This window comes from Hippopotamus amphibius, chromosome 4 (assembly GCF_030028045.1).
Source record: "Hippopotamus amphibius kiboko isolate mHipAmp2 chromosome 4, mHipAmp2.hap2, whole genome shotgun sequence".
In the NCBI taxonomy this organism is placed as follows: Eukaryota; Metazoa; Chordata; class Mammalia; order Artiodactyla; family Hippopotamidae; genus Hippopotamus; species Hippopotamus amphibius.
In genome coordinates, this window is record NC_080189.1 from 66,066,549 (window position 1) to 66,127,496 (window position 60,948).

General features: G+C 35.2%; 1 protein-coding gene across 1 annotated transcript; it reads left to right on the top strand.

Annotated features, from left to right (window-relative positions):
* Window positions 1-31,830: 31,830 nt before the first annotated feature.
* Window positions 31,831-53,349, top strand: TMEM106B (transmembrane protein 106B). The gene is made up of 8 exons (XM_057731511.1): window positions 31,831-32,062; window positions 35,500-35,721; window positions 38,650-38,713; window positions 44,720-44,879; window positions 50,298-50,438; window positions 50,696-50,745; window positions 51,495-51,548; window positions 52,280-53,349. The coding sequence occupies exons 2-8, from the start codon at window positions 35,502-35,504 to the stop codon at window positions 52,416-52,418; spliced, it is 828 nt and encodes a 275-aa protein (XP_057587494.1). The 5' UTR covers window positions 31,831-32,062; window positions 35,500-35,501; the 3' UTR covers window positions 52,419-53,349.
* Window positions 53,350-60,948: the final 7,599 nt, after the last annotated feature.

Consider the following 60,948-nt stretch of genomic DNA (forward strand, 5'->3'; position numbering starts at 1 on the left):
TTCTGAGTTCCATACCAGATAAGTGATCTGTCCCTTAAACACAGCACAAACACCAAGGACTTGAGCTCTTATATAGAGTTTTCTACAATGCTCTGAACTGATAATTCCAGAGGAAACATTCAAAAGTATAGAAAAGTATATTCTTTAACATGTATTTCACTTGTAGTACATGAGTTTTAAGAACTTCTGGCAACATTTTCCCAAATGATGATCATATTTGCCTTCTGATTCAGAGAAAGTATTTAATAATATAAATGCATGCATTGCATTTTCAAAAATTTAAGGTAACATTTTTAGATAAAAGTTTATATCAGTGTCCTTTTTTCCCCTTAAAAAGAATTCTTTGGAGTGCAGTTTATCCTCAGATCAAAAATATGGCATATCAGTTGCACATTTAATTATTCTTCAATTTCAGCCTTATATTTTAAATTTTGAATAACTGCTAATCTAGGGGGAAAATGAATTAACTAAATTTTTAAATAGATGGCACATTATTATTTAACATAATTAATATTTTTAGGTTGGGAAACCAAATTCTATTCCATAGTCAAATAATTACAAGGAAAAAAGCTAAGTTATGTAATATATTTATATGTAATAGTAAATATCAATAGTAAATAAACATGTAATATTTTATTATTTAAAAAATTATCATGTGAAAACTATCATTAAGCTGACAAATTTTATGCAATCTCCTCCAACCTAAATGTGCATAAAAATCACCGAGAATGTGTTAAATGCACATTCTGACTTAGTAGGCCTAGGTTGCAGTCTGAGATTTTGCATTTCTAACAAGTTCTAGTGATGTCAATGTTTACAAACCATGCCTGCCACACACTGAGTAGCAAGGGAAGATTTTAGGAAATTCCTCACACACTATGGTTGAACTATCCTTAATAGCATCCTCCTACAGGTCATACTAACCTCCTGAATATTAACCTATTTTAGTATTTAAGCTAGACACAAGTTGGAGTGACTTTCCAGTTCACACTAATCTTTCCATTAGCTTTAGTACCAATATAATTTTCCATCTACCTCCAGCCCAGATCAAGAATATTGATCCAATTAGACACCTGATCCTCGAAGACAGTAAGATTCTTTCTGGATGATGGTTAAAGCTTAGTCCCTTTAATAGCAGGCCCCTCTAAAAGTCTCAGGCTACTGATACTGAGGTCCTTGGAGCTACCTTTTCGTCTGCCTTTCTGAAGTTTAATTGATCAATTCATATTTTAATCCACAAATTAACTTAATACCCTTCTAAATGTAAAATAGATAGCTAATGGGAAGCAGCTGCATAACATAGGGAGATCAACTCTATGCTTGGTGATGACCTAGAGAGGTGGGATAGGGAGGAGGGGAGGGAGGCTCAAGAGGGAGGGAATATGGGGATATATGTGTAAATATGGCTGATTCACTTTGTTGTACAGAGGAAATTGCACAACATTGTGAAACAATTATACTCTAATAAAGATCTGAGGAAAAAAAAACTCCACAAAACTTAATACCCTTCTAATAAACCCTCCTCTTAATTTAAATTACTCAAAGTTGACTTCCATAACAAGCCATAACACAATTTATCAGAGTAAGGGTCAAAAAATGCAGTTATTAAAAATATCGCCTCTATTGAACACCACAAAAAAGATTAAGTGCCACTGTGCTATCCAACAGAACAGCCACCAGGCACATGTGACTATTTAAATTTAAATAAATTAAAATTAAAGAAAATTTAAAATTCATCTCCACTATCTCCACCTTTTAAGTGTTTTGTACCCATGTGTGGCTAGTGGCTGTCATGTTAGATGGTACAGATAAAGGACATTTCCATCACTGCAGAAAGTTCTATGGGAAAGCACTGTCTAGAGATTGGACATCAGATAAATTAATTGGGATCTGTGGGTAGAGCAAGGTCTGGGAAAAGACTATCCAAACATGGTAAAAAAAATTCTTCCACTGGCCATTGTACTAAGAACAAATTTATAAATTTATGCCTCTAGGTTCTAATTTCTCTTTTCAGAAAGAAACTATTTGTAAACTACCCATACCTCTAGGAATGCTATGACATTCTTGAAATGATTTCTATGACTCTTTGGTCAGTGTGCTGATCCAATCCTTATAGTCATTAGTAAATCATGTAAAGTTATTATTTAATAAAACAAATTTTAATTAAAATGATAAAAATTTAATTTAGAATGGTAATTATAAATGAATAAAAGAAAAAGGCATTAAAGGATTGAATAGCAAATTATAATTAATTCAACATGCATATTCATACCAAGTAAAATATGCTAAAATATGCATATTAAGTAAAATATGCTAAAATGAGGTCATTCTCAAAGACATTAAAACAAATCAGCCTCATAGAGTCACAGACTGATGAGGAGGGGTTTAAAGGCTATTCACCATCCATCAGTTGGACAATGACATCTTTCACTGACAGTACAAGAGGTCATCTTGGTATTTTATTTTATTTAAGCCTAAAGTCATATGTCATATTTCTACATTACCCACATAAAAAAGTAAAATATTGCAATGTTTATGTTAGAGACTAAATATTTACCACAACATCCCACAATAGGCATGTACTCACTAAAGTGCAGCATCACTAGGTATTCTAGTGTGAACAAGTGTAGGAGTCATTTGATGACATCACTAGGGACTACTGCATACATATATTAATATACTCATGCACACATACATACATATATCCACAAATCTGGATTCAGACTCATTTGTCTGAATCTTCAGCCTTGTGTTTTCCAGTCACTCTGTTTTCTCCTGATATGGGATGACACAAGCATGAAAATAGCCACTCTTCTGTTTTTTCTTGTTTTCAAACTACTATATACTATATCTGAGGCAATAATTATTTGAAAATCCCCTTATTAATAAAAGTAATGACCAAATTATAGTTTGCACCTATGTGTAAACATGTCGTAAGAAGACCCACAAAATTCTGAAGTAAACAAAGTGACAACACTTATAGGCTGATGTGTTCTCTATCAATTGATAAACTTCTTCTGCATGACATTTTAAATGCAATATGGTACTTTTAATCTGAATGTTATAATGAAAATATATTGACCATTTATTTCTAAGTAAAGAGACCACTTAATATCCATACCAAAATATGGATAATACTTAGAACAGGAAACATTCGGACTGAAATTTAATTATTTAGGCCTTTAAATAATTGTAGGAAAGATTTTAGAATATAAATGATGAATTAACTAGTTGGTAAGAGCAGTATGCTAATGAGACTTTGGTTCCTTTATATATCAGCTAATTTCAGTCTTTTTCATACCTTTTTTTATAACTCTTAAATCTTTTTTATACATTCTAATTGGACTATAATTGCTTTACAATGTTGTGCTAGTTTCTGCTGTGCAACAAAGTGAATCAGCTATATGTATACATATATCCCCATATCCCCTCCCTCTTGAGCTTCCCTCCCTCCCTCCCTATTCCACCACTCTAAGTCGTCACAAAGCACTGAGCTGATCTCCCTGTGCTATGCAGCAGCTTCCCACTAGCTATTTTACATTTGCATAGCTCTTAAATCTTGACTCTGTGTGTGTGTGTGTGCATGTGTGTGAGAGAGAGACAGAGACAGAGACAGAGAGACAGAGACAGAGAGACAGAGAGAAGGGGGACTACTGAATTAATGTAAATGATCCATATATCAGGAAGAACAGCTCTGAGACTGATATTGGATCAACAGTATTATTTATTTGAAAATCACATTTAACCATATTGCTTGTTCATTAAATTACAACATCCTCTAAATCTGGAGTCTATTACAGTCTCCATTATATCATATGCTATTCTATAATTGATAAAATAATTTTGGTGTGTCTTCCCAGCAGATCTACCAGTGCTGATTCCAGGAATTAAACCAACCTATTCAATTGTGTGGTTCAATTACATGTAATTGGCCTGTGCTCTCCTAACTCAAAAAACAACACTCATTAAACTGTAATATATCTTATTACTTTATATTACAAAAGCATCATACACCTAAGCAATAGAGCAGCTGTAGTAAAACAAAATACTCTCTTTGCTCCTGGAGACCATTAGAAAACCAAATCTGACAGGTGAACTAAATCCACAGGGGAAGCTCGGATAGAACAGTAAAACAATATGGATAGGGCTCCGCAGGTGAATTATGATCCTGTTAAAGGAGATTTCTCTCTAGAACTGTCATCAATGACTCCTACACTTGTCAACACTAGAATACCTATATTGTGTGATATGTGGAAAGTATATCTCTTTCAAGTATGCAATGTCATGTTCAAAGACTCCGATGCTTTGCCATTTCTCAAAGTTCAAACACAATGCCATGATGTTAGCATTGTGTTTATACTACTTTGCATATTTCTAAAACAATTATTTATCACTGACTCTGTATACTTTTTGTTTACCACTGACATAAATTTTATTTCATATTGATGTTAATATGAGTAAGGAAATATGATTTTGCTATGCTATCATTATTACTGATTATGGTGTTTGCAAATTTCCATGGTAAGTGCAAGGAGAACACTTTCAAGGCATTTCTACTGCACCAAAATGTTGTGAGTTTTGTTAATGTAAATGTTTAATTTTTTGATGTAAATGAACTTGTGAATGTAAATTTGAATGTTTTGAGAGAGCATTCCAGCTCAATCTATATAAATATGTTGATCTATAGTCAGTGAGCTATAGAACAAGATGAGGCTTTAAAGAGAAGTTGCTTACAGGGTGGCAGTACACCAAAGAGGAGAGCAGTAGAATATTAAGAAATTTAAATTACTATTACATGAATTTTTAATCTTAAAATCAGTGTTTGTGAAATAAATAGTCCCTTTCCCACTGGGAGGCAGAGGAAACAGGAGGAAAAATGTTTCCCAGATATTGGGTGTTCCAAAAAAGGAGGGGAATATAGTACTCCTTTTTTCTGCCTCTATACTACAGGTGCTATCTATCAATAAAGTGCTATAGTCAGACCATGTGGTCCACTTTAATGAGTCCTCCTGAGTGGCTATAATTAGCATGTTATTACATAATGTCTTATATCATTCTATAGTTTATAACTGGTTCCTTAGTTCCTTCATTTTTTTAGATTATCCTTCAAGTCTTATGAAGAAGTTCAAATGCTTACAAGAAGAGCTCAGGGCAGTAAAATGTTTTGGGAGGGGCAGAGACTTGATACTGGTGGGGAGGGATAGATAATAAATGAGCCAACACAAATGGGGATAATTAGTAATAATGAAAGACTAATAACGATAGTGGAGCTAGTTTGTTAAGTCTTCCATATCTGTGGCTATAGCACCATTCAACTGGATAAAGTATAAATGGTTCAAATGATAGTAAAATATTTTTCCTTCCTTGATACTCATTTATTCATTCAACAGCTATTTATTGTTTACCTGCGATATTTCTGGTAATGTGGTCTGAGATAAAATTACTTTTTAAATTTCCTTTTTTTTTTTTAAATTTTATTTATTTATTTATTATTTTGGGGGGTACACCAAGTTCAATCATCTGTTTTTATACACATATACAATGTGGTCTGAGATAAAATTACTTTTTAAATTTCCTGATAAAAATGAATTTTAGGTCCCTTGCTTACTTATACAAGATAAGTACCTTCTGACTTAAACCTGTGAAAAAATTTTGAAAGGTGAATGAAACACTGTAACAAAAGAAGAACATCCATATTCCTTAAAATATGTGAAGAAAATGTTAATTCAAACATTAATTTGGAAAGCAGGCAGAGAATTATTCTTACAAGCCTACCTTTTTCACTTTGGAAGAACACACTGTCTGCCCATTTGCCACACCTGACAGATATCTAGGCTAATATATATGCTGTTAGTGATTTCATAGGTCTATAACCACCACGGTGATCAAAAATTCTTTCCTGAGGTAATTTGTGAAAATGAAATTAATTTTTATTATTATGTGAAAAAAATATCGGTTGGGGGGAATTACTGTGAATGTATTGTAATTTCTCATCCAGGTTCTATGTGAGGTTCCAATGTGGAAAACAGGTCAGAGGAACTTTACGATGATTTGCGTCAAGAGGAAAAGAAGTCATCTTCACTGTAAAAAGTATATAATCAAGTATGTCGACAAATATTATAAACCATATCATCTGTTGGCATCTGGGTCTTAATATCCAAGAAGAAATCCTTCAGTATTTTGGTTTTTTTTTTTTGGTAGATAAGAAATACTTTATTAGGTCTTTCTGAGAAAAAAATATAGTTACAGCTATATTAAGGATCTTGTTGCTATTTAAAAGGGCTAATTTCTAATACTTACATCTCATGTTTATTATAAATTGTTAATGGAGTTAAGTTTTTAGTCTTACATTTCTACATTATGTTCATAAAATATTTTCTTGATTAATGTTGAAGTTCAACAATCTATGTAACTATGCTTAAAATTATTTGTAGAAAATCTACATGATATCACTATAAAATAGTTTACAATTAATACTTAAGAAGCTATTCTTTGGCATTACACAAGATGTATGTATATTTCTGCTCTTTTCAACTACAAAATCAGGAGAATTCTGTATCCCCTTCTTTTGAGGAAACCACTTAGGCAGCTACCCAGAGAACACAGATATCCATAAAAGAAAAACAGAGAGGAGCAACACATTTTCTCTAAAAAAGAAAAATACACTGTATCTGGAAATATAAAACTGGCAGTATGTATTTTATAAAAAAAAAAACAAAGATGTCAACTTTTAATAAATATAACTAATAAAGATAATACTTAAATTTTGAAGACTTGGAGTAAGAATTAGAAAAATGTACAAAACAAACAGGTGACATAAGCATAGAGACAGAATACCTACCCTAACTGGAGATCAAAAGAGATGAACCCAAACTTAATTAAAAAGCTGATATTCTTCCATACATCATGGTAAATTTTATGGCAATTTCTTAGTGAAAAAGGAATATGGAACCCCACTGTCTGTTGCACATAATAATGTTCCCAGTTGATTGCATAGTAAAGTTTTTATAGTTCTCATTCTATAGTGAGTTCAGTGATTCTAGACAAAAACATAGTAATTTACAGTCCTAATAAAAGAATTCTCCCAGGCATATTTGTAACAATGACTTTGATGTAATTACCCTAGCCAGGTTCTAGTGCAACAAAATAAGTAAAATGTTCTCACAGATGATTGTCTTTAATAGGGCTTATTTTTGTTTGGGTGTTCTTATTACATATGCATGCCTGAGCTCATGTGAAACTAATGCCCTATAGGAATGTCAAGGTTAGAAGTGAGGCTCTGTAATTTTCCATTAGTCATCAGGTACTAGATTCAAGCAGCAGATTGTGTCTTCCAACTGGTTTGTTTAGCTGGTGTCAAAGCCTGTTCAAATGTTCCCTGTATGTTGTTTACTTTTGTATTTGTGACTCAAAGCATTGCTGCCAATTATTCTATGAGCTCTTCAAAATGATTCAATGAAAATAGGTTGGCAAATGTCATAGGAATGATTATATTCAGGAAAAAGTTCAAATAAATCTACAAGGGAGTTGGGGCAGGGGGAAGTACTTCCATGTAGATCATTAATTCTTAATAATGTGGATAATAAAAGTAAGGCACTGATGATATGCTAAATGCTTAACATTAGCTGGGAAATAATGATTAAGCATTAAAAACATATAAAACTGCGATTGGAAGATGATTCCAAGCAGAAAGCAGAGCAGGAGTGAAACCAGAGTGGCAGGAAGAACAAGACAGCAAGGCACAAGAGCAAGGACTGCGGAGTCCTGATAGAGTGTTTGCACTTGGATTCCCTTGCAGAGGGCATCAGTGTCCTGTTAAATAGTCATCCTAGCAAACACTCAAGCCCACATGCCCAGGGTCAGACAATGAGGCACTAGAAGCTGCAACAAATGTGACCAGATGAACAAAAGGGTGTACACTTGAGTGGAATTAATAAGCCAGCTATGCAGGACACAATTCTCATTTCTTTTCTCCAGGAGCTGACATTCTCTAACTCCTTCTGCAGATTAAAGTGCAAATAGCATGTTGCTATTATCATCTGATAACAGCTCTTCGAAGCCACTGTCAGCTTTGCCTCTTTTGTTTATAGGATTCAATCTGTACCTATTGTCTGTGTCAAAATTTTGGGTATTACATATGCCTATTTTCTCTCTCTTCCTAGTCTCTGTCCAGCGAAATCTTAAAAACAAATCAGAACACAATTATTTAATAATAAATATTTTAAAATTTAACATATATAATACACAATGATTTTTATGACAATATATGTATTGAATTTTAATATTTCATTCAAATTATTTATGATCAGATCAGACTAAATATACAAGAGAAAAGGCATCTATTCAAATACAGTGAAAGCATCTACTGATTTATTACTCACCTTCATTATTTTAATTTACTTTTCTTGAAAGTAATTTCTTTCAAATGTATAGTATGCAATGTTAATATTTATTTCAAAACCAGCATATCATTCTTCTATTTCATGGAGTGGCATTGTAGAGATAGTGCAATGAATGATAAAGATACATAAACACAAGAAGGGCCTTTAAAGTTCGGGCAGATACTGAAGGTCAGCAGAGGCAATAAGCTCAAAATCTAGGAAAACATTTTGGGCAACAGAGATAAGGAAATAAACCAGCAAAGAGGCTGGGCAACACAGGTCAGACAAAGATAAACTTTCTAGACAATAGGAATTTAGAGCCCAAATCTAAATATTAATGGGACTGATGAGATATCACTATCAAATAGGGCCCCAAACTAACAAATTGAATATGACCTTATTGTTTCATGGGAAAAAGTATGGAGTATTAAGGCTCCTCAATGAAAAGCCAAGACAAATAGAAACCTCCAGGCTGGAAGGTGAAGTAAAGAGAAGGAAAAGTTCAGCTAATACTTTAACTTTTTTGAAGTATGAATTTAAAATTTTTTATTGAAGTATAATTTACATATAATAAAATGAAGATCTAAAGTGTTCAGTTCAAAGAGTTTGGGCAATTTCATGCAGCACTTTTTCACCAAAAACAAGATAAAGAACATTTACATAATCCCAGAAAGTTCCTTTATGCCTCTTCTCCTGTCCATTTCTACCTTTACATGAGGCAATCACTTTCTGATTTCTATAACCATAACCTAGTATTGCCTTTTCTTGAAATGCATGTAAATGGAATCACATTGTATGCACTTTTTAAAATCTAGATTCTTTTGCACAACAAAATGTTCTTGAGATTCTTACACGTTTGTATCAGTAATTTGTTCTTTTTTAAATTGCTCAGTATTACTCTATCATATGAATGTACAAATGTACATCTTTTGGTTTACTCTGTTGATGGATATTTGTTGGTTTTTTTCCTTCAAGTTTCGGCCTAGTAAGAATAAGGCTGCCATGAATATTCCTGTATGAGTCTTTTTATGGACATGTATGATGTCCCTCTAGGTGGCTGGGTCATAGGTAGATGTATATTTAACTTTATAAGAAGCTGCCAGATAGTTCTCCGAAGAATTTATTTTTGCATTCACATTAGCAATTTATGAGCATTTTAGTTGCTCCACCTGCTCACCAACAGACAGTTCTATGTACAACAGTTTCCACAATATTAACAGCTTACATTAGTAAGGCAAATTTGTTACAATTAGTGAACTAATGTTGATACATTTGGTATTCTCAGGCTTTTTGTTTTTGTTTTACATTTAAGCCCTTCAAGTGGATGGGAAACAGTGTATCATTGTAGTTTTGATTTGCAATCGCAAATGACATTATTTTCATTACCTTTTCATTTTTTAACTATCTATTCCTACGTATTCTTTTGCAAGGTGTCTGCCACATCTTTCGTCCATTTTTAAGATGGCTTGTTCGTCTTTTTACTATTGATTTGTTAAAGTTTCTATATATTCTGAACATGAGTCTTTCGTCAGATAATTGTATTATATTTTCCCAATCTGTAACTTGCCTATCTGATGGTGTATTTGATAAGCAGAAATTCCTAATTTTGATAAAGGTCAATATTTGCCTGTTGTCATTAATTTCTGTGTTCTCCTAATAAATCTTTTACTACCCTGTTAATAAGAAGACAGTACAGAGAATTTCCATGTACCCTACACCCATTTTTCCCAATTATTAACAGCTAACAAATATTGTATATTTGTTACAATTAATGAACCAATATTGATACATTGCCCATAATTTATTCTGATTCCCTTAGTCTTTACCTAATATATTTTTTCTGTTTCAAAATCCCATCCAGGATGCAACATTACATTTAATTGTCCTCTTGTCTGTGAGTTCCTGACTTCCATTGTTTTCAAAGATTTTCACAGTTTTGAGGAGTACCAGGTGGGTATTTTATAAAATGCTCTTCACTTGGGATTTGTCTACTGCTCTTCTCATGACTAGATTAGGTGTGATGGTTTATTTTATGAGTCAGCTTGGCTGGGCCACAGTACCAATATTTGGTCAAACATTATGGTGGATGTTTCTGTTAGGGCATTTGCAGTTAAAATTTATATGTAAATCCATGGACTTTGAGTAAAGCAGATTGTCCTCCATAATATAAGTGGGCCTCATTCAATCAACTGAAGAACTGAATAGCATAAAAGACTGACCAACAAGGACCTACTGTATAGCATAGGGAACTCTGCTTAATATTATGTAACAACTTAAATGGGAAAATAATTTGAAAAAAAATAGATACATGCATATGTATAACAGAATCACTTTGCTGTACACCTGAAACTAACACATTGTTAATCAACTATACTCCAATATAAAACAAAAAGTTAAAAAAAAAAAAAAAGACATCTCTCCAGAGAAAGAGAGAATTTGGCCAGCAGATGGACTTCAGAGTTGAATTGCAACACTGGCTTTTCCTGCATTTCCAACTCTTTTTTTTCTCTATATCGATGCTGATGTAGATATAGGTATCACTATTGATGCAGATACAGAGCAATACACCTTGTTGGTTTTGCTTGTATGGAGAACCCTGGCCAATGCACTGGAGTTATAGGTTTTGGGGAAGAAGACTCCAAAATTAAAGTGCCATTCTTATCCTATTATGTCAAGGTTACATGCTATCCTCATGACTTAATCACCACTGATGTTAACCTTGATCACCTGGCTGAGGTAGTGTGGGCCAGATTTCTCCAGAGTTAGTATTTTTCTGCCTTTCTATACTGTGCTCTTTGGGAGGAAGTCACCACATGCAGCCCACAGTTAAGGAGTAGGAAGTCAAGTTCCACCTCCTTGAGGGAAGAATTGCTATGTAAGTTATTTTAAATTCTTCTACATAGGTTGTCTATTTCCCACATTTATTTATTTATTCAATCATTTATGTCTGTAGGAACTCAGAGATGTGTACGTTATAATTTAGGTTATCATCTTACACCACTTTATATCATTTCTCAAAGTCTACAAGCTTTGGCCATTGGGAACTTTTTCATTGGCTCTTGTGTCCCCTTGATGTATCCCCATCATTTTGGGTTGCTGTGACTTTGCTTTTGTTGGTTTGCTTAAGCAATTCCTTACTTTCCAGTACTACAAGATTCTCCAGGCTCTTCTTACATATTTCTTGGTCTAGAATAATCCCTTTCTCTAAGGATCTCTGGTTTCTTTTATTAAGAAATGGTTAAGAAATCAAGGTCTGGGCACTAGGTATGCTCATTGCTATTCCCCAGTAGCATGTCGTTGCTTTCATGCCCTCACAACTGACAGAGAAAGGAAATCTATGTGTATATACTAACCTGTATATATAGAAAAATCTATAAACATTTTTGTAAGTTACTATCTGTACCTCTATTAAGCTAAATATGAGTTCAGTTGGACTCAGTTCCAACTGTAACCATCATGGCACTGATTAGTATAGCCTCTTGCCATGCATATCTGTAACCTCCTACTCCAACAATGAAAAACCTGGATCTACCTGTCTGCCATCCATTCACTTAATTGTTCAATTCCCATATATGTGTATGGTGGTATCAGAATTGATCATCTGTCACTCCACATGAAACACCTTTATGAACTGTAGTACGGTGCTTCTCTAAGTTTTCTTTTGCCTTTATTTCTTTTTAAATTTATTTTTGGCTGTGCTGACACAGAGTTGCGGCACAGAGGATCTTCGTTGAGGCACGTGGGATCTTTCGTTGGGGCTCACAGGCTTCTTTCTAGTTGTGGCGTGCAGGCTCAAGGGTATGTGGGCTCTGTAGTTGTGGGGGGGGGTTCCAGAGTGTGTGGGCTTTGTAGTTTGTGGCATGCAAGCTCTCTATTGAGGCGCTCAAGTTCAGTAGTTGTGGCGTGCAGGCTTAGTTGCCCTGTGGCATGTGGGATCTTAGTTCCCTGAACAGGGATCAAAACCAAGTCCCCTGCACTGAAAGGCAGATTCTTTACCACTGGACCACCAGGGAAGTCCCTCTTTTGCCTTTAGACTTAAAGACTTCATTCATTTCCAAAGTTACTTAGGTCAGTATCATTTTCCTCCAATACCTTCAGCAAGGTCGTTTCATGTATTTGTAAAAAATTTAGATTATTTTGTCTTATTTTGTCTATGTCAATCCTAGAATCCCACAACCTGCTAAATTATTTTTAATTTACATACATTTAGGCTCAGTCTTTATATTGTAAAGTTCACCGGCAAAGCCATTTGAGGTTTGAGTTTTCTTTGTGAGAAAGTTTTGATAACAATTTCAATTTCCTTAATAGATATGAGACTATATATGAAATAGAGCAGGATGCTGTGGGGTCCACCCCAAAACAAATCCTTTCCACGTCTCCCGTTTCTGGTTTAGGAAATAGGCTTCTGCCTATTTGACCTTTCCTGAGTTCCAAAGGGCAGATTCAAACAGTTGCTTTTCAGGGAAGGGAAGGGGATGAAGAAACAAAGAAGGAGCAGTCAAGAAGCAATAGCACAGTCTTGGGGCAGGGTCCTGGTTCCTCCTCAAGGAATATACATAACAGTATCTTTGAGTTCTTCTATAGGAACTAAGGCTGCCACCCTGGTGGAGGATGGTACCTTCAGGCTGAGTACAAGATTCATGGAGTACTGCCTTGTTACCTCACCACCAACCAATCAGAAGAAAGTCTGCATACAGTGAAAGATAACAAAGACTCTCACCATCTCCCCAAATGATTCTCCTGTTAAAAACTTTCATGGTTGGGCAGAATCTTCACAGTTGATTTCTGGACATGAGTCCACCTTCTCCCCAGGTTGCCAACCTCCTGAATAATGCAAGCTTTCCTTTTCCAACCAACACACGTCTCTTGAGTACTGGCTTTCAAGCGGTGAGCAGCACAACCTGAGTTTAGTAACACATGGATTTCTCTATTCCTTTATGTGTCAATTTGGTTAGCTGAATTTTTCAAGAAATTAATTCCTTTGTTTAAGCTATTGAATTTATTAACACAAAGCAGAGCTTCTCAATTTTAACATTATGGGTATTTTGGGCTGGATAGGTCTTTGTAATGGAAGAATGTTCTGTGTCCTGTAGGATACTTAGTAGTATCCTTAGATTATATCCATAAGATGCCAATAATACTTCTCCCCCCAGGTTGTGATAACCAAACTATTTCCAGATATTGCCAAATTTCTCCTCTGGGGGAAAATATGTCCCCCACTGAGAACCACTGGCACAGTTATTCATAATATCCCTTTATTAAGTTTCTAATGTTTGTAAGATCTGTAATAATGCCCCTTGTTTCTAAATGATATTGGTTATTTACAGTTTCTGAATTTTTTTGTTATGAGTTTATCAAATTTATTAACCACTTCCAAGAACTGACTTTTGTCTTTTTTTTTTTTTTTTTTTTGCCACACTGTGTGGCTTATAGGATTTTTGTTCCCTGACCAGTGATCAAATCCAGGACCTCAGCAATGAGAGCACAGAGTTCCAACCACTGGACCGCTGGGGAATCCCCTTGTATTTCTTCTTTTTCATTAATTTCTGATTTTCTAATATTATTTCCCTTCTTAAATTGGGTTTAATTTTGTCTTCTCTTTTGATTGTTAATGTGGAAGGTTGACTAATTCACTGTATATCTTTCTTCTTTTCTAATATAGGCAATCAATGTTATAAATTTCAATTTTACTGGTGCTTTGGATGCATGCTACAAATTTTGATATACTGCATTCTCATTATCATAGAGTTCAAAGTTATTCTCATTTTTCCTTGTGATTTCTCCTATAATTCATGGGTTATTCAGAAGTTAGTCACTTAATTTCTAAATATTTTGGCATTTTCAAGATATTTTTCAATTACTGATTTCTAATTTGTGATCATAGAACATATACTCTATGTTTCTGATCTTATAAAATTTATTGAGACTTTTTAAGGTGCTGGCATATGATTGGTCAATGATTGGTCTTGCTGAATGTTCTTTGTGAAATTGAAAGGAATTTGTACTTTTAGTTAATGAGTATCATACTCTATTACCTCCATTAGGTCAAGTTAGTAGATAGTGTTATTCAAATCTTCTATAATCTTCCTGATTTTCTGTGTATATTCTATTCATTACTTATTGTACATTTATCTATTTCTCCATCTAATTCTATCAAATATTGCTTTGTGGCTTTAAGGCTCTGTTAGTAGTGGCATGCATATTTAAAATCATTATATCTTCTTAAACAGTGAAGACTTTTACCACTATGAATGTCTCTATCTCTGGAATACTCTTTAAGTCTTATTTTTCTGATATTATTATGGTGATACCATCATTCTTATATTTATTGTTTTCATGGTATAGTTTCCATTTTATCTCAATTTGTAAAGTCTACCTTCAGATAATAAATTACTACTCAAAGAAAAATATAAGAACACTGCAACACTATAATCCTATTTACATTCCCTCCTGTACTTTACACATTTTTTGGCATATGTTTTAGTTCTAAGTATGTTATAACCCAAAATACATTGTTACTATATTCATTTCAGTCAATAATCTCTTAAAGTTATGTATAGCTATAGATAAATGATATATGGGATACATATAAAATAAGTATAATAGAAAAAATTTTTATATCTTTACTCATATATCAGGACTTTCATCTGATATCATTTCATGTTAGCCTGAAAAGCTTCTGGAATTTCTGCTAGAGATGTTCTGGTGCTCAGTGGAGGTGAGCGGAGGAGCCAGGATATACAGGAGTTTTGCAACAAAGGGCAGGTAATCAGGACCATCAAAAGATTATTGTTTATTTTTGTGTATGGTGTTAGGAAGTGTAGACCTACATGTAAGGCCAGACACTATAAAACTCCTAGAGGAAAACATAGGCAGAACACTCTATGACATACATCAAAGCAACATCCTTTTTGACCCACCTCCTAGAATCAGGGAAATAAAATCAAGAATAAACGAATGGGACCTCATGAAACTTAAAAGCTTTTGCACAGCGAAAGAAACCATAAACAAGACTAAAAGGCAACCCTCAGAATGGGAAAAAATAATTGCCTATGAAACAACGGACAAAGGATTAACCTCCAAAATATACAAGCAGCTCATGAAGCTTAACACCAAAAAAGCAAATAACCCAATCCACAAATGGGCAGAAGACCTAAATAGACATTTCTCCAAAGAAGACATACAGATGGCCAACAAACACATGAAAAGATGCTCAACATCACTCATCATCAGAGAAATGCAAGTCAAAGCCACAATGAGGTATCACCTCACACCAATCAGAATGGCCATCATCACAAAGTCTGGAAACCACAAATGTTGGAGAGGGTGTGGAGAAAAGGGAACTCTCCTGCACTGTTGGTGGGAATTTAAGTTGGTACAGCCACTATGGAAAACAATTTGGAGGGTCCTTAAAAAACTACAAATAGAACTACCATATGATCCAGTAATCCCACTCCTGGGCATATATCCAAAGAAAACCATAATCCCAAAAGAAACATGTACCATAATGTTTATTGCAGCACTATTTACAATAGCCAGGACATGGAAGCAACCTAAATGCCCATCAACAAATGAATGGATACAGAAGATGTGGCATATATATACAATGGAATATTACTCAGGTATAAAAAGGGATGAGATGGAGCTATATGTAATGAGGTGGAGAGAACTACAATCTGTCATACAGAGTGAAGTAAGTCAGAAAGAGAAGGACAAATATTGTATGCTAACTCACATATACGGAATCTAAAAATGGTACTGATGAACTCAGTGACAAGAATAAGGATGCAGATACAGAGAATGGACTGGAGAACTCCAGGTATGGGAGGGGGCGGGGAGTGAAGGGGAAGCTGAGACGAAGCGAGAGAGTAGCAGACATATATATACTACCAACTGTAAAATAGTCAGTGGGAAGTTGTTGTATAACAAAGGTAGTCCAACTCGAGGATGGAAGATGCCTTAGAGGATTGGGGCAGGGAGGGTGGCGAGGACTCGAGGGGGGGGAGTCAAGGAAGGGAGGGAATACGGGGATATGTGTATAAAAACAGATGATTGAACCTGATGTACCCCCCCAAAAAAAATAAAATAAAATTCTCAGGAAAAAAAAAGGAAAAAAAAAAAAGATTATTGTTAAATAAGGAAAACCAGATACCTCAAGTTAAGGAATTTAGTGCTTTTCTATGTATGGGAAGATGCAAGGTTCTGGGCTTGATGAAATCATTCCTTTGATATGCACCTCAGCTATCTGAGGCCAGTAGCCTATATTTTCACATCCTGAGTTCCCTCAGGGGTCACCACTGAGAGTGGCTGCAGCCTGATGACTGATAGATGGCAGGTATTCTTTTCATCCCTGAGTTTCCTCAGGGCTCACCAGCTCATGTTGGAGGGCTGCAATCATTGATGACTGTCACATCCTTTGTTTATTGATATGGAAGGAAATATTCCATTTATAAATATTCCATTTATCAGGGCCATTTCTGTTTGCCTTTGTTAACTGTTTTCTCTTTTGACCATGTTTTACATTGTCTTATGCCTTCATATATCTCATAATTTTAATCATGTGCTAGATATTGTATAAAAGAGAACAGTAACTAATATTTACCCCCGAAAATACCTTGCCACTTTTCTATTAGGCTTCTCATTTGTAAGGCTGAATCAATTGAATCTTTAGATTTGCTGAGTCTGGGCTTGGTTGAAGTTAGTTAGATTCAGTTCACCGTGTCCTTCTGAAACCGTGCACCTCAGATTGGGACTTGAACCCACATGGCGGGACTCGAACCCAGCCAAAACCCTAATTGGGACTTGAACCCACGCATCTGGGACTCAGAACCCAGCCAACACTCAGATTGGGACTTGAACCCACGTGGCTGGGACTCAAACCCTGTCAAAACCCAAGATCTTCCAACTGAGATCACACACCTGGTTTCAGGACTTAATGAAGCTCAGGTTCTTGATGTCTCATCACAGAAAGAATTCAGTGAGAGACAAAGTGATAGGTAAGAAGTTTATTTAGAGATTTATTTAGAGAGAAACACACTCTGCAGACAGTGTGGGCCAACTCAGAAGATGAGACAGGCACCAGGGTATGGGAGCTGTCAGTTTGTGTATGGGAGCTGTCAGTTTGTGTATGGGTGGGTAATATCATAGGCTAATGAGAGGGTGGAGTGTTCCAGAACTGGGCCATCGCCCACTTTTTTATCTTCATGGTCAGCCTTGGAACTGTCATGGCGCCTGGAAGTTGACTTGTTCACCATCTTGGACCCATTTGGGTCTCATCAGTTTATGTTATGTCCTCAGGCTATGTCATGCTTTCAAAGCCCCCTTCCCTCCTATTTCACTTCAAATGTGCTTGGGTTTTTAGCACTGGCAAAACTCTGGAGATGACTTTGTACCTGACACAGCCCATCCACTAGTGTTACTCTCTTAACTCAGGAGCTTACCTTCCAGCATGTCCACAGGTTGTTCTCTTTACTCCCCAGTCTCACCTGTCTTTCTGTGCTTTGGTGAACTCTCCATTCTGTTGCCCTGCCCCCAGCCTTCAGAGCATTGCTGCAGTGCACTTGAAGAAGGCCTGGCATCCTTAATGTGATTTTTTTCTAGTAATCCTGCCTTATTCCCTGCCTTTCACAGACTACTTTTGAGAACTTAGTTCAGGCCTTGGGAAAGAGTTTGAGGGTGGGTGAAGACGCCCTCTACGATTGGAATGCCATGAGATTATAATCTATCATTCTAGGCCACACACAGCCATTAAACATTTGGCTGGCCTCCCTTTACCCCTGGTTATAGTGCATTCTTGTAGTAAAAAGCTACTTGATGCACCATAAACTGTTCTGTGAGAAATGAAAGCAGCTGTTATTTTCTTCTTTCTTAGGAAGTTCTTACTACCTTTTAGGCTTAAGTTTATTAAAGTTTACTTGTGTCTTCAGCTCTCCAAGTTTTTTTAAGCTTTTTTTTTAAAGGGGAGGAAAAAGCATAAGTTTATTTTACATAACTGAATTTTTGTGAAGTGGAATAAGTCTCTTACTACTTTGTAAATCTTGATCGGATTCTGTATTTTCATTTTACAACCCTTTCAAAACACCTCCTCAAGAGTTCTCTTTTCAGCAGTAGTGATGACCACTATTAAAAGAGTGAAATACCCCCTTCTTTCTCTCCTAACCAGTTAACTGTACTTGTTGTTCTCCCTTGCATTCATGTAGTAAAAGGTACTTGATGCCCTTGTGACTGTTACAATCTGGCCTTGTTACTCATTCCCCGAGTCTGACTCTGGTCACCTTTTCCTTCTTCTCTACCTGTGCACAGTTGGGCCTCCCCATACTTTGAGAACAATTCTGACCTTGCTTTATCACTAAGCTCCATTCTTAGATTGGTACCCACCACAGATGTATCACCGCTCAGACATTTTGCCTGGATCCTTAATTTGCATTATGTTGGCTCTTTGTTCACGGTTTCTCACACTGTTTTAAGGATAGCCTCTTCCTAAAACCTTTTGTTTCATTAATACTAACCATCTTGTCTTAGCCTGGAATTGGAAAGTACTACTTCCAAGCTGGGCTGACCTTTTGGATTTGACCAATTGCTCAGCTAAACGTATAAAACTTGCTTATCATTCTCTGACTTCACTGATTTCTATAGTTATGAACTCTGAAACAAAAAAAAGTCAGTTCCCCTTCTGTTCAATCACTAGAACTCCAACTTTAATAGTCTGTCAATTCGTAGATTTGTTGTCTCACCTCAGGTTACTCTTCTGACTATTTAATAATTAACCTTACAAGATAAACACAGGAGATACTAATTATGATACTAATACCAGGGGAATATATTATTCTCCTAGAAGGATCTGAATATTATTCTCCTAGAAAGATTTGAATCCCAAATAATCTTCAATTTGCAAAACATATGGGGATATATTTTGAGTATAGTGGGCTCCACCTATTCCTTGACTACCAGTGTCTATTACTAATCTAATGACTGTGTTGATTTATGTTGTTTAAGCTTAAAAATACCTTTTTCCAAATTCTTCACTTAACTTCTTCCACAGTCTCTTGGGAAATATTCAGTGAAAACCAAATCTTTCTGATTCTGTTTTCCAATTATTTATAGCTATTCAACTTCTCTGTCCCCCAGGCATCATTACTTTTGTCCTGGGTCCTTCTTACACTTCTTATCTGGTCTCTTAGCCTCCAATACCCCTCCCATCCAGTCCCCATGCATTTTCAGCAACAATTCCAGAATGATCACTTAAAAATGCATATATGACCATCATTATTAGTAGTAAGTCATAACCCCTTAATGCACAGGATCGTTCATGATTAATTTTTCTCAGTTTTCAGCCTAATTTTATTTTCTACTTTCTCCTCACATGCACACTATGCTCCACTCATACAGATATTCATAGTTAAATATACCATACTCTTTCATAGCCTGTGCACATGTTCTTTTCTTGTCTGTAACTCCATTTCCAGCTTTACTCAGCTAGCTCCTCCTCAAGTATCTCCTCCTTCAGAAAGTTTATTAATCCCTAAGTCTGGGCAAATCCTGTGCAAATCCTTATCATAGGACTTATATTATATTTCAATTGTTGATTTACTTAACTCCCTTAACCCACTTGGTTCATGAATTTGATTCTATCAAAATTAAGAACTTCTGCTATTTGAAAAATGCAGTTAAGAGAATGAGAGACAGGGCTTCCTAGGTGGCACAGTGGTTAAGAATCCACCTGCCAGTGCAGAGGACACGGGTTTGATTCCTGCTCCAGGAAGATCCCACACGCTGCGGAGCAACTAAGGCCGTGAGCCACAACTATGGAGCCCATGTGCTGCAACTACTGAAGCCCACTCACCTAGAGCCCGTGCTCTGAAACAAGAGAAGCCATGGCAATGAGGAGCCCACGCACCACAACGAAGAGTAGCCCCAACTCACCACAACTAAAAGAAAGCCCGTGCACAGCAAAAAAGACCCAACACAGCCAATAAATTAAATAAATAAATAAATTTATTAAAAAAAAAGAGAGAGTGAGAGACAGGACAGCCACAGACCGGAGGAAAAAATTCTGCACATCACATATCTGATAAATGCTTGTATCCAGAATATATTTTTTAAAACCTTCATAACCCAGTAAAAAAAAAAAAAAAAAAAAACTGGGCAAGATTTTGAACAGACACTTCACCAAATATGCTATGAGAGTGGCAAATAAGGACTTGATGTTCAACATCAATAACCGTTAGGGAAATGCAAATTAAAACCACAATAAGAAACCACTACTCATTTATTAGAATGGTTAAAATTAAAAAGAATGATCAAACCAAGTGCTGACAACGGTTTAGCTCAATGGAAACTCTCTCTCCTTTTTTTTCTTTTTCAGTGTGGTTCCATTTATATGAAATGGTCAGAATAGGTAAAACCATAGAAACAAAGTAGATTGGGCTGCAGGGCCATGATCCACACCCACTGACCAGACACTCCAGGAGCAATTCCAGGCATCCCGCCATCTAGCCAGAGCACAAGGACTGGTCTGAGTGAAGAGTTTGGGGCCAGGAGTCCAAGATCTGAGGACAGTTCCTTTCTGCACTTGCAATGTGACTCCAGGCAACTCAGCAAGTGGAAATATAAAATGATACAGCCACTTTGGAAAACAGTTTGGCAGCTTCTTAAAACTTTAAACATACACTTACCATAGTCATTCTACTCCTACGTATATACTCCAAAGAAATACAAGCAACACGTCTTGGAAAAACATGAACATAAATGTTCACAGCAGCTTTGCTTGTAATAGCTAGAAAATTGAAACATAAGCCCAAATATCCATGAACCAGTGAATAGACAAACTGTGGCATATCCTTATAAGGGAAAACTCCTCAGCAATAAAAAGGGATGGATTATGAGTACTTACAAGAAGATGGATAAATATCAAAATAGGTAGACTGAATGAAAAACGCCAGATGAAGAAGAGTACATAATGTTTGATTTCATTAATGTAAAATTCCAGAAGATGCAAGCTAATCTATGATAAAAAGTATATCAGCAGAAGAGTAACAAGAATGAGGTTACAAAGGGACACAAAGAAATTTTTGTGGGTGTGAATATGTTCATTATTTTGATCATGGTTTAGGTTTTACAAGTATATTCATATGTCCAAACTTCTAAAATCGTATACTTTAAAAATGTACAGTTAATGGTATGCCAATTATACCCCAATAAAAGTTTAACAATATTTGTTTTTAAAAAATCTCCTACACATCCCTCACTTCTCCAAGGAATCTTCATCAATCTTTTAGTCCCAGATAGATAGCACTGTTTTGGTTTTTTTTTTTTTTAATAAATTTATTTTTATTTTTGACTGCATTGGGTCTTCGTTGCTGCACGTGGGCTACTCTTCGTTGTGGTGCACAGGCTTCTCATTGTGGTGGCTTCTCTTGTTGCACAGCATGGGCTCTAGGCACATAGACTTCAGTAATTGTGACTCATGGGCTCAATAGTTGTGGCTCTCGGGTTCTAGAGCAAGGCTCAGTAGTTGTTGTACACAGGCTTAGTTGCTCTGAGGCATGTGGAATCTTCCCGGACCAGGGATCAAATCCATGTCCCCTGCATTGGCAGGCGGATTCTTAACACTGCACCACTGGGGAAGTCCAATAGCATTGTTTGAGGTATACTATCATTCATACACCTTATGTTTTGATGTTTTTGTTGATTTACCTATTTACCTCACTAGATTCTAGCAATATAAAGGGTGATACTAACTTTGAGACTGATTTCTTACAGATAAGACACACCATCTCTGAAAACACACGTTGGTTCTGTTCAAGGTAGAGCAGTGACTTGAATGGACATTGTCCTATAGTGATACCTGTTGAATGAAGAAAAATGCACAACCTAAAAGTTGCAAGTTACGTTTTCTTTGAGGACCTTACTGAGGCAATAACCTGGGAGATAGCCATAGCTCTGAGGAATAGCTCTGAGCTATTCTGAAAGCTCTGAGGGACTGCTCCAAAGAGGTAAAGGGCAGGCCAGGATATACAGAAGTTTTTGCTGAAAAACAAAAAACAAAACCATGTAGTCACACATCAAAAGATGACACTAATCATAAAAAAAAGACATCTCAAGTTAATGATTTTAGTGCTTTTCTATGTATGGAAAGATGCAAGAAACTGGGCTCACTGAAATTATTTATTAGATATGCACCTGAACTATCTAGGGCCAATATTCTGTTTTTCTCCCTCCTGAATTCCCCTCAGTCTGCACCCTCAGGGGCAGCTGCAGTGGCTGATGGCTTGATGGTGGGGCAACATTCTGTGTTTACTGCAATGGCAGGCAACATGTTTTGTTGCCCAATACCTATGTCTATATACTTTGTTAGGTCCATCAATATTAATTACTAATAACTGAAATTTGAAGACTAATCTGAGAAGAACTGAACATCACCACAGTAATAGAAAAGTTGAAATCAGAAGGTTAAATACATATACTTTGACACATCTTATAGATATGCTAGCTCCTATTTGTCTTAAATCGAAAACTAAACTTGTCCTCCTATGCGCATCTGTCACTCATAGAAATTCTCAAGAAACTTTGTTAGGAGTTTCATTTTGGGAAACATAAGAGATAATAATGCTAATAGGTCACGCTGTATCCAAATGTCATAATTTAGGAGTCATATTGGGGAGGAGCTTTAGAAAGCAGTATTTAGGAATGAGAAATGGAATGTTTCCTGTCATATCAATAGACAAAGGATGTCACAGTCTTCAGCGATTGCAGCCACAGCCTACGGTGAGCTGGTGAGCTCTCAGGGAACTCAGGAAGGAAAGAATACTTGCATCTAGAAGCCATTAGACTGCAGCCACTCCGTGGTGAGCCCTGAGGAAACTCAGGATATGAAAACACAGGCTACTGACCTCAGATAGCTGAGGTGCACATCAAAGGAATGATTTCATTGAGCCCAGATTCTTGCATGTTCCCATACATAGGGAAGTACTAAACTCCTTAACTTGACATATCTGATTTTCTTTAATTAACAATAATCCTTTGAAGTTCAGACTACCTGCCCTTTGTTGCAAAACTCCTATATATACTGGCTGCCCACTCCTCCCCCCATCTCCTTGAAGCAGTTCTCTTAGGGTTACTTACGATGCTGCCTCCAGTGCTTGAAGTCCTAAAAATTCTTGCCAAATAAAACATAACTTTCAACTTTTATGCTGTGAATATACTTTTTAGTCAAAAGAAAGAGAAAACAAGTGTAATGAAAATTAAAGGGAAGTTTGTGGTTAGCACAAAAGTCTCAATAGACATAAGATGAAAAGTAAATGGTACTCTTTTCTCCCTCAGACTAAAATTTTCTACTCTGAAGTGACTTCTACAAATTTTTAACTTCATATGAAAAACAGAATTTAAAATATCTCAATTTTTTAATCTTTATAATTTTTATATTTATGTTGAAATAATGTCTTAGATGTACTGGATTATTAAAATTAATTTCACCCATTTCTTTTTACTTTTTCTAATATGGCTACTAGAAAATTTTAAATTACATATATGGCTTGCATTTGTTGCTCAATTATACTTTTGCTGAACAGCACTGTATATAGCGAATAAACACTTTCATCTATTGCTTGAACTGATAACTGGCATTTCAGAGGAAGACTTTTCATACCTACAGGTTAGTCCTTTTACATTGTGGTCATTCTATTTGAATAAAGGAACAAAAGAGGAAATGACTTCAAAATTTTAATAGCAAATATAACTGCATTTTAAGAGTAGGGAGGATACTGCTATGTTTGGGAACAAACATAAGGGGGAATTTTGGTTATTAAAAAAAAGAAGTCTCAAGGCTAGTCTTATAACAGAGATGTTGAAATAAAGGTAGAGCCAAACTGGCCTGTATAAAAGCAATTTTCCATTTTCACTGCAGCACCTTGAGAAAAGGGAAGTCTGGGCTCCTGGACTTACAGGAAAGCATTTGGGGAAAATCTCATTGGAGAATCTGAGTGGGCTCCTGGGGAACTGATGGCTGACTGGGCTCAGGAGGAAGGGGGATCACTACACTATGACTCTTGGCAGAAAATAAACTTTGAACTTTAATAAAAATCAATGTTGTTGCTGTACATATGAAACTAACACAACATTGTAAATCAACTATACTCTAATAAGTTTTTAAAATGCAAAACAAAAAAATCAATGTTGTATATTCAGTTTTAAGTTGTTTGCTTTTTTTGTCTTTAAACCACTTTATCTGTTACACATACAGCTTTCTGTTTATGGTGACTTGTGGTATGACAGAAAGGAACCATGTTAAATGTGTGGCAAAGGAATGCAGAGGGCAACAAAGAATACAGTGGTGATAAGATAGCACAAAGTGATCAAGAAAATAATGACAGTCAAGTATCAGCAAAAAGTTGTAAGCCTTCCTTTTCAGAAATCTTTAGAAAAATTGGGGAGACTCTGGAAGAGTGGAGAACTAGGGAGACACACTGGGTAATTTATACATATGGAATCTCTACTCAGATATTTTCAGTTTCTCATTACTTTCAATTCCTATTTCAGATTTAATACTTAATGAGAAAGGACAAATTCTTTTTGTGGGGGAGGTTCAAATAATTCTGTAATTTATTAACCATGCAACCCTAGGCGAGAACTTCTCCACATGAAATGGAAATAATAATAGCATCTACCTCATAGAGTTGTTACATAAAGTAGCCCTCAGCTTGGCATATATAGGAAGAAGCGAAGGAATCTTTGCTATTATTATTAATAATAATGAGGGTCCATCTATAGCATGACCCATTCTCTGTTAGTGATCTTGAATTGATTCTTAACATCTGTTATTGTCATTGATTTAAATGTAAGACTATATTGATAAATTAGAAGTGGTTGTGGGTATGAGGGAAAAATGCCTCTGCTTATAAATTGGTGCTTTAGAACCTGAGAGGGTCCGCTTTTGAGAGGATCATGTTGATTCCAGGGGTGGGGGTGAGGGGACAGATTATCTCCTCTGATGATACCAGGATTTGTTGTTGTTTTTGTTTTTGGTCAGAGCTGTCATCATTCTTTAGTGCAGACAGGTTTGAAAGTTTTGTGACAACTCTGCCATTTTTTCCAACTTTACCATTTGGATCTAAACTAAGCTTTGGTTCTTATGAGTACTTCATGGTAGCATTCCTTCTGTCATTTCTCTCATATGAACCCTTCCTTGCCTACCTGTCATTGTTCTAGTGCAAGTCCTATACCTCATGTGCTCTCATCCATTCTTGTGCTTCTTGTCAGTGGAAGCAGTAGATATTATTATCATCATCATAATATTATTATTTTTAGTCACTCACTGTGTGAGAACAAATTCATTTAATTACAAGCTCTAATCAGATTTTTAATACATCATTTTGAGCTTGGGGGATAAGGTGTCAAAATAGTAAGATCTCAATATTTAGGAGCTCCCTTAAGACTTTAAATTTTTAAATCATTTTTTATTAATTCACTCTTACTTTAAACTTATTATATTTTGAATATCACTCATATGATTAGGGCATTGATATTTTTTAAATTACAATCCATAAAACAATGAATCTACTTAGACATCTTCCCACCACTCTGCACCTTTGTGATCGCTAAGGCAAATCTGAGGAACACTTATAGCCAGAATCCAGGGTGTCCAAGCTGTGTCCCACTTCATAAATAAAAATTAAAACTCACCCCTTTACATGTTAAACTGCAATTTAAACACTGATAATACTTTTTGAACAGAGAAAACAGAAAAACTGTAAAAAAAAAAAAAAATCAATCTTTTCAGGGTTTTCTGAAAAGAAATGTAGGGTCACCTAGTATTGATATGTCAAAATTGAATCTTGCCTCTGTGTCTAATTCATAATTACTACTTCCCAAAAACACTTTTGAAAATGACAACAAATTATGGCTAGCAAATACAACACCATTGTTGAAATAACTGAGGTCTAAACACAGCCAATTTTATCTAATTGGGTTTTATAATCCATTTTCTTGCCACATTAATCCTTAGTGATTTTAATCTGGTCCTTATGGACAGACTTCAAGGAAATTTGTGAACTCTTTGAAAATGTATACAAAATGTTTTTGCGTGTCTTTTTCTCCCTTCCAGGGAGAGAAAGGTTCATATCATATTTCAGAGTATTAAAGAGGTCTGAGACCTAAAAATAATTGAACAATCATTGTTTGGCAATGTATTTTAAATGAACTCTAATTTGATGAATCCTGTTATCTCTTAAAGAAAACCTATCGTGGGGAATCTCTAGCAGTCCAGTGGTTAGAACTCAGCGCTTTTACTGCCAGGGGCCCGGGTCTGATCCTTGGTTGGGGAACTAAGATACTGCAAGCCCTGCAAGCAGTGTGGCATGGCAAAAAACTTAACAAAACACAACACATCTATGGTCTCATATGTGAAGTATTACACTAAGATTTGAAAACACAAAGAGTAGGAAGATTCTTGATCTACTAGGAAAGAATATCTAGAAAAAAATTAGAAATATCTTTGAGCATATTTAAGACTCTAAGAAACCCCCAGAAAAATTATTCTTGCTACTTTTAGCATTCTCTTCCATGAAAGCCCATAGCAGTTTTATTTCCTCCTAGTCTCTAATATAAAGTTTAAGAATTATGTTTTATATTAGGACATATCTTTCAGTGTTTATGTATTGTGACCTTTTTTTCAGACAAAAATCCATCTTTCTAGTGAAATACAGACAGTTCCGCTATTATGGTTAATAGTTTAGGCTTTGAAATCAGAATATCTGACTTCCAGTTCTGCTATTTGCTAGCTCTGCGGCCATGAATAAGTCACAGTACTTTGAATCCTCTATTTCCTCTATTTAAAAAAAGATGTGGGATAAAAATAGAACTAATACAAAGTGTGGGAATTCCCTGGTGGTCCAGTGGTTAGGACTCTGCACTTTCACTGCCAAGGGCTTGGGTTCACTCCCTGGTCAGAGAATTAAGATCCCACAAGCCGAGTGGCACAGCCCAAAAAAAAAAAAAAAAAGAAAGAAGAAAAGAATGCCTGGTACAATAAATTCATTCATTCAGCATAGTTTTCTCAAACTCCTAAAATTCTTCTCATAAGAAATTGTGATTAAGACAAAGATCCTGCAAAAGATTCAGAGAATTAAAGTCACTAACTAGTTTTAATTATTTTTACTTTTTCCCAGCTTTATTGAGATACAATTGACATACAACATTGTGCAAGTTTAGGGTGTACAACATGTTGACTGATACTCTTGTATACTGCAAAATGATACCACCAAAGCATTCATTAGCTAACACCTGCATCATGTCAAAATAATTACCATCTTTTTGGTGATGAGAACATTTAAGATCTACTCTTTGAAGTATATGACACTGTATTATTAATTATAGTCACCATGCTGTACATTAGATCCCCAGAACTTATTTATTTTATAACTGTCAGTTTACACAACATCTCTGTTTTCTCCCACTCCACAACCCCTGGTAATCACAATCCTAGTCTCTGTTTCTATGGGGTCAGCTTTGTAAAATTCCATGTATAAAGTGATATCATACAGTATTTGTTTTTCTGTCTGACTTACTTCACTTAGCATAATGCCCTCAAATTCCATCTATGTTGCCACAAACAGCAGGATGTCCTTCTTTCTCTTTGGCAAATAATATTCCTGTGTGTCTTTGCATGTGCGTGTGCATGCGTGTGTGGGTGCATGTGTGTGTGGTGTGTATGATTCATCTTGCTTATTGATTCATCCATTGACACTTAGGTTGCTTCAATATTTGGGCTATTGTGAGCAATGTTACAATGAACATAGGAGTGCAGATATCTCATGACTGTTTGCATTTCCTTCAGATAGATACTGAAGAAGTGGGATTGCTGGATCATACATAGTTCTAGTTTTAAGGAACCTCCATAACATTATCCAGAGTGGCTGAACTAATTTACACTCCCACCAACAGCACAAAAGGATACCCTTTTCTCTACATTCTTACCAACACTTCCCTGCTGAAGAGGAGGGGAGATGAAGAGAGCACTCCCAGGCCTTCTGACCTGGGTGTGGAGTGCCAAGCACCAGATTCCCCTCTGGTGTTTGCACAGGTGGGAGCATCCCTAGCTGACCCTGGTGAAAAGACTGGCCTTGAATGATCTTAATTCCAATGGCAAACCTGCTTCTCTCTTCTAGTTTCCCCTGCTCTCTCTCTAAGCTCATTCCTTGGCTTATCTCTCTCACTTTTTTTCCCTATTCTCTCCTAACCCAAACACTATAGACCCTCTAGATTGACCTGCGGATCATCTCAACAACGAAGAATGTGGATTCTGAAGTTGACAGACTTGGGCTCAAATTCTAGCTGTATTGCTCATTATCTGTGTGATGTGGGACACAAGATGCTTCATCTCACTAAGCCTCAGTTTTCTCATCTGTAAAAAGGGGGGAAATTGTACATTTCTCATAGGGTTGTGGAGCTTCAATGGGCTCATGTTATGGTTATTTACTGCTGAATGAAAAACCACCCTGGATTTTAGTAGATTAAAACAGTGAGTTACATTTATTTTGCTCATAAATCTGCAACTTAGGTAAAGCTTGACGGGGACATCCTCTACGCTCCACTTGGTGACAACTGGAGTAGTCACCCACATGGAAAGCTGGGTGCTGTCGTCATCTGAAGGCCTGCCCGCTTACGTGTCTGGAGATCACTGAGCCCTCAGTGAGAACACCTACATGAGGCATCTCCTTGTGGCTACTTGGCTTCCTTACAAGGTGGTGGCTAGGCTCCAAGCATGAGCATCCCAAGAGAGAGAAAGCCAGGTGGAAACACTGCCTTTTATGACCTCACCTGGACGTCAAAGAGGGTGATTTCTCCTGTTTTCTGCTCATCAGGAAGGTCACAAAAATCCACTCAGTTTCAAGAGGAGTAAAAATAGATTGCACTGTTTGATAGGTCTCAACCTTGAAGCAAACTTCTTTTTTTTTAAGCAAACTTCTTTTGAAGTAAATTTTGCAACATGGTTGACAGCTATTAGGATTTGGGTGATTTACCAATACTGGAAACTAAACAGAAAACTGGAATATGAGGCAAAGCTAAGTTTTCAAAAGTTAATTAAACACAGAAAAATCCTTTAGCTTTAGCATCAATGGTGAATATAACCAGATATCATTACTTAAGAACTATCACCTATTCAAAGTTATCCTGGATAACCAGATATCATTACTTAAGAACTATCACCTATTCAAAGTTATCCTGGATAATTTATCTTCAATAAAGCATATGGCCTTCATATCTGATAGCACAAAGGCTGAAACGGAACTCAGGAAATCACTGTTAACCAAACAACTGCAAGCTTTTCAGATAATTCTCCTTCCAAAATGTGCTTTAATGGTGAAAATCAGAGTATAGGAGCCAATGCACCAAGCACTGAATATGTATTTTTAAAAATACTTCATTGTTACATGGGCAATAAGTTTGTCATAATATTAATATTTACTAGATAACTTAAGGTGTCAGCTCCTTGCTACAACCCATTGAGACTGGTATTATTACCATCTCTGTTTTACAGATAATAAAAGTTAGGAATAAAGAAGGTTAAGTATCTTGTCCACTGTTACACAAACTCTGTATATCCCAGTCAGGGTGGCTCATCCTCAGGTAATCTGGCTCTAAAGGCTATCTTCTGAACCATGCCACTAAGTTGCTTCTTACATGGATCTTTTCATAGAAAGACTCATTCCTATGTGAATTCCAGTTATTTGGATAAGGACATGCTGTATAGCCAGAAGTTTTAAAGTTAAATGATAAAGTTAGTTGAGAGAATAATAACTAAGTATTCCCCTGAGAAATAAAAAATACCTTTTTTTTAACTGAAAAGTAGTACATGTTAAACTATAGAAACATTTGCTAATTCAAAAATATATACAGTAGAGGAAATAGATAGCCTCAAACTACAAATTACTGTTTCCATTTTGTATAGTTCTTTCCATTTATATGTTCTAAATGTGAATATACTTTATAGCCTTCATAATACTTCATATACTACCTATTGTACACTGCTTTTATTTAGTGGTATATTATCATCATCGTTTCTCACGTAACAAAACATCTTTACAACATAACTTTTACAGGCTTTATAAGATCTCATTGCATGGCTATTCCATATTTAAGTAACCCTGTAATTCTATGTAAGATGGGGTCATAAAGGTAGACCGTCAAAATAGATTTGGAAGTTGCTCTTCTTTTTTTCCCCATGATTCTGATTTGTTTTAGCCATACTATTTATTTTGAAATTTCAGACAATGTTAGTGAAAGATGCACGCCCCTCTCCCCATCTTTGGAAGGCCTAGGCTAAATAAGACAGGTTAAATGATGAAAGACATGGGCTGAAAGGGGAAGTCAGGGAACGATTTAATCAACGTTGGATTGTTGGACATTTAGGTTATATAGATGAATTCACTTTGTACTGAAATCTTTAATTAGAGTTCTCATTAGGTTTAGGATAAATTCCAAAAGGTGAGATAGTGGGGCTAAAGGATGTAAAAATTTAAAGTTTTAATACTCTTGCTACACATTGCAAAACTGCTTGAGTTTATATCTTCACCAACATAGTGTGAGAAGGCTCATTATCTTACACACGTATGTAATAATTTTAGATATTAAATTGTATGTTTTTGACTTGCATTCCTCACTTTTACATACCTTCATATTCTATTGGCCAAACACACCTCTCGTGTCAGAACACACAAATAAATTACTATTACTTTCTTCCTTGGTTACTATGTACCTTGTGAGCCTGATTATAAACAATAGCTTTCATTCATTAAACGTTAAGTTCTCTGCAGGCAATGAGTTTGGTCCATGTTTGACAATTATTCCACATATCTCATTTAACCCTGAAAACAACTCTGTATTGTTATTCTCATTTTCTACACGAGATAACCTACCCTTTGAAATGACTGGGAGAGGAGCCTCAAGTCACAGCGATGAGTTGAAACACTGGGATCTCACACTCTTGTAACTAAGCACTGGGGGGAGGAAGGTGACACCATGTGCAAAAACAAAAACCAAAACAAAGCCACGGCCGGTTCCCGCCCACTTAGTTTCCTTCTGGTCGTAAAGAGGTTCTCAATTAAAGTAGATGTGACCGTTCGGCTACCAGACATGTGTCTACTAACCAGTTTATCTCACTCGCAGCGTCGCGAGCAGCGGGGACTACAGCGTGGGCGAAGAGGCTGCTCAGCTCAAGCCCCAGGCAGACAGTAGACGTCTTTCCCCTCTGCGAAGGGAAACAGCCTGACAGGGAAACAAGGACAGGGCCCTACTATTTTCAAATCTTCCAGAGCTAGAGCAGCCAAATTTTACCTCTAAGTCTTGGGACACCAAGGTAACGAAACAGAGCCACCGCACAAGCGTAGCAACTGCAGCGAGCTCCAGGAAGGCGGCGGAAGGACGCCTGCGCAGTGCCCGCTTCCGGGCCACACCCCCCCGCCCCTCCAGGAGCGCTCTGCGCAGGCTCGGGCGCAGGTTGCGGCGGCGCCGGGCCTCCGCTGAGGCTGTTGTGGTGCCGCCCCTCCCCCACCCGACCCCGCGGCGACCCAGCGCCGCAGGCCTGTGGCTGCAGCCCCGGCGCAGGCGACTGCGGACTCCGTGACCCCGTCCTCGGGCCCGTCTGCGCCGGAGCAGCTCCGGACTGCGCAGCACGCCGCGTGCCGGTGAGCGACCCGGGGCGCGGAGCCCCCCGGTCCCCTTCTGGAGCGGGGCCGAGCGGTCGGCCAGGGAAGAACCGATCCGGACGAGGAGGTGGAGGAGGGGAGGTGGCGCGGCCGCTGGGCTCGCCAGGCGACCGCGGAGGCGCTCTGGGCCGGGTAATGGAGGTGTGTCATCTCCTCTTACCCGGGCCCGGCCTCCTGCCGAGGGGCTCCGGGCTTCGGCCCAAGCCGGGCGCACGGAGACGATTCCAGGTCCCCACACCGTGAGCGGCTAGGTGGCCCTCGGTGTTGCTCTTGTTGAGGTTTGCCTGACTGCCTGTGTTTTATCTTCAGCCTTTCCGGAGTGGGCAGGCTGTGCCCTGGGTTTTGTCGGTGTAGCTTCTGAACGGCGCCGACTTCCTTCGTTCAGAAGATCACGACCCATTTAAATTGGGTAGAGCCCTGCAGGTTGTTTTCCCTTTCCGTGAGGGGTCTGAAATTCGGGTTGGTTTTAAGTAAATTAAGGGATTTTGATAAAAATATTGAGCACAGGGGCCTAGCGTCTCTTTATAATGAACTGAGGCGTCTCCAAGAATAAAAGTGGTGAAACTTAGTGCTCTGAAGAAAATCCAGGAAGGGAGGGCAGGGATGCCCAGTACCTGACAAAGTCTGGCACTTGCCCATTAGCCTTCCTGAAGCAAACACCAGTCCAAGGCCGACTCTGTCAAGGCAGCTGTTACATAAGTATAGAAAACAGACCCAGACTTGAGAGCCACTTGTTTTTGCCTTCTGTGTCTTTTGCTCTTAAGGCATTCCAGTGGGAGGCACCCTGTACCTCTGTTAACTGAGATCCTAAAAGGGTGCCTCTGAGGCCATCCCTGCTGAGGCCCACTGATCCCAGCTCATCTAATATTCCACATAGGCCCCCAGGTCAAAGTGTGTGGGGACAGTAATGCAAATTCACCCCTGAACCACCTGTGACTGGCAAGTATTGGCTTGGCTTGCATTTAATGTCTTTGAGCAATCAAGAGAAAATAACGCATCTTTAGAAGTCAAATCACTTATGTTTTTGAACTTAATGGGCAGTGTGTACATAAATTTTCTTAAAAATAGTAAAAATCAGCGTCTTTTTTCATCATTCTTAAGTTTTAAGTTTGCGTGCTAGTTGTATAATTTTTTATTTGTTTCCACTATGTTTGGGTGACCCTAACACATGGATGGCATGCCAGTTTTAAAAAGCAAACATTTCTTCATAGCAGAAGATAAATTGAATTATTTTGAGTATCAGTTTTCCTTATTCAAATCAATTAGAATTCTTTAAAGAAGTGTATTTTATATGAATGTCTTTAATAATCTATTTTTAGGGACTGATGAAAAATATATGGTCAAATTTGGAAAGAGAAGGAATTATTATTTTTAAATTCAGCTTTCTCTCCTTGTTAATTTGTCCTCAGAATATCAACAAACTAGGAGATGTGACTTTTTAAAGTTTTTTTTAATCCTTAAAATTGTGTGACTTTAACTGCAATGTTACTGCATTACCTACCTGCAGAGGTTATTTTGATATAGGTACTAGCACTATTATTTATTTTTATTTGTCTTTAAGTTTATAATTTCCCTCTGTATTTTTGATACTTCCAACCTAAAATTTTGAAAGTAATGTTCTATATTTTGTTGCTTTGTATAGGTAAATTGTAGTCAATATTTTAGAATATTTTATAATTTTAACTCCACCAACTTTTTTTTAAATTATTATCATAAATTGTATTTATTTATTTTGGAATATTAAATAAATCTTGCAATTTGGGGATAAGCTCCACTTGGTCATGATATGTTATTCATATACAATTAGATTCAATCTGAGAACATTTTGTTTAGATTACTTGCGTCTATGTTCATGAAGGTATTGGTTTGTAGTTTTCTTGTAATGGTTTTGTCTTGTGTTAGTTTCAGGATAATGTTTACTTCATAAAATGAATTACAAGTGTTTCTTCCTCTCCTAATTTCTAGAAGAGATAGAATAGAATTGGTATTATTTTCCCATAAAGTTGGTAGTTACCAGTGAATACATCTGCGTCCAGAGTTTTCGGTTCTTTTTTTTTTTTAAGGACTTTTATTGAGATATAATTAAGATACAATAAACTGCATATATTTGAAGTGTACAATTTGATATTTTTATATTTTAGAATATTAATTTCAGAACTTTAACTCCACCAACTGTTGAATGAAAGAAAAATCTGTAGGTTTTGTTTTTTGAGTTTTTTGTTTTTTTAAACTATTTATTTATTTATTTTTGGCTGCGTTGGGTCTTTGTTGCTGCGTTCGGGCTTTCTCTAGTGCGGGAGAGTGGGGGCTACTCTTTATTGCGGTGTGTGGGCTTCTCATTGTGGTGGCTTCCCTTGTTGCCGAGCATGGGTGCCAGGCGCGCAGGCTTCAATAGTTGTGGCACGTGGGCTCAGTAGTTATGGCGCACGGGCTTAGTTGCTCCATGGCATGTGGGATCTTCCCGGCCCAGGGATCGAACCCGTGTCCCCTGCATTGGCAGGCAGATTCTTAACCTCTGAGCCACCAGGGAAGTCCCTGTTTTTTGAGTTTTTAAAAAAAATTAATTTATTTATTCATTTTTGGCTGCGCTGGATTGGATGTGGTGCATGGGCTTCTGATTGTGGTGGCTTCCCTTGTTGCGGAGCACAGGCTCTAGGCACATGGGCTCAGTAGTTGTGGCACAGGGGCTTTGTTGCTCTGCAGCATGTGGGATCGTCACAGGCCAGGAATCAAACTGTGTCCCCTGCATTGGCAGGCAGATTCTTAACCATTGGGCCACCAGGGAAGTCCCTTGAATTGTTTTTTGTTGCAGGTATTTAATTGTTTAAAGCAAGAAATGTGAGGATGAGAAAGATTGGGGATTTTACCTATCACATAGGGGCATGAATTTTAAAAGACTGGAAAATACTACTTTGATAATACCTGGTGATACCTAGCTGTAATCTGCCCAAAGCAACTTTTGCCTTCATTGCTAATTTATTTAAAGGTAGAATGTGTTTTTTATTTTATTCTAAGAAAAGTGAAGCTCATGTGTTTCTTTTGAGAGAACTCTAAGAAAAGTGTAGACTTTGTCAAATTTTAATGTTGTTTGAAAGCCCATTCTCATCACAAGTCTGATATGATATCATTTCATAATATTTCGTTAGAAAAACACTTTTGGACTCTAGTAAATGGCTCCCTTGTTTCAGACATTATTTTCATTGAATATAATTCAAATCCAAATAGTGATTTGAACGCTCCCTTGAAGGTTGCTCTAAATTAATTTGATCAATATAAATTTCCTATAATGTTCTTTTTTTTTCTTTAAGAACTTTTATTGAGATACAGTTGACATACAATAAACTGCAAAAATATCCTGTAATGTTCTTGCGTATGCTTTTTACTGAAGTTTACTGTAAGGTTTTTCTTTTTCTTAGACATGGGAAAGTCTTTTTCTCATTTGCCTTTGCATTCACATAAAGAAGATGCTTATGATGGAGTCACATCAACTGAAAATATGAGGAATGGATTGGTTAATAGTGAAGTCCATAATGAAGATGGAAGAAATGGAGATGTCTCTCAGTTTCCGTATGTGGAATTTACAGGAAGAGATAGTGTCACTTGTCCCACTTGTCAAGGAACAGGAAGAATTCCTAGGGGTATGTGTTATTGCACTGTTTTTCTTTTAAAGAATGATTCCAGGTGTTTGCACAAATAGGATGAAATCTGTGGGTCTATCCACAACCCTTTATGTTTTAAAAGACTTAGAATTAAAGTTAAAACTTCATATCAGTTATCTTCAGTCAAAAGGACACAAAGAAACAAACATAAAGATTTTAATTAGGGTTCTAAAGCACTAATGAAAACTACTCTTCTGCCTCCACTATTTTTTCTTTCCCACCTGCAATTATAGCAGATATGCAGCATCTCTTAACTGTAAACTTTTAGTCCTGTTTGGCATCAATAGAAGTCATATCACAGTTGCTTTGCTGTATTCAGTGTTAAGAGCAATTTAAGTAATGTGGTGACCTAATATTTTTAATTTCTAATTTAAAGAATAATAATATGCTGGTCATGCGCTAATTAGTTATTTTTTTAAAGGAACTAACATGAGGGATGGTATATGAAGATGAGCCATATAGGAAAAAAATGAGTTTGTGGCATGTCATAGGGAAACTCAGTAGGGAGTAATTGCCACATGCTGTCTGTAGGCTACTTTAGTAGCAATGGCAATAAATAGCAATAATAACAGTATTTTGTAGTGTTCTCATTTTCTGCATGGTTGAAGTTGATGTTTGACCCTGGAGAGACCCTAAGGGGAGGACAAAATGACAATATAAGGTTTTATCTTTGCAGAGGTAGTAGCTATTTGAGAATAACAGAATTATTGTAGTTAAAGGTATTAATGCACCAGGCTGGGGGCAGAGGGAAGGCTGGAGTCTTATTTTTGCAATCTGGATACTATATTTTTGAGGTATAGCCTATAGGCATTTTTAGCGGCCTGGATGTGCATTGTGAATAGTAAGATCAAGGATGATTTCAAAGGTATTTTTGTCTCAGCAACTGGAAGACTGGAGTAGCTATTTATTAAAGTAGAGAAAAGGTTTGAGTGTATGTATCAAGGGAGAGATCAGGAGCTCACTTTTAGGTATGTAATTTTAAATTTGCATATTTGACATCTAAGTGGATATGTTCAATAGGAAGTTAGTTATATAAGGGCCTGGAATTCAAATGCAAGGCCTAGGCTGGCGTCATCAATGTGTAGATGATACTTAAAGCTGAGTTGGATGAGAGCACCAAGGTTGTCAGTATGCATAGAAAACAGAAGAGACTTTAGCACTGAACCTTGGGGCATTGCAACATTTTGGGTCAGTGACATGAGAAAGACTTAAGAAAGGACACTAAAAAGAGCAGCTTGAGTAGAAATAGGAAATCCCTTTGTCTGTGGTGTCCTAGAAGTTAAATGAAGAAAATGTATTCCTTGGTGGAAGAGAGATTGATCATCTATGTTAGATACTACTGATAGATCAAGTAATGTGAAGACTGAGAACTGGCCATGGGATTTGATGATTTAGAGGTGATGAGAGACCTTTAAAAGACTAGTTTTGGTAGCCTGCAAAAGAATGTATAGCATACATTATAGAGTAGGATCAAGAGTGCATAGGAGGAGCACAGTTATAGTCAGAAAATAGCTTTTTTTGAGGAATGTGGTTAATTTCTTTAATTTTCTTTAAAGAAAAGAAGAGAAGAGAGGCAGTAGCTAGAGGGGCTGTGTGTCAGGACAAGAATTTTTTTTAAAGGTGGAGTGAATAATATGTTTGTATGCTGATGAGATTGATCCATAGAGAAAGCACTGATAATGCAAGCAACAGAGGAGAATTATGAGATCTGGTGCACAAGCACAGAGGATGCTCTTCCAGAGGAGCGTGAGCACCTAACTCCTAGCAGTAGGAGGGAAGGTAGAGTATGTGGACACAGAGGCAGGTGGGTGGGTGGATGTGGTGGAGAGTCAAATTGAGGGTTTGCAGGTTTGGTTTTTTTTGGCTGTGCCACACGGCTTGCGGGATCACTGACCAGAGGTCAAATCTGGGCTGCTGGCAGCAAAAGTGCGAGACTAGTGAGCATAGTTGTTTGTTTTTCTTTATCTACTTTTAGCTGTGTGGCTATAGGCATAATCACTAAAGGGTTGGTTTTAACCAGTTGCAGTTTAGACAGATGAATACCACAGTGTACACACACACACACACACACACACACACACACACACACACACACAGAGATACACATTGTATATATTATTTATATGTGGGTATGGTAGGGGGCGTGTAGATGAGCGGAGACTTGTGGAGGAGGCTGAGAAAAATAACAGAAGTATTATGGAAAGCTTTAAAAGAGAATTTGACTATGGTACTTTGATAGTTAATATGAAGAGCCAAGTTATGATAAGATTGGAAAATTGGCATTTAAAGGTCTATTTATCCATTAAAGCATGTGGATAATGCTCAACCCAAGAAAGAAATAATTGAATTTTGAAGTGACTTCATATGGAGAAGGGTGTGACCTGAAACAGTCCTGGAAGACTTTATATAAACAGGGGTTCTTGGAGCATGAGACTTAATATGTGTCAGTTTTGGTTTTCAAGGGAGATAGTATAGGAACCTCTGTAGTTATATGAGTTTAAGGACACAGCGGTAACAATGTTTCTTCTGCTGTCATTCAGATAACCAAATTGAAGTCTTAATGGAAGACTATGGGGAATAGAAAACTGATTGGGTGAAGGAAGACCTGATAAATTCAGATCTTCTGAAAGCTGGGACTTTTTAGATTTTTTTCTCAGCAGAAGATAGAGTTACTCTTTTCTGATTTATAATATTTTTATTAGCTAGAAATCTAGGTGTGAAAAAACACAGTATCTGCTTTGGAACTCAGCTGCTACTGGATAATTTTTGAAGATGTTGAGAGCAGTTTACTAAAGAAATGAGATGAGAACCAGATGGTATTCTGGTCTTTCCAAACCAGACTTTGATGAGGATCTACTATATTTTTAATAAATCATGTTAATAAATTTCTAAATTTAATTCTTTTAGGACAAGAAAACCAACTGGTGGCATTGATTCCATACAGTGATCAGAGATTAAGGCCAAGAAGAACGTGAGTGATTATAAGAAAATGGCCATCTTTTGGGTTTTTTTGTGGTTTTTGCTTTTCACATTATGTTTAAGTAAACATTTTAGTTAAAACTATTGAAAGGAAAAATGCTGTCAGGTTGTTAAGTTATGCCATCATAAACTTTATGTCATTAAAAAATAAAAATAGGATTCCTGATTGTGGTACGTTCTTGAAAAATATTTGAGAGAAGTGGTGTAGAACACAAGCCAAGGAGATTGAACATAAATGTAATTGGAGTCCCTGAAAAAATCAAAAGAGGCAAATTGACTAAATAGCAAATATTTAATTCAAGATCACTCCACTGAAGTAAAATAAGACATGAATCTACATACTGAAAAGACGGGGACTTCCCTCGTGATCCAGTGGCTAAGACTCTGAGTTCCTAATGCAGGGGGCCCAGGTTTGATCCCTGGTCAGGGAACTAGATCCTGCATGCTGCAACTAAAGAGCCCGCATACCTCAACTAAAGACCCCACATGCCACAACTAAGACAAGGCACAACCAACTAAATAAATAAATAATATATATATTTTTAAAGTTAAAAAAGACACCATAATTTTGGAAATAATCAACCCTTCTTAGTGAAATTACTGGACTTCAAAGGTAAGAACAAAAAACTGAAAAGCCCCTTTGAGCACCCAAGCGAAGGATCAATTAATTTATAAGGAATAGAAAATCAGATTGGCATGTTACTTCTTGACCACAGTGCTTTAAACACATAAGTAGTAGAACAGCATGTCTGTCTTCAAGGAAAGAAAATGAACCCAGGATTTTATAAACATTCAGTCTCACCCTTTATTATATAATATGTAGACAGTTATGAATGTGTAAGAAATTAGGGTTAATTTCTTTATAACCTGAGAGCAGAAGAACTTTCCCAACTATGATTTGTAATCCAGTAATGAAAGAAAAGATTAATAAATTTGAATAAAATAAAAAAGATTAATAAAAGTGTAGATAAACTTTTACAAGATGAAAACAAAAACAAGATGGAAATCAAAGTCAAGTTACAGATAGCAAAGTAGGAAGTGGTATCTGTAGATTATTATCACAGAGGTCCAGTATCCTTACTCTAGAGTTTCACAGTTTGAGAAGGAAAAGGCTAACCAAACAAAAAATAAGAGCTATGAACAGTCAATTCAAAAGGAATAAAAGTAGATATCCTTTAAACACATGGAAAGATGTTCAGTCTCGCTCATAAGAGAAATGCAAATTAAAACAACATTGAGATACCATTTCTTGTGTATCAGATTAGAAGTCCAGAATTTTGACAGTATATTTTGTTGGCAATACTGTGTGAAAATAAGCATGCTTGTGGTTTCTACTAAAGGGGAAATTTGGCATTATCTATCAAAATTACATATGCATTTAAGCTCTGGCTCAGGAATCTGAGCCAAAAAATTGAAAAATGTATTCTACTTTGAAAAATTTATTCTAAGGATTACTGTCAACTATAGTAAATGGCATTTGCACAAGTCATTCACTGTGCCAGTGTTTGTGTTAGCAAAAACTAGAAATAATGTAAATGGCCAGTAGTAGGGGACTGGTAGAAGAAGATATGCTATATCTATATGATAAAATGGAGTGAGGAAGGACTCTCGATTTTACTACAGTGTAATATCCAGAGCACATTTTTATTTGAGAACGCACGCATGATAAACTGAAGATTAACAAAACTGATTACCCTCAGAGTTTGGGAAGGAACTTTGAAGAGGGAATAGGTAAGCAAGTTAGATCTCTGTGTGTACATGTATGTATTTCTGTTGTTTAGATCATGGACTTCTTTTTTTAATAAAACTTAAAAGATTATATCACAAGTAAAAGTAGTTCCTAAAAATTGAAACAAACTAAAATAGTTGATTCTAACTGTATATCAAGTTGACAACCACGGATGAAAGACTTACTTTAAGTGACTTGAAAACATTGTTTTTTGACTATCAGTGTCTAGGAGGATGTGTTCTAAATGGGAAAAAGAACTAACACAAAATTTTAAACTGCACTCAATAGTTGCATTGTTGGTATAATTTAGAAGTTTTTATACATAGAGCAGATGAGTAGTTCTGTAAATGCCATGAGGGAACAAGATTTTTAGCATAAGAACAAAGAGATACAACTACAAAATCAAATAAATTGGATTTTCCACTTCTGACCAAGATGGAATCACAAGGTCTGGACTGACCAACCTAAATGAAATGACTACAAAACTGTGCACATACAAAATACGTGAAACATTATTTTCAGTGAACGTCATGTAGGCAGGACAGTGATCCCTGTGAAAGGGAAAACAAACGACGTGAGCCTTATGATTGCACCAGCTTACTGTCCAGAGAAAGGTTCCAGGGTGCAGCCCATAGAAAATAACCCAGGCAGAGCTTAGCAGTCTCCCTGAATTGAGGAGTAAATGGTCCTGGGAATCCAGGAAAACAAGATGACTAGAGTTATCTGGGCAGAGTTCCAGATATAGAGAGTTTCAGAGGGTACTCCTCTAATTGAGTTGAGTACTGATCACTGTATGTGCATGAGGACAGTACCTAAGACTGGAGAAAGAGCCTTCCAAAAGGAACAGAGGGAATAATCCTCAGAACTCATGCAGGGCCAGGAAAGTTGTTTCCACCAACCAGTGTGGAAAAATCTCATAATTCATGGGACATTGGGTACAGTACTCAGAAGGGTATCGCCAGAGTGATAAGAGATAGATCAGAGTGATAGAGTAACAGCAGCAGTGCTCCTGCTTAACGAAACTTAAAAGCAAACCTCAAAAGGATTAAATTGTTTTCAAGAAACATCAGTATATCCCAGTACAAAGCTCAAAAATACATGTGGCAATAGTAAAATGTTGGTACCCATCAAGGTAAAATATGTGAGTCTGGTATCCAGTTAAACATTGGAAATTGTATTTTCCACCTTCTTTCTAGATATCAGGAGGAGATCAATTAATATAAAATTAATTAATAGAAACAGACTCAGGAATGACACGAATGTGATAGCATTAGTAGACAAGGACAGTAAAGTAGTTATTTTAACTAATTCCATATTTTTGAGAAGATGAAACTTAAGGATAGACATGGAAGATATTTTTTAAAAATCCAAATAGAATGTTTAGAGATGAAAATTACAGTGTCAAAGATGAGAAATACACAGGATGGTGATTAACAGCAGATTAGACACTTAAGAAGAAAAGAGGAGTGAACTTGAAGATGTAGCAATGGTAAATATCCAAAATGAAATACAAAGAGAAAAAAGACTGAAAATGAAAGTGAACAGAGAGCATCAGTGACATGTGAGACAAATTCAGGAGGCCAGTGTATGTGTAATCAAAGAGGGGAGAGGTGGGGACAGGAAATATATCTTCCATATTTTATGAAATCCTATAGAGGGCAACCTAGACACATCGAGCACCTGTTATACCAGTCACTAGGCTAGGGCCTAGGCATACAAATATAACAAAGGCATGTTCAGTGTAAAGAGATTAGGATTTTGTAGGGGAGACAGACAAAGTAAGCAAGTGATTATAATATCTATATCATACCTGTTAGAGGTATACCCAGGTGCTATACCCAGAATAGACTAGAGGTATACCCAGAATCGGGTATCTAAATCATTCTGTGGAATCAGGAAGGTTCCAGAGAAGATGAAATATCAGCTGAATCTAGAAAAGTGGAGAGAGAAAGTAAAGGTGGACAATTCAGGCAGAGGGAACAGCACCTGCAAGGGCCAGAGGAGTGGACCTGCATTCAGATGTACGGCTAAAGTAAACAGCACTGTGGGAGAGTGGTAGAGATGAGGCTAGAGAAAATAACAAGGACAAGATCCTGGCACCTGTAGTAAGCTAAGAATTCTGAGAACTTATAGGAAGCTTCTCAAGAATTTTTAGAAGTTCCAGATTTGTAGTAAGAAAACAGTAACTCTCAATTTGTAGTAGAATTATAATACTTTTGGAAAACTGTGGTTCTTTTTAAGTTAGAGTTGTAATGAGGTAATCAAGAAATTATTAATTGCTTTTGTCTGCATACTTTAGCTATGTCATTTAATCCTCAAAACAAACCTACAGGTTTTAAAATGGAGGAAAAGAGTAAATTACCTAAAATGCTGCAAATAGGAAATGACAGATATAAAATTGTAACTTGAGTCCAAATAAACCACACAGCCTTCATAACTTCATCAGTACTGTATACCTTCCAGGATTCTGTTACTGTCCCTAGAGCCATAAGAAGAATTATTACTGATGAATTTTGTGATGGAGATCAATGTAGTTCATCAGTGAACTAACCAGTTTTTCAATTTGGTATGAAATACTAATTGGAATGTTATTTTATTTTCCTACTAGGTTCAATAATATTTGTTATAGCTGTAAGCTTTGGGTACAAAGCAATTTAGAATTCTGATTAATATATTCACGCGTAGAGCTGACTTGCCTCAAGTACCAGAGTGTGGTGGGCTCACCTGCCTGTGAGAAATAAAAATACTAAAGTGTAAGAAAATTCAACAAACTCCACATTTTTATCATGATTTTTAAACTCTTTTTGTATACCTTTTTAAGGTGTTTTGGTGGAAATCCAGTAGTGATCACCACCCTACTCAGGTTGGAAGTCCCAAGTGAGTGAGTGAGTGAGTGGGAACTTCTCTCTTTGCTCCTGACAGCAGTATGGGTCAACTAGGAGTGATTTAGTGAATTTTTCTTTGTTTTAGTTTTTTTTGATAAACCATTTTGCTCTTTTTTCTTAACTTGGGCAACTTAAAACACTCAGAAAGATTTATAAAACATCTGCAAGAGGTACTTGAAATAGCTGTTGTGAGGGATAAGATGAGATCCAGCAAGGTATTTAGGTATAAATCAGTAGGGAAGAATGGATGGAGGAAAGGATAAAGCGAGAATGTTTTGGATGGCTAGAATGTAAGGAAAAGATAAAGTAAGTGACATGTAAGACAGAAAAAGAAACCCCCAAAAAAGAGGGGTGGGGGGTGCTATGGGCTTTGAGCAGAGTGCTGTTTATTAGAGAAACCAGGAAATTCTTTTGTCCCTGAACGTCCACGGGGAGACTGGTTCCAGGAGCCCTCACATATACCAAAATGCTGGTGCTCAAGTCCCTTACATAAAATGGCATAGTACAGTTTACCCTCCATATCTGAGGTCTCAAATCTGTGGATTCAACCAATCATAGAAGGAAATTTTGATCCATGGTTGGTTGAATTCAGGGATTTGAAACCCACATACTGGAAGGCCAACTGCAGTATCTCGAAACTCTAGTTTTGAGGGGAAACTTAGGCAGTTTTTATCTATGGAAATAAAGAGCGAGAGATGGAAGAAAAACACTTCCATTGGGGAGTTAGATGAATAGCAAAGTCACAGGAGGTTTGTTTTTTCCTTGTCTTATCTCTGCATAATTATATCCCCTTTCTTGATTTTAAAGAAACAGTTTAACAGCATCTTCAGAGCAGACTTGATCAATGTTAACAATATTTTTAAAAAGAAGTGCATACTTTTAAATACTTTGGGATGAGGAAACTCAAAACGGACTGTCTTAGTGAGATTGATGAGGCATATGGTTATGTCATTACATTTTTAAGGGCTTCATAGGTGGTTCTGATGAACAGTCACTTTTGGGAATCTTATAATGGCAAAACTCACGTGTGAGAATTCTGCTTCAGTGAATTCATCAGGGAGTCTTGAAAGCTGTACTTTTATGAAGCTCCCCAGCTTGATTCTAATGAGCAGCCTGGTTTGGGAATCACCACAGTAAATGTTCTATCTATAAGCCTGAAATCCTAGTCTCCAAAAAGATAAATATGGCTTTTGAGGAGACCATTTTAACACAACTCTAACCCTATTCAGTCCTTTTACAATGTAAAAAGTTGCTAAAAAACACACATCTTTTCCTGCTAGTATAATAGATAGGAGAAAAATTCAGAATGAAAATGTCTTTTCTAAATGTTTCATTATGTAATTTTTGATGCATGTATGTTTAAATATTCCATTTTCCTTTTCAGAAAACTGTATGTGATGGCTTCTGTGTTTGTCTGTCTGCTCCTTTCTGGACTGGCTGTGTTTTTCCTTTTCCCTCGCTCTATCGACGTGAAATACATCGGTGTAAAATCAGCATACGTCAGTTATGATTTTCAAAAGCATACAATATATTTAAATATTACGGTAAGTACATATTTATATTAAGAATATTCGACTTCATTTCTTTATCATGTTAAACAGCACCTTTGTCCTTATTGAGAGAACATTAAAGGTAACATTTAATACTCAGTTTTCTTTATGCATGTCTGCTGTATTGACCTTTTCTGTCATTTCTGATTCTGCTGAAAATGGCAAATTCTGGGTATACAGAATCATTCAGCATTTGAAGATACTTTGGGGAGGGTAAAATAAACAAAACAATTAATTACTGGGAAAAAAAGTGTTTAGTCTATTTACTTTTCATCATTTGACTCTGAATAGCTTCTAGCAAGATGTTATCATAGTTGATTCAATAGATGTCATATGTGTAACATTTTCATTTCCTTCTATTTTGTGAAACACAGTTTTTGCCATCTTTAAGAGACTATTCCTTTGTTTTAAAGATAGAGAACAAGTGACTGATTTCTCTTGTAAATTAGTACGTGTGAAAATCTGTGTTTCTCAGGACAGTGGTTTTTAGGACTCTACAGCCTTCCCACACTTGAAAACAAACAAATACCTCAGAGAAGGTCTTGTACCTGTTTTACATGTTAACATATATTTGAAAAATGCATGGTTTGCAAACCACTGTGTTATTAAAAAGGAATATATGTATTGCTTCAGGCTTTAAGGTACCTCTGTGTGGCAGTGATTTGTTTGGAAGAGTGATATTGGACTTCAGTTGGTTTTCCTCAAACAGGTGGTTGGTATGCTTAAGGTTGAGGTGGAGATGCCTGTGGTGCTGGTTGGGAGGAGGGGGGTTTAGAGTGACAGGAAGTGAGAGGGAATGTGTGTTAAAGTGGAGTTACTACTTAATTACAGGAAAAAAAGAACTCCCATGGATTCATTTATCCTTATGGCGTACTGTCAAAAGTTGTCAACCTAAGAGCTTAAAAAAACAAACAAACTGGGAATTCCCTGGCAGTCCAGTATTTACGACTCTGCATTATAACTGCCAAGGGCGCAGTTTCCATGCCTGGTCAGGGAACTAAGATCCCTGAGATCCCACAAGCTGGGACTTCCCTGGTGGTCCAGCTGGTAAGACTCCACACCAAAACTAAGAGTCCAAATACCACAACTAAGAGGTCCTCATGCTGCAACTAAGAAGCCTTCATGCTACAGCTAAAGATCCCGGGTGCTACAACAAAGACTTGGTGCAGCCTAAATAAATAAATATTTTTTAAAAAATCCCACAAGCTGTGCTGCGTAGCCAAAAAAAAAAAAAAGTATATACATGGAAAAAATATATAGGTGCATAAAACATAACACTGCTAATTGTAAATCATTTCATATGACTGGAGAATTATTGTTGGGTATGTTTCCACTTTAACAGCCATTTGGAACAAGTAACAAATTTTCTCTTTTTGTAGAGTGTTTAAAACAATGGCCAGATACTTTTGACCAACCTCCAGAGCCTGTTTTAGTATCAAATCACTGTAAATTTATAATGAAAAATAATAAAACCCACGTGCTATTTCCTTTTAGATACCAGAAAGTATATTTAAATGTAAATATCTTACTTTATTTTAAATACTTTTCAGGAATTCCCACATTTTAGGGTACTAGTACTTAACCACATTGAGAAAGTGTGAACATTAAATAAGAAATAGGTTTATGGGATTGGGGTAACTATCTTCAATAAACAGGATACAAATACTAAGTTACAGAATTAGAAAACAGTTCTTCTAGAGATTACACATGGTTATGAACTGTGTGTCTCTAATCACATTTATGTCAACCAGTGAATAAATCACTTTGATTTTGCAGGTCTCTGTTTCAACCCACGCCTAAATAAAGCTCATTTGAATTAACTCCAGTGTAAGAAAAATAAAATATTCAGTGCCAGTGAAGCAAATTCTAAGTTACAGGACATGAAGTTCCCTTGTACACACATGCTACACATCAGCCACACTGAAAATGACAGTACTTCCCCAGGTGTGTAATTACTAGCATTAACTGCACAGGAAGAAAAAGACTGCAGACTTTGCAACAACAGGACAAATCACAGAAGTACCAATGGGGAAAACTGAATAATGTATATGTAAATATCAGTAACTGATTCATTTTGTTGTACACCTGAAATTAACACAACATTGTAAATCAACTATACTCCAATAAAAATTTTTTTAAAAAAGAAATAGGTTGGGGCTTCCTAGGTGGCGCAGTGGTTAAGAATCCGCCTGACAATGCGGAGGTCACGGGTTCGATCCCAGCTCCAGGAAGATCCCACATGCCGCGGAGCAACTAAGCCCGTGTGCCAAAAAAAAAAAAAAAAAAAAAGAAATAGGTTTATGATACAGATAAACATTAGGTTTAACTGGTTGACAGTGAGATAAAAAGCTGAGCTTTCTGTAGGTTTCCTATTAGTATTTTGAAAAATGTAATTATATAATATTCTTTTGTTTCTTAAAATGAGTAGTATATATGAGTACTACTTAACTCTTTTTTTGTAATAGTTATTGTCTTTCTACTTAAGAGAATGTTTAGTTATCATTAAAAGACATTTGAAAAATGTATATTTTTCCTTCTGTCTAGGCCTGACTATTAACATGTGAAGTCTGCCCTCCATATCTATCATTTCTGCATCCATGGATTCAGTCAACCTGATTGAATTTTTTTTTTTAATTCAGAAATTTTTAAAAAGAAAAACTTGAATTAGCTGCACTCTGGCAACTATTTCCATACCACTTACATTGTATTCACAGATACATAGCATTTACATTGTATTAGGTATTAAAAGTAATCTAGAGATGGTGTATGGAGGATGTGCATAGGTTATATGCACATACTACACCATTTTATATAAGGGACTTAAATTAAGCATCTGCAGATTTCGGTATGGGGGTGGTGAGTGGATGGGATAGGCAGTCCTGGAACCAAGAGACGACTAAACATACATGTGCTAACAATGTATATATACATTTTAATACATATACTTACAAATGTACATTTTTAAATGGAATTAAACATCTTTACATGTATATAAAAGGTACACACGTATGCAAGTGTATACACATGCACATTTTCCCTTAATTGAGATCTCACTACATTTTCCCATATTAAGTGATTGCATGGCCATGTTACAATTTACTCAGTTATCTTAATAGATGCTTAGTTTTGCTATTATAAATATTTATTCATAAAACATCTTTGTGCTTAAACTTTGTGTTTCTATTTCAGGTTATTCCTTTAGGATAAATTCCTGAAAGTAAATTTGATCATTAAAGATCGTAGATAGTTTAAGGCCTTTGATAATAAATCGTCACTATTTAAAAGCCTATGATTGTGGTCTCTTGACTTACAAGTTAAATGGATTGTGATCTTCAGTACTAAACTTTTTTGTCCTATCTTATTTTTTGTCATCTTTCTTGATGTTTATCTTTGTGTTTTCCTTTTAACTACGAGTTTATCTTTTTATAATTCTTATAAGTATTTTTGTTCCCAACCTGTTTTACATCATTGATCCCTTTAATATTCTGATGAAAAATATGGACACCTCATCAGAAAAAACAAAACACATACCAGTGTTATTTTGCATATACTTAAGATTCCAGCATTTTCCAGAATCCCATTCCTTGGTCTGTATCAGAAGGTCTATTGACCTTAAATTAACAATCCTTTTCTATAGTGTCTAGAAATGAAATTGATATTGGTATTAAGAGCCAAGTAGGTGAAAATGTTTTATATATTTGGAGAAATATATAAACTATTTTTGGAATTTTATTTCTACTATTTTATGGAATTTTAAAACATTTCATTACATTTATCACTATAATAATTTAAGTGAATGCCTAAATGTGATCATAAAATTGCTGGCTGCTAGCACATTCTTTTTTTTAAATCCTTTTTAACTAAAACTGTTTTCTGTCTTCTCACTTATCCCATGTTGCATCTTTCCATATCTTTCTCCATATTCACATTAACTTATGGACTTACATGTTCAGTTTTTCATAAATCATTTAGTTTTAAAAATAATATTTTGTACATACTTTTATGCATCTTGGTTTTCTTACTTGTTAATACCCTTTAGAAATCTCCTAATTTGCTGGCTTAGAGTTAATTCATTCTTTTTAATGGCTATGTATTAGTCCATGTAATGACTTAATATTTTTCAATCATTCTTTTTTATGATGGGCATTCACTTTATTTTCAAGATTTTGTTGTTGTTTTTGTTTTTTGCAACTACAAAGAACACTGTCATTAACATCCTAATGTTTTTATTTCTGTGGAATAAATAAATGCTCGGAAATAGAATTGCTAGCTCAAAGGATACTATACCTAATTTTTATTTTAATGGGTATTGCTGTAATGCTTCACATATTTTCCAGAAATGTAAAAATACACCCTTTTGCCCATATCCCTGTCACTTTCTACAAGTTTTACTAGAATAGAATCTGTCACTTTCTACAAGTTTTACTAGTTTAGTGGATATAAAGCAATATTCCATTTTTACTTAAATCAACTCTTCTTGCATAAATTAATTTGAAAAATTGTAAATGTTTCTTGGCGATTTATATTTGTACTCTTCTGATATTTTAACTTGTATCCTTTGCTCTTACTTTTTTTCAATAAGAAAGGCTTTATTTTTCTTCCAATTTGTAAGGGCTTAATATAGATGGTAACCATTACTATCTGCCTTACAAATACTTCTTCAAGATTTATTGTTTAGTGTTTGTTGATTTTGTTTATGATTTCTTTTGCTATAACTGTTTTAGATGTTTTATTCTCTGTTATTTCTTGGTTTAATATTTTTCTTTTTTGTTTTCATTGACTGTTTTCTAAAGTAATTTGAAACAATTTTTGTAAGTTACAATAGAAGTTGGCCCCAGCTGTTAATTAAGTATAGGAATGATGCAACTGTATTGCTCTCCAACCAGTCTTGAATCTATCCCGTTTCTTCTCAAAAGTGACCTGCTAGAAATTTCTACTCATATATAAGTTAAAGAACCAATTTTTGGAAAATAGAAAGTTTAAGTTGTGTTTAACATTTTAAAAGGTTGTCTTTGTATTTGATAGAATCGGAAATAGCTTAGTCTGTGAAGACATGTACATATTAACATTTAGAAAAATTTAGATGAAATTTTAGAATGATTTTTATTGAATTTTTGCTAAGGCCACCAATACATCTTCTAACATTCATTTTTCTGTATTCTTGTACTATACATTTTCTGGGCCTACTTTTTAAAAGTGTGTGTTCATTGTAGGCATTTTATATACATAGTACTCATGCATAAAACCAAATAATTGGTTCATTGAATGTTCTTTGACATTTTCAGTGTTACTTTTCTTCTTCCTAATAAATTAAGCAAAGCCACAGCTGGAATCATTGCCTGTATTAATTTTGAATACATACTATTCTAAGATAATTATTCTAAAATATTTTCTGCCTTCTTTCTTTTTCAGAATACGCTAAATATAACAAACAATAACTTTTATTCTGTTGAAGTTGAAAACATCACTGCACAAGTTCAGTTTTCAAAAACAGTTATTGGAAAGGCACGCTTAAGCAACATTACCAATATTGGTCCACTGGATATGAAACAAGTAAGCTTCATTCATGAAATACTTCGGAAGAGTTAAATGAGTTTCAACTTTGTGTATCATATTAACTTGAGGGAGATGGGGGTTTTCCTAAAAAACTAGACTTTGAAATGTATCCCATACAGGTGTAAGAGAAAGTCCTAGAATAAAACCCATAAAGGGAGAGATTTCTAAATTCTTTGAATTTATGAAATGTATCTGAAGTACTTGATGTTTTGATCCTATTCTCTATTGGTTTATTTTTATTTTTTGCCTTTCAGATTGATTATACAGTACCTACTATCATAGCAGAGGAAATGAGTTATATGTTGTAAGTTCTGATTTTTAATTATTTTCCCTCATTAAATTATAAAGAATAAGTGTGTGTATGTGTGAGTATATGTTAAATGAATATATATATGTTAATTTTCCATCACCGTAACAGTGACAAGACCACATTTTGGAATATCCCATCCAGCCTCTGATCGTCTCTGTTTTTCTCCCTTTTCAACATGTATAACATTAATGTACATATACCTATACACATAATTTTTTTTTTCAGAATTAGGATCATATACACCATGTCACTTTTTATTTACTATGTTATGAGAATCATAATCTCACATATTCTTGTATTTGTTTCTGTTTTAGTACAGGAGGACTAAAAATGCTAATGATGTTTAGTACTCTACTGCTGGTTTGAAGTTGTGAAGCTTTTAAATTAGGTCTAAATGATTATTACCTCTTGTTAAGTAAAAATAGTGATAATTTTTATCAATTTTTGATATCAGCCTGATATAGAATTTCTGAGTAACTAATAAACTGCTTACTAAAAGGTGAAGAAAAAGTAGAAATAATTAGTAGACAACTCTACAACTGCTATAGTATGAAAGCATAGAATAAGCCATGAAAATATTAATCATTTGAGCTATAGAAAATGCTCAACCATTAAATGCTTATTTATTATATCTTCTTAATAGTATTTCTATTAGGTTTAACATAGGAAGGGAATTGTAATTAAACTATTTTAAATTTATAATGTCATAGTTGTATTTATTCACATTGTTTTTTCTTTAACAGTGATTTCTGTACACTGGTATCCATCAAAGTGCATAACATAGTACTTATGATGCAGTAAGTACAAATCTTTTTTTGAAAGATTATCTATTTAAAACTTTAGATGTATAAATAACATTGGCTTAGAGCATACACATCTTTATAAATGCCATTTCATTTGGGTTTTAAGCCTTACAAGAGTACAGTGAGATGAAATAAATAGTATCCCACTTTACACATGAGGAAATGGGAGCTCAGAGAAGTAGTAAAGGATCACATGGCTGCTAAATAGTGAATCTGGACTTTGCAAGAACTGGGGAAAATGGGAAAAATTGGGATAGAGAGAAGGATAAGCTCAACAGCCAGTTCCTTGCTGCCTATGGTAAGGGCAGTAACAGTAGTGAAGGGAAGTGATGTTATTGGTTTGTGAATTGGGTGTTATCCTAAGTCATGAAAACATTGTAGGTTATAGGTTGGGTATTTGGGCCTTTTGATTAACCTTTTCCTCTAATGAGAGAACTGTGTGATTATTTTTAAGAGTGCAATGAACTAAATTATTTTTAATTAAAGATAGGTGTTTTGAAAAAATACATTTTTGTATATAATTATTTAGATAGGGCTTGCTCAGCCAGTATTCCTGTTGTATTTTGGGGAATTATTCCCTAAGAGGCCCATGTCTACAATATTAAGTTATCCTTAATCAAATAATCTCTCCCTGGAGAGAATTTTGATATATAAAGTGTTCTCACTTTAGAAAGCTTTTATATATATAGCTATTCAATGTTTCTCCGCATTTATTTTATTTTTAGAGTTACTGTAACAACAACTTACTTTGGACACTCAGAACAGATATCCCAGGAGAGGTACCAGTACGTTGATTGTGGAAGGAACACAACTTATCAGTTGGGGCAGTCTGAATATCTAAATGTACTTCAGCCACAACAGTGAAAACTGAGAGGTGCACCTGGAGAAGAAGAAATACCTATTGATATTTTCCAAACTCTGAAAGATGAGGTACTTACTTCCTGATAGGAGATCTTAAATTGAACAACCTAAAGTTTACACTTCTGTTTTAAAAGTACAGCTAAGAGTATGTGGACTTCTAGGTTATTGCAACTCTCCACTCTGTTCATGATATTTGTACCAGGATCTTTTACTTGAATCTAAATTTACTGATTGGTTTTCTTCGTTCCTGGTCCCCACAGGGGAAAACTTAAGACTTCTCCTACAGGATAATAAATAATTATGTAAAATTCACAGCTCCAATCACTACTGGAAACATAACTTTGGTGATGAACATAATTTGAGAAAGTTTATTTCTGAATGTTTTTGTAGAAAATTACTGAGGGCCTATTATTCATGAAGACATTTAAAGAATAACCTTTTTTTTTTCCTATTTTATAAATTCCCATTGCTACTTGGTAGTATTTCAACTATATGCTATTTTAGCTTTTAGGTAAATGTTTTTATTTTTTTCATTTGGAAATCCTACTCATTTGCATGTTTTTGTCAGTCTTATTTCAATCTAGTGCTTGCATAACACTTATAAACCAAAATAATCTTTGCAAACTTCTGTACCGAAAATTTTTTAAAACCCCTAAATAATGTTTCACGTCTTTCCATGTTAGTTTTAGTTGTGTGAAATTTTTGTGTAATCTTCAAACATCATTTAATGTACAGTATTGTAAATAAATTGTGCATGGCTTTTATATAGCTTTAACAAATGTCAGTGGTACAGATTTAAAATATAGTAAGTTGCTCATAAAAATTTTAAAAAAAGGAAGATGAAATTCAGAAACCTCTAAAATGTGAATGTTTCCAATTACATATTAGATCAGGCATAACAGATTTTAAATAAAATATTTTGATTCTTCACTTTTTTTAATGTTGCTTTTCATATTAAAGAATTATGAATACACTTACTTTTTACAACTAAGTATCCAAATCATTAATTTTATGAATGTTTTAGAGGAGGAAATTATTTCTTTGGTAAAATTATCTAAGAAATCCTGTTATTAAATTATGCTGGCTATAGCAAAATAAAACCTGTATTATGCTTTTAAAAATTCAGTTACTTTGCACATCATGGATATCATGCCCCTAGCAGTTACGTTTTTAAAGGTTTCTACATTTGGTTTGGATTTTATTTAAAATTGTTTTCAGGTGTCAATTATTGACTGATTCACTTTGCTATTTTATATTTTTAATACCATTTTGCATTTGGGCTTTTTGCCTTTTCACATATTACAAAGTTCTGAGTACCTTTTAAATACATACCACTGAGCATAGGGGCTGACTGTGATACCAAAAACAGTAAGTGGCTTGAGATTAATTTCCTTCTGTTCCCTAGTGACAGAAATCAGGTTACCCCTCTCCCCTACCCTCAAAGTGCCTGACATAGGTCTGAAACATTCTTATTTATAAATCTGACTCTCTCATCTATAAAACATGAGCTTTGTTTAATTAGAGCTAGTGACGCCCTCCCTTCTGCCTTTAAACCTACTCAGGTTTCCCCTTAGCTTTCATGTCATTTTCTCTAAGTTTTACTGAATGAACATTTAAATGGGTGAAATGCACTAACTTTTTTTTTTAACTATTTAGTCTTACCTTACTCCATTGCTAACTCAAATTAAACTAAAATCACCCCTTTATATTTATTATAGATTTTGTAGTCCAACCCAATCTTTACTTTGATATTTTTTTCTGCTGTTTTTTGACTACTCCCCTTCTGCTTGAAATTGCACACTTTTCTAATGTGTGGGTTCTATTTGTATTTTTCATGTCATTCTCATTTCATTTTTTCTCATTCTTCTATCTTTTGATATCTTTTAATGAATAATATCCAGACCCTCTTCTGCCTCAAAATTTCTACTCCTGTGTTTTCAACAGTCACCTATATTAGGGCTTCCAGCTCTGTTTCTACATACCTGACCAATAACCTATCTAGTTTCTCATTTAGCTAATGACTTAGAGATAATAGTATTTCAGTTACTGTAAAAATCAAAAAATGTTAAAAAATTTTTATCATATTTTGTTTTGTTCTCACCTTGCCCTTATATCCCATTTCTTCAAAATCATCCTTCAGATATTCCACCTTCAAAAATTGATCCTGATTTGTTTTCCTGCTTTGTATCTTTTAACCTTGGAAAACTATATAGTGTAAATTAAATGGACTTTTCTGTTGATATGTAGCTCTAATATCCTTTTAGAGTGCATGCTGAGTATCTGCTGAAGAGTCAGGAAAGTGAGAGAGCACTTGCTTTTACTGACTTAATTTTGAATATTTTTTATTCATTCTTTAAATTAAAAACTTTATTAACCTACTTTCTGTGGAGTTCAAGTCAGAAAAAAACTGGAATTTAAAATAAGTTAAAAAAAAAAAACAGTAGTAGAGAAATAAATCACCTGTGACTACTTTGAGAGAGGGTTAAGTAACTGCCAGAACTCTAGAGCAAATCAGGCTGTAAATTAGTAAAACTACAAAAGCACATTAAGGTGAAGCAGACTTAAAGCCATTTAAAAAAAAATCTGGAAAGAATGGATGAGACTTTAACTTTTCTTAGGTCATTGTCCAGTGCAGTTTCTTACATGGTAATAGGATTTTTAAAAAACTGCTCTCAGACCTTATTCAGAAGACATGGTAAAGATGTTATAATTTTTTTTTCTGATATTTTCAAGAATAACTTTCTCTTAAATTGCACCTTTAAGAGACTGGTCATTCTAACTAAATCTAATATGTAACCAGCCTGTGTGTTTTGATATTACATTTATATAGCACTGTGCCCTTTTTAGAACGCTTTCGTATGTTTTCCTCATATCATTTGCTTGTAGTCCTGAGTCACAAAAGGAGGGTGGTAGGATCCTCCTCTTTTAGAAAAGGAAGAAGAGGCATGGAGAACTTGAGGGACTTGCTGAAAATCTCATATTTAGTAAATAGTTTAATTGAGGCCAGACCTAGTTTTTCTGTCTCCCATATCTGTGCTCTGTCATTGAAAATACCCATCGGAAGGCCCTGCTGACTCAGGTTAGTATAAATAAAAATTAGAGAAAACATTCACGTAGGTAATGGTGCAATCAGAATAATACTGATGGGCTAAGATTTGGGGTATCTTGAAATTGGTACCTTAAATATTTTAAATGGAAAATGAACACTTGTAAAATATTTTGGAACATGATCTGTAGCTTAATTTTCTGCTAAAATTTGTACTCTGTGATCATTCCAGTAAAGATAATAGGTATGTTTCAGAGTAGACTGATTATAGAGATTAGTGGATTTGAGATTTGAAATAATAATATTTGAAAATATTAGGTAAACAGATAAACTGCTTGAAATTTCTAAATAGCTATCTTTACTGTACCACATAACATGTAAATGACTGTGCTTTTATTTGTGTGCATTTTTTTCCATGCTTTTTTTGTTTGTTTAGGCCAATGAGGTAATTATTTTCTCTAAGAATTCAAGACAAGAAAATAAAATTCACTTCAGATCTTCTGAATTGTAGTTTGGGAATAACGTAGTGTGGTGTTCAGATAGATAGGAAGTGACTGTCAAAACACGATAAAAGTAACTTAGGAGATCTCAAACGTCAGCCTAATGAATCATGTGTGGTTCTTAGCCTTATCATTATTGCAATATAATTCTGGATGTTTAATTGGGAGACATGCCCCAACTTTCTCTCATGCCATTTTGTTTGTTTTTTAAAAGTTTTAAAATAAACAATTCTTTGTATAATGACTATATCTAATTTAAGAAAATGGTTTGTTAGGTACTTGACCCCAAAGTAAGTCACTGCTCAGTATAGCTAATATTTATTGGTTACTATGTCACATACTGTACTATATTAATATTTCATGTACATTATCTTATTATCCTTCAGAAGAGCCCTTTAAGTTTCTGTCATTGTCGCCCCTCCTTATCTCTGAGGAAATTGAGTTTTAGAGAGGTTAAGAAGTGTGCATAGCTTGAAAGTGGCAGATTAGATATTCAAAACAGGTGTATTTGACTCCAGCATCATTGTTCTTACAATAAGCATATTTTCTTTCTAGACTTTGAAAATGTTTTATTCATAAAAATGTATTGGATGTTGCACTTAATATATAAGACTTTGAGGTTTTTGATAGTATTTTCAAGAATACTATTAAGATAGTTTATTATTTTGTAGATCTTTAGTATAAAAATGTTTATCATTTTTTTAACTATTAATACTTGTCTGTTAGAATTTTTTTTTATAAAAGACGTAAAACTTTAAATTTACAAATACATATCAGTCTTCCTTGATAAGCAGTGTGAATTGAGTTTCAGGTTATTAGGTTGTAAGCCAAAGGTTACTCACCATAATGTCATGATTTTTAGCTCATAACATCCGGAAACAGTAACTACTTGGCTCAAATACATCTAAGAAGAATTAATTTTATTTGTCTCTCTTTTTTGTAATATTAGATTGTAAATGAGATGTTAAACTATTTTAAGGAACGAATATGTTTGAGAGGGTGGGATAAAAAGACCATTAAACATTATTTCTTTAAAAAAATGTATTTTTACATGAAAACAAGATATATTTGAGATGTGTTCAGTCAAAAAGTTCACTTCTATATCCCAGATCTACATATTTCAAAGTAAAAATGTTCACTTAGCTGAAATTTCTGATTAGAACTAATATTTATTTTTGTGCTTAGAATGTAAATTTCACAGTGGATTTTTTTTTTTTTTGAAATTTACCTTTAATTTGGATTAAAGCAAGTGATATATTTATATACTATAGGGATAAAAATTGTAATTCTCATTTTTTAAAAAACTACCAGTGTGATTATGTTTTTAGTTCTTTTTACTCATGTTTAGCACAGGCTTTAAATTAAAAAATACACTATGGTCTGTATTGACCCAAAAAGTATTCCATAAATTAATTTAACAAATATATGGCAAGTTTTTCATAGCTAAATCTAATTCTTCTAGAAGGAAGTTGTTGCCTTCTGTTTAATTACATTAATTGAAATGTGTTTAAGAGAAATGTTTTCAGCATATTTTGTATACTAAAAAACAAAAAGGGTTAGTATTGGGCCAATGGCCAAGAGGTATGTTACTACCTTGTAGACTGTTACAGTTCAAATTGTCCCACTTCCCCCAGAATTTTAGAAACTAGAAGTCTGGGAGATACTGTATCAGCTGTAGTCCTGGTGATTCTAAATGCTGTAAGTACTATTCATCTTTTGTTATTGTGTGAGATGGAAAAAAATGCCAGATTGCAAAAGATGCATAATTTCATTGTATCATGGTTTGTTTTAGGCATAAAATGTCAGCAAGCCTTGTGTTGTGTGTTTTGTCTTATATTTCCTCAAAGAACTAAATTAAGTAAGATTTTGGGAAATGATTTTAAATGCTTTCTGACTTGAGCTGTTTGGTCAAATATTTGAATGATGGCATTGCTGGGTAGATTCTAACCCATTATTCTAACTGTGGAATAAAGAATAATGTAGAGTGTGAGACTGTGTTTGGGCACTTACTCTTTGTTTATATTAGGTATTAGCCTCCATTATAACATACTTACTAAATTTCCAAGTTGAGCAATTCTGTAATTGTAACTATTGTTGCTGTACCTGTAACAAAATATGCTTATGATAGTAAAATGAATAGAAGTGCCCCCAAATAATATTTTTTTAATTCACTTGTAACTGTTCCTCTTGTAATTGTGTATGACAAAATCAAATTTGTAAAAATTTTAGCATGAAAAATAAAATTTGTATCAGTCAAGTGTCTTGGTTATGCTTTTGAAATTCTCTTGACGTAAACAAATCAGTGTAAATATTAAAAGTTCTTCAGCTTAAAGCCCTTAAGTTCTTACAATTATTACCCAAACTCCACTTTTAACATCATATTTGATTTCTTTTCTTTCATCTACTTAGCTTCCAATTCGTTGCCTAATTCTATCTATTCTCCCTCTCTAGTATCTCTGGAATCTGTCTCATAGTTGAAATCTCTGTTGCTGTTTACTCCCTAATTTTTTATTGAAAAAAGCCCAAGTCTTACTGTGGTACTGGGAATCTTTCATTATCTGGCCATAACCTAAATTCACAATTTTATTTCCTATCATTGCCCCTCACTTATGGCCCAGGCAAACTGAGATGTTTGCCATTCCTGGAAATAATTCTTTCTTTTATCCACACCTTGCTCATTCTGTTCCTTTTTTCCTAGGAAATTATTTAACCATTTCTTTAGTCTCCCCATCTTAATTATTTTCCAACATCCAGCTCAAGTGTCCTTCCCCGCTCTCCTCTTCCTCCAAACTTAATCATTTGGTGACATTTTCCCACATGTGTACTTTGAAAAGAATTGCCTAATCACAAAGAAGATTTTTAATATTGTTTTTGAACTTTTTTTTTGTTTTGAACTGAACTTAAAACTTGTTTTAAACTTATTTTAATCATTAGTTATTCAAATGCATTTTGCTAGCTTAGAGTTAGTATTTTAATTAAGCTTTTTAAAAATCTATCAAGTAGAACGATCTGAAGTTAGATGAAATGTGATCAAAAATATCTTGGTAGAATGATAGGGGTAAAAAAAAGATTTATTATATGCATGTGCTTTACCTAGCCAATTTCTCAAGAAAGAAAGAAGAATCATTAGCAAATTCATGAGGGTTTTTTCCTGATAGATTTCTGTTCCTTTGATCAGTGGCTTTCAGAATTTTTTTAAGTTATAAAACCTATTTTTTATACAACATCTTACATAGAAACTCAGCATGTGACAGAATGTAGCCACTTTGATTTTACTGGGAGAAGACTCAAAGTCCTTCAGTACTCATTTTGCCTAGTAGCTCCTGAAACCATTGGTCTAGAGCATGATGTAGTTACTTCTTTAATGATAACAGTGCAATTTAACAAAACTGCTTTGGTTTATGACTGAAACATATTTCATAACTGGGCAAATACAAGCTTAAATTTATATTTTATGTTTATATTTTATAAATAGCTTTGAAGATGACTATAAAGGGAAAAACAAATTAATTCCTATTTTCTAATTAGTGATTTTCCATTCTTACCTATATTTCAGATGGTTAGTTTTCAAAGGGAACTTTAAAAAAAAAAAGTTTGAGACTTTGGGCAATGTGAGTCATCTTTAAGTGATTTTGAAATGAGTAGTCAAACATTTATTTTCATTTCATGAATTCCAGACTCTAATAGAATATATTGATAATAACATTTTTGAAAAAACAATTCCACCGAGGAGACTAGAACTATGAAGAATTCTAATCCCAATCTGCTTCAGATATTTAATTCTTAAATTTTAAAGGGTACACTTTCCAAGTAAAACTGATTTTTTGGTATTGTTAATAATTTGTGAATAACAATTTCTATTGTTTAGAATAAAAACAAATGGTATCTGTAAAAACCTATGTAAAGTTAAGAATGAGGTTAAAGTCAATTTTTTTTTTATAGAGGGTCTTTACCCAAATATGAACTTTCATATGATATTTGGGATGAAGTCTTTTATCCCAGAAGTTATTTGTTCACATATAAAATTACTTTTTGACTATTCATGTTGTCTATCACACTTAACTTTAAAAGCATTACCTTCTTCAACCACTATCTTTTTCTTCCTAAAATACCAGCTGACTATTTTAAAAGCCTGTGCCTGGTTTAAAAAAGATAGGCGTGTTTTCAACACCCGAACCATGGAATTCCCATTATTTTTTCCATGCCTTTCATTTTTTCCATAGCACCTATCAATATGTGAAATACCATACATATTTACTGATTTGTTTGTTTATTGTCTGCATACCTAAAATGAGAACAGGGATTCTTGTCTATGTTATTAACTGCTGCAGCAGTCATTCAACTACCACTCAAATTACTTAGCACTCAAATATTTGCCAATGAAAGAAAATCTTGAAGTAACATAGATTTTTATAGAATCCAAAAAAAGTTTTAATATTTTCAGGGTCTCTCATTTGTAATAGTATGAAAACATTGTTTAGTTGTATAGTGTGTGTTTCATCATTGCCTTACCATTAGTAATTTCAAGAGATGCATCTGTGACTTGATTTAAAGAGAGGAGGCTGAAACATTGCTGTTGTATTAAGAAGTCAGCTCATTCTCTGCATTCTTTTACTGTATGTCAAACTGACACCTTAATGTATGAAGAAAATTGTATGAAAGACAACATTGATTCATTTAAATAGTCTATATTTTGATACTGTTTGAATTTTAAAGGGAAAGCTTATGGTTCTTATGGAAAGAAAAATAATGGAAAAAGTATGTTGGGCTATTTTATTTACATTAGGGGGAAATTGTGCAGCTCACACAAAAAGCCATGCATTTAGAAACTTTAATTAGTGGTACTCTATAATGTTTGTGTTTATGAATACTTGCTAAGAAATATAAATGTCATATAACGGACTGAAAAGTTACCTCAGGAGCCAATGTGTTTAATGGAGTAAAGTCGATCATCAAAGTAATAGCTAAAATATTGAGGTATTTATGT

Bases quoted from the DNA above. Each gene is read 5' to 3' on its own strand.
- TMEM106B (XM_057731511.1), top strand. From the start codon at position 35,502: ATGGGAAAGTCTTTTTCTCATTTGCCTTTGCATTCACATAAAGAAGAT. The intron at 35,722-38,649 runs GTATGTGTTATT...TAATTCTTTTAG, and splicing joins AACAGGAAGAATTCCTAGGG to GACAAGAAAACCAACTGGTG. The intron at 38,714-44,719 runs GTGAGTGATTAT...TTTCCTTTTCAG, and splicing joins AGATTAAGGCCAAGAAGAAC to AAAACTGTATGTGATGGCTT.